This window comes from Melozone crissalis, unplaced genomic scaffold (genome assembly GCF_028551555.1).
Source record: "Melozone crissalis strain CALT ecotype California unplaced genomic scaffold, PUWL_Pcris_2 ptg000026l_1, whole genome shotgun sequence".
NCBI classification, from domain to species: domain Eukaryota; kingdom Metazoa; phylum Chordata; class Aves; order Passeriformes; family Passerellidae; genus Melozone; species Melozone crissalis.
Window position 1 is genome coordinate 1750013 of NW_026535804.1, and position 70889 is coordinate 1820901.

Genomic DNA, 70889 nt, shown 5'->3' on the forward strand with positions numbered 1-70889 from the left:
AATTCTTCCCATGTCTTCCTTGTTCTTTCTCTTCACTGCCATGCTGTCACTCTGAGCTTCGGGCAGCTCTGCTTGTGGCTCTGCCTTGATGTTCTGTACACACAAAAGCAAAGCAAGTGACTGGGAGCTGCCATCAGGCTCAGCTTTTTTCCTCTTGCAGCCTCAAAATCACATTTATTCAGCCATTTCTTTCTGCTTCCCTCCCCACATCTGCCTCCATTGCAAACCTCCTGTCCCAGGGCTGATCTCTGCAGATTGCAAGGCTCTGTCCTTTCAGTGCCTGTGGGACTCCTGGCCTCCTCAGTCCCAAGAGCTCTGGTTTATGCTCCTCTTCCTGCCCTTCCCTCTGTGCCCTGGCCAGTCAGGCTCACCTGGCCATTCTCCTGTGGCTCTTCCACCTGCTGCCTGAGCTGCTCTTCCTGCCCTCGGGCAGGAAACAGCTCTCCCTGAGTCTGGCATGGCATCTCAGATGAGGCTGTGTGCTCCTGCTCTTTCTCTAGAAGCACCTGCACAGAAAGCAAGAGAAGATGGGTTTCAACTTCCCATACACCCTTTGTGGGCCAAGACTCACAGACTGCTGGGCTCACATGTTCCCAAAGCACTGTGCTGCTGCTCTCCTGGGTCGTTCTCTGCCCGAGGGGAGGCACAGATTCCAAAGTGACCCTGGCCCTACAATCAGGGGCCATCTGGGACTGAAGCTCCAGCAGCCTCTCAGGCAGCTGACAGGGAAGCGGTGGCATTTCTCAAGGGTCTGGTGAGGGCCTCCCTGTGCTTCTGCCATGTCCTGTTTGTCTTTCAGTAGTGACTGACACCCTGCCCTGTCCCACAGCTCCATCCTGGCTCTGCAGGGGCTTCCTGGGTGAGCTCACTCCTTGTGAGAGACACTTCTGGAGTTCACGTTTTCTTCAGGCCTGCACCAGCATTCCTCCTTCCTGACATCCACACTCTTGTTAGAAAACCGGGTCGTTCAGGAGATAAGGATGCATGCAAAGATCTCTGATGGAAGTCAGAGAACCTCTATGGCCACCTCAGTATATGGAGGAGGACCAAGGTGTTTCTTCTCCCTCTTTTGTCAATAGAGAATTCGGACCAGCAGTAACAGAGTTTCTCATAAGGCCCCATTAATGAATGCACTTACACAGCCCTGGGGATGCCAGTGAAGGAAACCATGTGTCATGGATGGCATGGCATGTATGACCAGAGTCACCAAACACCACCTAAACATGGAATTGTTCCACTTCTCTAGGAGAGGCAGAAGTTTAAAGAATTAACTGCAGACTTCAGGGCACAAGAGGCTGGAGGAGGAAAACAGCACTGAGGGGAAAAAACCACCATCTCTGGAGGGGGAACAGCAATGCCTACTCAGAATCGGTCAAGGGAACATGTCTTTAATCCTCTCCAGAAAGGGATGCTTTAGGTGACCTTTGCGCCTCCAACTGCCTTGGACCAGAGCCAGGAAGATTCAATTATGTAAATGTTACATAATTAGATAGATAGATAGATAGATAGATAGACAGATAGATAGACAGATAGACAGACAGATCTTATTACTGAAATCTCCCTTTACTGTCCTCTCTGTTGCTACAGACGTCAAAATTTGGTAGCCAGTGCCCCACTCAGCTACAATCCTGAACTTGCTCTCTTGTCACTTCAGTAACCCACACTCTTGGGGAATCTGGAGCATGTAGGTCCTTATGGAATGCAATCAGACCCAGAGCATTGCACTGGGAACGGCTCTCTTTGTGCATCTGTGCTCGGGCAAGTTCTTCTCTTGGACTCGGCCACACTGATGGTGCTGAAGTGGCTGGAATCAGAAATGCAGCCCAGCCCCTCCCAGCTCCTCTAATCTCTGAGCACCAGCTGGAATGCAAGGGCATTGATTTCCTACTCAGTTCCCAAACACAACACACACTGATTCCCTGGGCAGCCAAAAGACACGGGAGCCGTTAACCTGAAAGTTTCTGCCAGTGCTGGAAAAAGGCCAGGAAAGATTGAGAAAAAGATCCCTGGAGAAGGAGAAATTACACAAGGCTTCTCCTTCTAGCAAACAAACAAACAAATAAACAAACAAAATATGAAAGTGTTACCTACTCCAGTGTCTAAAGCACTTGGATGCAGTGAAGGGATGTTTGGCAGGGAAACAGCCCTTGTGCTGAGCATTGGATCTATGGATCTAAGGCAGGGATCTATGGAAGTCTGCCTGAAGGTCCCTCATGAGCCCCCATTGTCCAGACTAAAGCTCCCTCAGCCCCTCCTCCCTGGCCCTGTGCTGCCTCCCCTTGCCCAGCTCCCCTGTCCTTCTGTGCCCACGCTGCAGCCCCTCCATGACTCTCTGCTTCCCAGGGCCCACAGCTGCACACAGCACTCCAGCTGTGGCCGCAGCGCTGCCCAGCACAGGCCACGCTCCCTGCCCTGCTCCTGCTGCCCCACTGCTGCTGGCACAGCCACCGTGCCCTTGGCCTTCTTGGCCCCCTGGCCCCACGCTGCCTCATCTGCAGCTGCTCACGGCCGCCAGCCCTGCGTCCTTTGGGCCCACGCAGCTCCCCAGCCACAAAGGTGCCCATTGCACTTCAGATCCAGCAGGCACCATTGCAAGATGGCCTTCCTGTTCTACCATCTCATGTTCCAAGTAGATATCATAAAGTTTGATAGGAATAGGATTCTAAGTCCCTCTCTTTAAATTAAAATGATCTAATTCAACTGTACAGTAAATTGATCTTAATTAAATTTTCCCTATCTGCTGTCTGCAAGCATCGTTCTCTTTTCAAAACTAGGTTTTAGTTCTTCAAACTCTGAGAAGGAAATTTAAAAATATCTATCGCTGCCTTTTTTACTTTTGTCTCAAGCATGGAAATGGATTTTCTTTCAGCCTTCCTAGCTGGCCCTCTACAGTCTATTGCTACTGGCCAAGCTCACATCTTCCTCTACAATTCTTAAACACCAGGAACATGAAATGTTCCTTTCTCACTCACCTCAGGATCTTCAGCACTGCTGAATACACGCTTCAGGTGTCCTGTAGTGGGAAGGGAAAATGAACCAGATGCTCTCATAAAACTGCCTGGGCTGCTGAATCCCACAGAACAGGTCAACCCAAACAGAGATGATTTCCCATTTCACAAGATCCCTCCAGGAGACACATCTCATTCACACAGCCAGCAAGGGATCAGGACAATATTCTTGGTTGTGCCTACACAGCAGCCAGTTTAGCCAGTAAATGAATACAAACATGATCAAGCAAATGCAAAGTGTTTTTCTTTAACACTCAATGCTCCTGTTCTACCAAACACATAAGACAGCTTCTGAAATCTTCTCCTTCAGGTACTCTTTTTTTTTTCACTCAGTGTCATGCACTAATTCTGATGAACTTGCAGGAAACAGTTGCCCAGAAAAGCTTCCCCAAAATCCCCCGGAGGTGGGGCAGTTCTATTGTGGAAGGGCACAGCAGCATTTCCTTTCAAAGGGAACAACCATTTTAGCACTCAGTAAAAGGTCAAGTTAGTCAAATCCTTTCATGACAAAATTTAAAAAGAAAGAAGCTTTCTCTGAATTCTGGGAACAACTGCAGAGTTTTTAGAAGGCCTTAAAAAAGGTCTGCCAGTCTACATTTTCAAAGGTGTCTTGCTTGTCCCAGCAACCTGAGGAAATGACAGAGTCTGCTGCCACAGACTCTCCCGTGGAGGGAACGGGAGCCCTGCAGGTTCCCTTGCAAATGCTGCCCCTGTGGCTACAGACACCCCCTTTTTAGCTGAACGCCTTGACAGGAGCTTTACCAAACCAGAGGCATCCTAATGGTCTTTCTGTTTCAAAATCAGAATCTCAGCCACCAAGGAAGGGCAGGAAGACATACAAAAGCCAGGTTAGGATACACCCTAACCTAAGTAGAATGGAAAACTCTACTTACGTGCAAAGTGTGTGACGTAATACACGGAAAAACAAACACCATAAGCAGCAAAAGCTGCTGTGGCCAGATGGTGGATCATATTCCCAGAGCTGTGCCAGTCTTCTCCAACACTAGAAAAACAAATGGCCTCTCAGAGTGCAATTACCCACTGACCAATGCTCCAACCAGGAGGGTTCTCCTGATGTGAGCAAGGCCTAGGGCTGCTCTGACACTCAGGCCTTCTGTGCACCAAGGAACCCTTCTGATGCCACTGTGACGATGTGGCAACCATGCCGTGGCATCACAAAGCAAAGTATGACAAAGAAAAGCATCACAAAGCATGTTAGTCTGTGAATTTATGCAAAGCAATAACCAACTTTCCCTACAGCAAACACAAAAGAGCCTGGGAAATTCTCATCTGTCACAAAGCAGCAAAAATTCCCCTCATGGGCCAAACCCTGTTGTTCTGGGGATCCAAGAAGAACTCCAACAATGCCCCAAGCACCTACAGCCTGTATCCCAGCTGAGCACTAAGATGGGACCCAAGCAAAGGAAACCAGACCAAGACAATGGCCCACAGCATTGCACATGTGAGAAATGACTCTCACTTTTAACATTTTAAAGGTTTAGTAAACCTTAGCAAAGGACTGAATAAGGAAAAATTGCAGCATTGGGAGTCTCTGTAATTAGCAGCCATGTGCTCATCTACAAAAAGGATGCTCTGCCTTTTATACCCTCAGCTCCTCCAAAAGTTTTGTCAGTCAACTCTTTCTCTGCTGTCCATTGGTGGAGATTACTTTCTTGCATCCTGACTGGAGGTCAGGTGTTGTTACACCCTGCCTGCTGGTCACGAGGCAGCCCTCCCCAAATGCCCTGACTACCAAAGCTGTTACAAGGGGGACTGGGAAGAGGACTATGGGAGGATATATTACAATACCATCACTACACATTTGAACATCCACATAACATCTACTTCTTAATTGTCAGACCCAACCATTGCATTACTTGTCCAGAACACTCAGAACCAGGAGAGAAGCCACTGTTGACATCACAGTTGAAATGCTTCCTAACAAATCTCCCCACATATTTGCACCTTTATTGGACATGCCCAGGGCTCCGGTGCGGGTACATCTCTGCCTTTCTTCCCCTTTGGCAGCAGTCGAACTGGCAGCATCTGCCCACCAGCAGCAGCTGCTCCAAGCTGGGAACGCCACTGGCGGTGCTGATTTCCAGAGGCTTCTGTGTGCCAGGGGAAGTCAAGGCAGGAGCGGGTTGAACAGTGCTGGCGCTGCTGCTGCTCTGTGCCAGAGAGCCCCGGCTGGGCAGGGCACGGTGCCCACTGTGCTGCGGGCTCCTTCTCCTGCCACAGCTGGGCACACCTGGGAACAAGGCATGACAACTTGTGGGCAAGCCAAGGGGTTTCTGGGGCTGCACTGCTCTGCAAACACCCAGCACACCTGCAGCACAGAATTTTAACCCTCAAACAGGTAAACCAAAGGAAAACAGCTGGAAAAGATTTCATTTTGACCATTTTTACCTGCTCAACAGAAGTCTTCAAAATGAACGTTACCAAGCAGGGCCTGATCCCTGCTGCCAGCTCAGGGTTAAAAGAGAGGCAATCCTTGATCTCAGCACTGGGTGTATGGGAAATCAATTCCCTAACACGTGCACACCCAGCAATCTCACTTACTAGTTTGTATCCATGGATCTAAGACATATTCAATACTTTGCTGAAACTCACAGGCTAAATATTCCCCCAAATTATTTGATTTACTCATTGATACCTTTTGACTTATTGATACTTAAAGCACTTCTCAGCATTTACTGACATGAGAATAGGAGTGTCCTTTAAGTCCCTGCCAGTCTTTGACACAGGTTCAGGAGGAGATCCATGCAGAAAATAACCCAGGACAGAACTGGGATTGCAAAGCAAATTCATTCTATTTGTTGCAGTAGCAAATAATACATACCAAGCCCTGGATTCCTAAACATCTGCCGAGCAGGAGAAGGAGGTGGAGCGTGCTGCTCGGCAGCAGGGGCAGGTAGGCAGTGCACTTTCAGAACATCCCCTGGATCAAAACGCTGTGCATCTCATCCTTCTCACCCTTCCAGCTAAGAACTAGGCCTGGGATCTCCTACTCAGGGGTGGAATTTCCCAGTTACAGCATCGGCACACACATGGCTGGTGTGTGAGATGAGGCCATGAATCCAGGATTTAAAAGAACTGGAAGAGTTAAAATTTTAGCAAGATTTAGTTAGGGGGAAAGAGTAGAGCAAGAAGAGTAGAAATAATAAGGGATAGTTAATTTTTAGCAGATAAGGTAGTTAAGGCTAGGGTAATATATCACTTGCCTGTCTTTACTATGTTTAAAGAAGCAGGATGGGATGCGGATTTGTTTGTGACAAAGAAGAGGATCGTAGCCTGCACCTGGGCCCTGAAACTACAACTATAGCCAAGGGGTGTGAAAGCCTGCCAACAGGTCATAAGGAAAGAGATTCAAATTGAGGAAGACGTCTTGGCCTTCATCAGAAGGAGACCATTCCCCACTTTAAAACCCACCAACCCATTTGAAGTGAAAGAATCCGCAAATGTGAGGGAACTTTGGACTCAATTATAATAAATTTTAATACAGAGGGGGTAGGTGGGGTTACCTAATGAATATGTATTAGTCATTTTGGGAATTATATGAATATGTAAGACTTTTTGAGATAAGTAGAGCGGCAGTGATTCTTCACACATGTCTTTAGGAGACAACTCCTCCTGTGCCTGGCTGTAATAAACATACCACCTCCTACCTTTAACTGTGGGGAGTTCTATTCCACACCTCATTTGGTGACCGCGGCAGGAACGCTTCTCTGCTCCAGCGAGAACAACCGATTTGGTGACCGCAGCAGGAACGCTTCTCTGCTCCAGCGAGAACAACTGGGCTCTGGACATCTCTGGGCGCTGCCAGGACATTCCTTTCCTGGAGGCACCTCCGCTCTCTGCTGTTCCTAGTGGGGGACAGACAAGACTGCTGGGACTGTGGAGAAAGGGAATGTTTAACTCTGTATAAAGTAACCCGTAAGGTGTACGCAGGGGAAGGGCTGTTCATAAGTCACACAGAGATGTCCTGTGCACACCGTATGCCTGTACATTTTGGGTTTGGGTCTGGCTGATGGCCAGCAGTGCCATTTGCTGTGTCAATAAGGACCTGCTAGCAATTCTGGGGGTGAATTGAGCAAATCCTGTTTTATTGCTGCATTTTTTCCTATGTGTTGTAATTGTGGTTGTGTTTTCAGTGTGTGAATGTTTGAGGAAGATGATGTGGGTGGATGCTGATGTGGTGTATGGTGTGTGTTGTGTTGAGAAGAGTGAGCTCTCTGTCCCCTCATAAAGAGATATTCCTTTCCCGGTGAGCCTGTGTGTGTGGAGTTTTTAATTGCAGGGGTTGGTGCTCCCTGTGACACCTGGTGCCTGGGTATACAGGGGGGTTGAGTGGTTTTTCTCCCACATTGTGGTCATTTGGGACTGCACGGTTGTGTTTGGGGAGATTTTAGGATTTTGTTTGCAACAAGTGCAGCAATTTATGCAGAAAACTACAGTGTGGTGATTTATTATGTTGAACTATGGCAGTTCCTTTCTACTGCCCCCCTCTCCGAGCATTTAAAGTCTCCTGCCACAAGGTGGACGCTCTCTTTCCTGCCCTGGACATCCTCTTTCCTCTCCTGGACACCCCCTTTCTCTCCTGGAGTTGTTCTCCATTAAAGCTGTGGGACTTTGGTCCTGGGAAGAGAGAGTGCCTCTCGTCTTTTGCTTTTGTCCTTGTCAGTGTCACTGGGCCCAGAGCTCGCCAAATTGATCCCCCACGAGGTGAAAACTGATAAATGGTCCCATATACACAGCTCAAAAATTGGCCACATTTTTGATGGACTGGGGTGTGAGACAGAGTGGGGAGCCATTCTGAATTAGGTGAAGTGTCTGGAAGAGGTGAGGGGTCTGTGGGGCCAAAGCTGAAGGAAAAGCCGCATTCCAGAGACAACAAGGAGACAGAGAAAGAAAAACAGAAATGACCACAAGGTCAATCTGCCCTGACCTAGAAATTCCTTTGATAAAGAAGAACTGGTGCTAAATGTCACATGGAATGAATATGTATGAACTTATTGTGAAACTGTATGCATATGCATTTGGAAGGGGGATAAAAGAAGACCCGAGGTCTTCAGAGGTACGCATGCCTTTTTGGGGGGGCTTGCGTCCGACGCATGTCATAATAAAGGCATACCGGGCTTTACAACTTTTACAAAGTTGTGAGGTTTCTTCTTTTCTCCGCAAAACATTATGGCGAGCCAGGTAGGAGTTCTCTGTCCCCGCAGGGGCAGGGGGGATAGATGGACCTCCAAGGCATGCCCTAGGATTTTTTTCCTGGTGGGGCTCTGCTTGTCTCAACTTGCCACCTGCGAGGACAGACAACGACCCGCTGGCCGGTGGAGGAAGATACGGTATGTACTGAGGGGCCCCTGGGGCAGGGAAAGGAGAGCAAGGGAGTAAACCACCCAGAGACGTCTGGGTTCAGCTGATGGAGCAGCTGTATTAGAGACGGGGTTCATCGTTCTGATAGAGCAGAACCGCTAGAGGCTCTAGGGGTGAGCCGGATGAACCCGTGTATGTGTGTATTGGGGTTCATTGTTCTGATAGAGCAGAACTGCTGAGCCCGTGTGTGTTTTGTTTGTGTATGTGTGTGATGTCCGGACACTGTGTTGCTGTATGGTTAATGTGTGCATTGTGTGGTCAGTGCACTGTGTTTGCAATCGTGTAAGTGTATAAGTGTATGGTGTATAAAAGAGAGTAGATCTACAGTGCTATACAGTGCGGGGGGGGTCAGTACTACCCATGTTTGAAGCAGCCGAGTGAGGCTTGAGGCGCCGGCTGCAGCAGGCTGCGGGGGCAGGGAGAGAAGTGCCCTGCGGAGAAGCGAGTGGAGGAATGTCAGTGATGGTATTTATCGTGTTTAAATGTAGTGATTTGTGTAGATTTGGTACATTTTAACCATGAGTATGAGCTCAGAGAGTTCCTTTGCCTTGGATGTTTGGACTTGATCTCTAGACTGTGTGCTGTTATTTTGATTGTGTCCAGGAAAAACTGATGTGAGTAAATGCCGAATTATGGTATGCTTTGTTGTGTTGAGAAAAGCGAGCACTTTGAGAGATATGCCCTTTCCCAGTGATTTTGTGTGGTGATTTTATTCCGCTGCATTGTGGTAATTTGATTCTCAGATTGTATAGTGGTGTTTGTGGAGATTTTAAGATTTTGTTGCAACAAGAGTAGCATTTTACACAGGAGAACTATAGTACGGTGATTTATGCTTAACTACGATAAAGCGAGTTAAAGGAATTCCAAGAATTCTCCCCGTCACAGCAATTCAAGCCTTGGCTCTAGTGAATTTGAGATAAAGGGTGGGGGGGTGCGTGTGTCTGTGGGCATATCAGAGTTTCGGCTGTGACTAGCACAGCCTTTTTGCAAAGCAGTAAAACAAGTGTAAGTAGACACAGTGCTTAATTAGATTGTCCAAGAAGAGAACTAGAAAAGACTGATATTTTGTAAAACAGAGTTTATATAGAAGAGATGAATGAGATGAATTAGTTAATGAGACTTATGAGATTTATGAGACTTCAGTTGGTACTGCAGTAAGTCTGGACTGGAAACAATCTGCTGTAGGGATTTAAAGTTCTCTGTAACAAACAGAAGAGCCTGCCTTTGTGGGCAGTTTCGGGGAGTCTTTGGTGCATCAAGAGGCTAGCATGCTCTTGTGTGAGGTGACAGTGGCTGTCCCCTGAGCACAGGGACAGCTCTGGCTTCCCTGTCTCTCCAGGGAACATGGGAATGGCCTGTGGGCAAAAGCTGGATGTGCAGGTATCATTACAGTGCGGTGTTTATGAGAAACACTGGTATTGCTGTTTTGCTGTTCTAATAAGTGTCAGGGCACATGCCCCGAGTGTAAATTAGAAGTTTCTGGTCAAGTGGATTCAGAACCTAAGGTCTTAGAGCTTGTGTGTGGGAATCACATCTGATACCTGCCACCTGGAGCTGTGTGTGTATAGGAGGAAAACTGAGAAACTACTGTGAAGGTGTCTGTAAAAAGGTTTGAGTGGAAGCGAGATGGGCAAGGAGAAATAAATAATGAGAACTGACCAGAGCAAACAGGTTCCTAAATTAGCCCCTTTTGGGAGGGGCTCACTGGGAGGAGGTGGCCAGTAAGAGCAGCTCAGAAAATAAAAAGATTTATAATACTTCATTGCTGTTAGTACTGTTTTATAATAGGAAGATAAATGGGAAAGAGTTTTTGTATGCTGAAATGTCTTTTTGTTTTAAGAAATCACCCAGAATGGCAAAGAGACTGTGAGATCAGACCGCCCTCTGGTCTTGGCCCTTAAAAAGGAAAACAAGGCAAAGAGAAAGCAAATCAAACATGTTGTTCAGCATGCAGCATAAGATAGCAACATATGATATCAGGCAAAGATTATCATGCTGAAATGCAAAGCAATCACAGTTCGCAAAATGAGTACATATGATTTGCTAAAGGCTCCTCCCAAGGTAAGGGAGGAAGGGTAAAGATGACCTCCCCAAAAGGGAAGAATTTTTGTTGACACAAGGGTCATATATTCAGTTTTAAATAAAGCTTTACTACCTGTGGAGAATGTTTATGTTGTAGTGTGGGGAATGAACAACTGGCCAGTCTTAGAAGGCATACTTGTGCAAACCTTTAAAGTAACATGTGTACTATGTGTACCTAAAAGCTTTTGTACAATTCGCTCAATTTGCTAAACATTCTCAAATGAGAAAGGTTACTCTGGAGGCAAATAATATAAAGATGTTAAGCCTAAGTGTTTTCAAGGGTATGGGCCTCTGCTGTACCAGGGAGAGTGAAAGATGCTCCCCCATGAGCATCAAGCTTAAAGAAAGAACACAACTAGTAAGAACTGAGTAGTACCCTCAAAAGGAAGATAAGAAAGGAATCAGCCCAATAACTGATAGTACTGGATTAAGGGCTGTCAATAAGATAACACAGAATTTATACCCTGTGGTAGCAAATCCATATACTTTACTAACTTGTTTAACACCTGAGCTAACCTGGTTCAGTGTTTTAAGCCTAAGAGATGCCTCCTTTTGCCTCCCTATCCACGAAGCCAGCCAGAAAATTTTTGCATTCAAACACAAGCTCACATAGTCCATGTGCCTGAAGGCTTCAAGATTCCCCACTCCGATTGGAGAACAGCTTGCAAAGACCCAGAGTCCTGGGAAGCTCCACAAGAGGAAAGGAGGGTGTTGCAGTACGTGGACGATCTTCTAGTAGCCACTCGGACGACAGAAGCAAGAGAAGCCTGCACGGTAAGCCTTTTGAATTTCCTAGGACTCCAAGGACACAGAGTCTCAAAGAAAAAGGCACAGGTAGTGAAACAGAAGGTAATCTACCTGGGGTAAGAAGTGAGTGCTGAGCAGCAGACTTTAAGGCAGGGAAGCCCTATGCCAAACCCTGAAACCCCAGACAATGAAAGAACTCCGAACCTTCTTAGGCATGGCAGGGTAGTGCCAGCTGTGGGTTTATAATTATGGACTGTTCGCCAGACCCCTCTATGCTCTTATTGCCAATGGAAACAGAGATCTCCAGTGGACAAAAGACGCCAAATGGGCCTTTCACCAGCTAGAGAGTGCCCTCATGTCGGCTCCAGCTTTGAAACTTCCAGATGTAAGTAAACCATTCTTTCTATTTTTCCACACAAGGAATTGCCCTGGGAATATTGGCTCAAGACTTGGGTCCATACCACAGGGTAGTTGCTTACTTCTCTAAGCAACTAGATGCAACAGCCAAAGGATGGCCAGGTTGCCTCAGAGCTGTAGCAGCAGTTGTGCTGAATATTCAAGAGGCACGCAAGTTTACCCTGGGACAAAAATGACTGTGCTAGTGTCCCACGCAGTGTCCGCAGTACTGGAAGTAAAGGGTGGCCACTGGCTTTCACCACAGAGGTTTCTGAAATACCAGGCCATCATGGTAGAGCAAGATGATGTGGAGATAGTGGTGACTAATATTGTCAACCCAGCTTCTTTTCTCAGTGGAATCAAGGAGAAGCAGTACACCATAGTTGCCTAGGGACCATTGAAGCTACCTACTCCAGCCACGCAGACTTAAAGGACACTCCTCTGGACGATGCAGAGACCTGGTTCACTGACAGGAGCAGCTACATTGCCAGTGGAAAGCGACATTGCAAAGTTCACAGTGACTACCTGCAGAGAGGTAATAGAGTCTGCACCCCTACCAACAGGTACCTCTGCACAGAATGCTGAGATAAATGCATTGACCCATGCCTTAGAAACAGCAAAAGGCATTCAGAGTTGTGCATGCACATGGAGCCATCTGGAAGGAGAGGGGACTGCTGACCTCACAGGGAAAGAAGAGACAATCCAGCTGCTAGAAGCAGTTCAGCTACCTGAAAAGACATATTAAGGGCATATTAAGGCACACCAGAGAGTGAGCTTAAAATTGGAGGAAAGAAATGAGCTGGCGGATGGAGAGGCAAAGAAAGCAGCAAAGGGTGAGGTACAGATTTTCCTCGAAGGTAAGCCATAATACAATAATACTAATCAAAAGAGACGTACAACTGCAAGGGGTGGGCTACCATTGAAAGAGAGCTAGTAATCCCTTCCTATTTTCGTGGTTACTAGTGAAGGAAGGGCACTAGAAAACACACTAGGGCCTAACTACTTAAAAGCCTTTTATAGAGTGTGGCTCCTTTCTCAAAATGACCAAGGCTGCGAGTGATACAGAGTGCATTGAAATGAAGTGTTGACTTTGAAGCAGTAATTTCCACAGGCTTTCTAGAACACACATCTGATTGAAAGAATCATTGTATCGTTGTCAGGAATTTATATGCCACTATCACTCAGGTGAGCTCACAATGTGATCCTTGCCTCCAGACTAACCTCAAAATACCCCCCTGGACCAAAACTCGGTCAGACTGGGAGAGGCCATGGGCCTGTACAGCAGTGGTAAATTAACTTTTCAGAACTTCCAAGGAAAGGGGGGTATCAGTATTTACTGGTATTAATAGATACATTTTCAGGGTGGCCAGAAACATTCCCCACCAGAACTGTCAAAGCTCAAGAGGTGACCAGATTATTTTTACAAGAAATAATACCACGCTTCAGAGTTCCAGCCATGATATCCTCAGATAAAGAATCACATTTCATTTCCAAAATAGTGCAACAGATTATTAGCCATCTGGGCATAGATTAGGAACTTCACACCCCATACCACCCCCAATCAAGCGGCCAGGGGGAGAGAAGACCATATAGAATACAAAGGGAATGTCCAGGATGTCCACCTACATGGTGGCATTAAGCAAACAGCTCAGAGAAATTGAGAAACATGTGGCTGGAACTCGGAGCAGGGAGTTAGATAGCCTGGGGATGATGTATATGTTAAGTCTCTTACAGAGAAGACTTCAGAACCACAGTGGGAGAGACCACTGCAAGTACTTCTCATCACCTTCACTGCAATCAAAATCAAGGAGCAGAATGCCTGGATCCATCACTCTCGAGTGAAGAAGGCCCAGAAGCCCCTTCAGGAGTGACACCAGGAGACAATGAACTGAGACTAAACCTTACTCGGGCAAAATGAGTAGATTGCGGTCAGGAGTAGTTCATACTTTAGTTTACAGGATTGTTTTGTATGGAATTATAACTGAAGTTTTAGGACTAAAGAGTACCTCTACCCAAAGCAATGCTGAATGGCCTAGGTCCCTGGCATTTAATCAGTATACTGGATCCATGGGAAAACCTTCTGAGATAAAAGATTTAAACATATCTACTGTACTAATCCATGAGAATCAGATATGTGAGGAGCAAGAATAGCAGGAACAGGAACTGTGAACACTTCAAGGAATCTGAGGAGAAGAAATCAAAGTAAAGTGCTGGGTCATCAATAGGATGGCTTATGAGAGACCAGATGTAATTAGTGTCTGAACCTACCCTGGTGTATATGAACACCAGGAAGTCTGTGATAACCTAAGTGAATCAGACTGTTGGTGTAATTTCACCTTGATACAGCCTGTAGAAGTCACCTGCCTTTGAGCTTGAATTGCTATCAGACTTTCATTTGAATTCAAAGTGGACACTGCACTTTTTACCACAGCAGGGCCTTATACACCCCATACTAGTTCAGACTCTACCCAAACTCCAAACTTGAACCTAACGTAGTAAAGAATGTGACTGAACAACAGCTATTATTCAATCCAGAATGGTCTCTCAAATGTGTGGAGTTGATAATGCAAATTAACGTCTCAAAAATCCAACCAGCCTGCTCCTCCTTTCAAAAAACTTCCTTGGAGGGCTGGACAACATGGTTACAAAAACAGGCATATCTCAGGAGCAGAACAAGAAAGGAAGGAGCCAGCTCTCCTGGTGCCTAAAACCAGGAACACCAAGAAATCAGTTTCCTTAAGTCATTTTCCAAGCTGGTTGGCTGAACACTCAGGCAATGGCTGGTAAAGGGTGCTGAACTGCAAGTGGTAAATTAACCCAAGCAAGGAAGGTGATTTTCTTTATTTATAGCTATCCCTTTTCCTGCTGAGATTTGGATCAGTGATTGTCCCAGTCTGAGGCGGTTGGATTCTGCTTAAAAGAGGTAGAGAGAGAGACCCCCCCTCAGAGCTCAGCAGCAGGCTGTAGGATTTTGAGCATCACTTTTGTGCTGAGTGTTTCAAGTAGCAGAAACCTGATCCCAGTTTCTTCTGAGGCACTGCAATGAATTTAGGCTCTTCTCTCAGATTTCCCCTTCATTATTTACTTAAGGCTTGGACCTGAAGCTAGGGGCAAGGTGGGTGAGGTTTTGTAGACCAGGAGAGACATTCCTGCTTGCCACACATCTGGGAAATCAGGTGCTTTGGAGGGGGAAGGAGAGGTTAGATTCCCTGAGGTCTCTACATTTCAGAACAAACATCTGCCTCAAGTATGACCTAAACCTCTGTCAGATACACTTGTGAAGTGTGTCTGAATTTGCAGTGTGAGCCCAGCACATCCCTCTGGCAGGGAGGGATGGTCATGGACAGAAAGCAGTTCCTGTTTCCCATAACAAACATCTAACTGGCATATTAGGGACAAGATTAGGAGTTTTAAATGGAATTTATTCAGAAATACTGATGAATAAACTGGCCACTGCAGCAGGTAGCCTAACAAAATTGAAGCAGCCTTTATAGTAATCTCTATTGGCATTAGGAACTAGCCAGTGACAGATTTCAAAAGTACTGCCAAAGTAAGGAAGTATGAAAAGGCCGGGGACCAAGACCACAAGTTGATAGTAGAGGCACTTAGTATAGTTCAAGATAATGTGTCTTTAGCTTTCAGTTGTATACAAGCACAGTTAGGGATGCAAGCAACAGCAGCTCTGATCATATGGGAAAGGGGTGAAGGTAATTTTCCAGCTGAAATTCAAGAAATTGTGTGGGATAATGCAATTGATATTGAATTACACAATATATCACAGACTACCACCTACCCCTATTGGGATGAACCTTACATTGGTAAAACAATTAATTAAGCACCAAGACCTATTGGAAGTCTTGAAAGAAATCCAAGAAAGTGGAAATAAAACCTTAATTACTGTCCAACATGATACAAAGGAGACAACCAGAGTTCTACAAAGAATAAAACAAAATATGGATCATCACTGGTGAGATGTGATCTTTGGGTGGTCACCAACTGCAAATGGAATCTTTAAAAAGTTGTGCCACCCCATTGTAGTTTTACTAATATTAGTTGAGATAAGCTTAAGATTATCTATTATATTGGTAATTTGGAACTGGAGAATACTACAACGAATGGCTGTACTAACCTCTTTATCAAACGTACATAGTGAAGCATTAAAAGACACTTATTGTCATGAAGGTTTTCATTAAGTAAAAGAATTTACTTATTTCCTAGGAAAGGGGGGGATGAGACAGAGTAGAGATCCATTCTGAATTAGGTGAAGTGTCTAGCAGCGGTGAAAAGTCTGTGAGGCCAAAGCTGAAGGAAAAACTCGCATGCCTTTTGAGGAGAATTTTCTCCGTATGCGTCTGGCGCCGTAAATAAACATACCGGGCTTTACAACTTTTATAAAGTTGTGAGGTTTCTTCTTTTCTCCGCAAAACAACAGTGATCCTCTACAAGCCAAGTGGAGAGGACCATTCCAAGGTCTGCTGACCATCCTCACCACAATCAAAGTCGCTGGCAAAGGACTCTGGATTCACTACTCCAGAGTTAAGAAATCTGCTCCTGAAACAACTGTAAAGACAGAGACTAAATGCAGATGAAAACCTGGTTTAAATTATTCCTTTACTGTGCCCAAAGAACTGTTCACAATAATCATTATTATTCTTTGCAGGATAACTGACTGTGCAAGGCATTACTGTTGTTAGACATTTACTGTTAGATATTTATCTGTTTATTATTAGATGTTTGTATTGATAGTTGTTTATTATTGTTAGATACTCATCTGTTATTAAATACCTATTATTAGTAAATATTTAGAGTGGAGACTCAGCAATGTAAAGGCCTTGTTGAGCCTCAAATGGGGGTAAATGATGCCTCAGGTTTTAGCTTTTATATTTTTCAGATTCTGTTCTGCTTTACTGTGTAAGTCTAGGCTTCATATTAGGGGATAGTAAGCTCTCTCCACAGAGTAGGGAGACAAACAATTCCTTCTCTAGCTGAGGACCAAGGAAAAGTGATCCAGATCTCAGGCCCAAGAGCATAAACAACGGTGGACTGAAGAGAGAAAACAAGAAGGATGGGACTTCATGGGCTAAAGCTGTAATTGGACAATTAGCTACAATATGTTAATGGAACAACACTTATAAAAGTGTGAGACTGGTGACCAGTCGTCCATTTTTGCGGCCATTTTGGGTTGTGGTGCCCAAGGTGGATCCATTGAGGCCTCTTAATAAATACCTACTTTATTCTTTAGCTCCGTCCAGTCTCTGTTCTAGGTCAGCCTTCACAAGGCATCAGATGGACGTGGAGCAGTTCCTGACCCTACGGATGAACCTGGAGCAGTTCCTGACCCCATGGAAGCTCATGGAGGAGTTCTTGACCCCAAGAATGGACCTGGAGTCCCATTCCCACACACAGACACCAAGCTCTGCTGAGAGTTTATTGATCATTCTGGGGGAGTTCCCAGGAGTTTGGGGTGGGCTCCTCCGGGGATGGCGATCTCCTCCTGCCACTGGAGGGGTCGGCACACGAGTGTCACCAGCAGGCCCGATCCTACAGCCAGAGCCCAAACCGTGACCTGAAGAGGTTATTGACCCCATGGATGGTCCTTGAGCTGGTCCTGGCCCCATGGAGCCTCCCAAGAGCAGCCAGATGATGCTGCCCCAAGAGGTGGGGTCAGGGTGGCACTGGGGGGGACTGGGAGGCATTGGGGTGTAGTGGGGCACTTTGGGGTGACCCCAAGGATGGTGGCCATGCCAGGGGAGGGTCCAGGCCCCACAGAACTCAGGGTGCTCACCTCAGATCTCCTCGCTCTAGAGGCTCTCACTGTCCCCTGCGGAGAGACCCCGAGATGTCACCAGGGTGTCCCCAGTCCCAGTAAGGTGCCCCCAGTCACTCCCAGTAAGGTGCCTCTCCTCCCAGTAAGGTCTCCCCAGTCCCAGTAAGGTGCCCCCAGTCCCAGTAAGGGATGGGAGAGTTGGGGTGAAGGGAGGCCCTCTGAGATGGGGAAATGGGGAACTGGGGACCCCAAGGGAGTGGGATGGGGGTGATGAAGGCCTGGCTCTGTGGGGGAGGATGAGGAGGATGAGGAGGAGGAGAAGGAGAATGAGGAGGATGATGATGATGAGGAGGAGGAGGAGGAGGAGGAGGAGGAGGAGGAGGAGGAGGAGCAGGAGGGGGAGGAGGAAGGAATTCCAATGGGGGGGGACATAGGCTTGAAACTTGGGGTGTATGGGGACAGGAGAAAATGGGACAGGGGACAAAATCCCAAAATCTGAGAGTTGTGGGAGGGGCTTTGGGAGTAGGGGGACAAGGAAAGGGATTTGGGTTGGGTTTGGGATTCGGGTTTGGATTTGGGATTTGGGATTCGGGTTTGGGATTTGGGAAGGGGATTCAGGTTTGGGTTTGGGATTTGGGTTTGGGAAGGAGGTTTGGGTTTGGGATTTGAGTTGGGTTTTGGATTTGGGAATTGGGAAGGGGATTTGGGTTTGGGTTTGGGTTTAGATTTGGGATTTGGGATTCGGGATATGAGATTTGGATTTGGGGTTGGGATTTGGGTTTGGGATTTCGGTTGGGGTTTGAGATTTTGTTTTGGGATTTGGGGTTAGGTTTGGGATTTGGGATTTGGGATTTGGGTTGGGTTTCATAAGGGGATTTGGGTTTGGGAAGGGAGTTTGAGATTTTGCTTTGGGATTTGGGTTTGCTTTTGGGATTTGGGTTGGGTTTGGTTTGGGAAGGGGTTTTGGATTTGGGATTTGTGTTTGGGATTTGTCTTTGGTATTTGAGTTTGGGATTTGGGTTGGGGTTGGGATTTGGGCTTGGTAAGGAGTTTGGGATTTTGCTTTGGGTTTGGGATTTGGGTTGGGATTTGAGGACATCATACAGACGAGCAATAGGAATGGGCAAGGTGAGAAAGAGGGCAGGGAAAGGATGAGGAAGAATGCACTGTGGGGGTTACTGGGGGACACTGGGATAACTGGGAATACAATGGGACCTTCTGGGAACAACTGGGGGGCACTGGGATTTACTGGGGTGTACTGGGATCTACAGGGATGCATGGGAATAAAATGAGGAAGAATCCCTGAGAAGCACTGGAATGTACTAGGGTGTACTGGGATTTATGGGGTGCAATGGGATGGGTGGTAGCCCTCAGAGGGAAAGTCTGGCCCCACAATTCCCAGTTGTCACTTTGCTCTTCCCGACTGTGGCCTCCCCCTGCAGAGAGATGGTGACACATCACTGGGGTGTCCCTGGCCCCAGTAAGGGATGGGCTGAACAAACTGATTCCCAGTTCTTACAGTTCCCCCAAAAACTGGTTCCCAGTTCCCCCAAAATTCCAGAACTTACCACGAGGATGGAACAAACGGCCACGTCCATGGTGCCCTGGGGAAGGAGAGCAGAGCGACCGCAGGGTTGGACCTTATGTGGCAGAAAGGGTCCCCAAACCCCCATCCCATGGTTGGAAAATCCCAGGAAGGCAAATCGCAGAGATTCTGACCCAAAGGAAAATCACAGAAAGGAAAATCCCAAAAAGGAAAATCCCAGATATTCTGACGCAAAGGAAAATCCTAGAAGGGAAAATCCCAATGATTCTGATGCAAAGGAAAATCATAGAGATACCAACCCAAAGGGTCTCCTGCTCACCATGGTGATGGAACCCTCCACCGGAGCTAAAGTCGCGGTGGCAAACCCAGCCCTGTCTCAGGTCCAGGGAACATCGTCTCCCAGGCCAAGCTTTTGCCGGGGGGCAGAGCAGGATGGAGAAGAGCAGGGCCACGCTGAGCACAGCCACCTTCATCTTCCTCTGGCTCTGGGCAGTGCTGCCTGAGGCTGCAGCAGGTGAGGAGCACCTTTATCCCTGCCGGGACTCCTCCCTGCACCCTCCCTGCCAGCCCCCAGGCCAAAGCCCGGCTTGGCACAGCCCCCAGCCCTGGCCACAAGCCCAGCCCTGGCACAGAACCCATGCCACCCCACCTGTGGCACGGATCCAGCCCCCTTGCCCGGCATCCCTCCAGCTTCCTGCACGGGGCAGCTGGCCCTGGAAGGGCCCAGACACCTGGGGGGCCAAGCGGGGCAGGCAGGGAGCCAAAGGCACCTGGGGACCCTGTGGGGACAGCCCCCAGTCCAACACAATCCATCCTCCAACAGCCCCCAGTGCCAGATCCCCCATCTCCTGCTGCCCCTCCCCTCCCAGAGCTTTCCCTGGGGGACACCCCAGAGCTGAGCCCAGCCCCATACCCTGCGGGGCGGAGCAGAATTGTCCCTGTTCCCATTCCAGTCTCACGGAGAAACTGGGGCTGGACTGACCCCACTTCTTGGGACACCAGCACCCCGGAATCAGGAGAATGGGGAGGGGGGAGGTCAGTGTGTGACTGTCCCATGGGGACACCTGGGTGCCTGGGATCTCCAGGCTCTGGAGGCGCTGGGGAGCACTGGGCAATGGTGGCCCTGGGACACCAGGGCTGGGCTTGGGGCAGTGCTGGGGTGGTCACAGTGCACAGCTCCAGCCCATTCTCAACACTGGCACTGCTGCCCCAAACTGCTCCAGGCCCCTGGGGGAAGATCCCCTGCCCAGCCCCAATGTCCCACCCAGGACCACTGTGTCCTGCTGGATCCCCCAATCCTGTTGGATCACCCCAGTCCTGCTGGGTCACCCCAGCCCTGCTCTGCTGGGCTGTCCCACACATCGGGTCCCAGCAGAGCTGTGGCTCCAGACTGGGCTGGCACTGGGACACAGCTCCCACAGAGTCCCTGGCCCCAGGGATGGCCCTGCCCTGCCCTCAGCCCAGCGCTGGCCCTGAGCAGGAGTCACCTTCCTGCCCGAGGCTCCCGCACTCCTGTCCCAGCTCAGAGCCCCTGAGCAGGTCAGGGTGACCCCCGAGGGCACAGAGCAGGGACAGTCCCTGGCAGGGCCTCCATTCTCCACTTAAAATTAAAATAATTTAAAATTAAAAATAATTTATGTATCATTTCTCAATTGGATAGTTTTTCCTTAAAAGATGTTGTAAAAATAGATACGAGGCCATTTTGTAGCTTATTAGTAAAATGTTACAAAACTCACAGCTTGTAAGACTATAAAAAATATAAACATCTAAGTCTAAACACAAAATACTGTCTCAAGCACTACCAATCACCCCAGGAGAGCTCCCTGAGAAGGGCCAGGCTCCAAATGGATTTGGAACCCAAGAGGGGGAAAAATCCCCTGGAAGGGACTGCGGGAACAAGAGGGATTCCCCCAGATGCTGCCAGCCCCGCTTGGGGAGGGAAAAGGGGACACCCAGCTGGCACCTCAGCCTTGTCCTCCCTCAGCCGTGACGTCTCTGATGCCTCTCTCTGTCCAACATCAAAGTGGGGACATTTCCCCATTCCCAGGAGCTGCTGATTCGCCAAAAAAGGAGCCGGGCCAAGCCGAGCCTGTGGACCCACAGCCGGGATGGTCCCCAATGGCCACTTGGATGTCCAGGGACTGGACATTTCCTCCCTTGGAGTGGGCCACCTCCCCTGGACCCTCCTGGGTCAAGGCCCCCCAGTTCCCCAACAAAGGAGGCCCAAAGTACAAAGGGGCAGCAGGAAAATCCTCCAGGTCAGCGGCAGCTCTGGAAGCAAACACAGCGTGCCTGGTCAGGGCAGGTGCCCGACGGGCTCTGCCAGGTGGCCACAACAGGTCCCTTCTGTGTGGTCAGTGGCCCGTGAGGAGGGAACATCTCCTGGAAATGTCACGGAATGTCAGTGGAGAATGGAGGCCCTGCCAGGGACTGTCCCTGCTCTGTGCCCTCGGGGGTCACCCTGACCTGCTCAGGGGCTCTGAGCTAGGACAGGAGTGCAGGAGCCTCGGGCAGGAAGGTGACTCCTGCTCAGGGCCAGCGCTGGGCTGAGGGCAGGGCAGGGCCATCCCTGGGGCCAGGGACTCTGTGGGAGCTGTGTCCCAGTGCCAGCCCAGTCTGGAGCCACAGCTCTGCTGGGACCCGATGTGTGGGACAGCCCAGCAGAGCAGGGCTGGGGTGACCCAGCAGGACTGGGGTGATCCAACAGGATTGGGGGATCCAGCAGGACACAGTGGTCCTGGGTGGGACATTGGGGCTGGGCAGGGGATCTTCCCCCAGGGGCCTGGAGCAGTTTGGGGCAGCAGTGCCAGTGTTGAGAATGGGCTGGAGCTGTGCACTGTGACCACCCCAGCACTGCCCCAAGCCCAGCCCTGGTGTCCCAGGGCCACCATTGCCCAGTGCTCCCCAGCGCCTCCAGAGCCTGGAGATCCCAGGCACCCAGGTGTCCCCATGGGACAGTCACACACTGACCTCCCCCCTCCCCATTCTCCTGATTCCGGGGTGCTGGTGTCCCAAGAAGTGAGGTCAGTCCAGCCCCAGTTTCTCCGTGAGACTGGAATGGGAACAGGGACAATTCTGCTCCGCCCCGCAGGGTATGGGGCTGGGCTCAGCTCTGGGGTGTCCCCCAGGGAAAGCTCTGGGAGGGGAGGGGCGGCAGGAGATGGGGGATCTGGCACTGGGGGCTGTTGGAGGATGGATTGTGTTGGACTGGGGGCTGTCCCCACAGGGTCCCCAGGTGCCTTTGGCTCCCTGCCTGCCCCGCTTGGCCCCCCAGGTGCCTGGGCCCTTCCAGGGCCAGCTGCCCTGTGCAGGAAGCTAGAGGGATGCTGGGCAAGGGGGCTGGATCCGTGCCACAGGTGGGGTGGGATGGGCTCTGTGCCAGGGCTGGGCTTGTGGCCAGGGCTGGGGGCTGTGCCAAGCCGGGCTTTGGCCTGGGGGCTGGCAGGGAGGGTGCAGGGAGGAGTCCCGGCAGGGATAAAGGTGCTCCTCACCTGCTGCAGCCTCAGGCAGCACTGCCCAGAGCCAGAGGAAGATGAAGGTGGCTGTGCTCAGCGTGGCCCTGCTCTTCTCCATCCTGCTGTGCCCCCCGGCACAGGCCAAGGTGAGGCACCAGCCAAACGCTGTCCCCACGTCCTGCCCTTTCTGGCCTCCCATCCCACCCTTTTGGTCCCTCCTCTGTGTCCCATTCAGGGTCCCCAGCTGCCCTCCCACTGACCATTCCTGAGGCCTTTCCTTTCATGTCCCCCCTCAATCCTTTGTCTTTCTTCCTGGCCACTGCAGAGGGGTCCCCCTGTACAATTCCCTGACTCACCCCCCACTCCCACACCATCTCCCAGTACTGTTGGTTTTGTCCCCACCTGTCCCAATTCTTCTGTCCCCAGCAAGCCCCCCCCTTGCACTCCCATGTCCCTACACCTCAATTCCTTTCTCCTCCCCTGTACCTCACACCCTGCTCCTTCCACACCCCCAGCCCTGTACCCTGGGCCCTCAATTGACCCCAGATCAGTGTTTTTGGGTCTCCCCCCACCTCAAAGTGATCTCCTTGGAAGCCCTGAATTCCCATCCCTCTGCCTGCACCCTGCTCCCTGCACCCATTTCCCCCCACAGCCCCACAAGGTCCAGTCCGGACCCAGCCTTTGTTCTCCTTTCCAGGCACTCCTGGAAGGAACCCAAGATGATCTGCAGGAGGTGAGTGGGCTGCTGGCATTGCAGGGCATCCCCTCATGGAATTGGGGGGCAGTGGTGTCCCCCCATCCCTTGCTGGCACTGGGGACATCCCAGTGACCAGTGAGGTCTCCTGGTGTCTCTACAGTTGGATTTAGACAATGTCGCGGTCCTGGAGACGCCTCTGGTAGGTACCACAAGTTCTGCCGGTACCAGACCCTCCCCTTGCATGGCCACCACAGCCTAGGCCATCCCAGTCTGTCCCAGCACAGCCCAGTGCACCCTTCCTGACAGCCCAGACAATGCCCTGCCCCAGGGCTCCTCCCCAGGGAAGCTTTTGCCCAGGGCCCTGCTGCATTCCATCCCTGTCACCCCAGGACCCCCTGGATGAGCCAGGACGCAGCCCCTGACCCAGCTGTGCCTCTTGGCCAGGAGCCCAGTGCTTCTGGGCAGCAGCACAGCAGCTCCTGCACCCCATTGCTGCCACAGCCCCTTCCCCAAGGTCCCCTGCTCTCCCCTGCCTCCCAGTGCAGCCCGGTGCCTCCAGTGTGTCTCTAACGCTGTCTTTATTCGCAGTCCACTCTGCGTTAAGTATTGAAGCAGGTGTGTTGTTTTCTGGGGCAGCAGGACCTGCCTGACCCATGAAGAGGTGAGCTGTGCCTGCAGGGACAGGGTGGGGACAAGGCCCCTCTCACATCCCAGTGGAAACAGAGGGCTGATGTTTTGGCCTTTGTGTTTTAGGATTCCAAGTGGTGCTGACATCTGTGTCCTGTCCTCCTCCGGTGGCAAGAGGAGATGATCGATCCTGGAGGATCCCTCTGAGCCCAGGGCCATTTCCCCTGAATAATCAAAAAACCCTGTCAGCAAAGCTGAGTTCTGCATTTATGTCTCTCTGTATTTACGTCTCCGTGCGTTGGTCCTTGTGTCTGGATTTCCGCTCTCCCGCTCTCTCCCGGTGTGCAGGGGAGCTCGGCCTAGGTTCTGGTCGCTTCATGCCAGGCTCTGCTGCCCCTACACCATCCCCCCGCCCAGGTTGTTTGCTGTGGGTTGTGTGGGGTCTGGTGGTGGCAGTTTGAGTGGGTGGGTGAGTGGGTGGGTGGGTGTGCAGGCAGAGCCAAGAGCAGATGCTGGCTGTGATCACCACTGTGGTGTTGTGGGTCCAATACAAAAAAAGTTTACAAAATATATTTCCGAAGGAGTTTCTTTCTTCAATGTAGAAATGTGCCGATTAAAAAAAAACTAAACCAGTTTATTTTTGTCAAAAATATATTTATTGATGTTGAAATTTGGTTTCTGGGTTGGATGGGGCTGCTGGGTCTACCCGGTTCTGTGGTGTTATGGGACTCTGGGGTTTCCCCATGGCTGGGGTGGAAGAAGGATGCCAGGTCTACTTGATCCGGATGTTCCTCGGGGCCCAGGTGTGCCCGGCTCGGGAGGGTGGTACTGGCCGGCTGCAAGGTCTGCCCGGTCCCTGGGTCAGGTGCGGCTGCAGCCATACCCAGAGATGTGAGGGTGGCAACACTGTGGTGCCCAGACCTAATGAGAACTGCTCTGCCCAGCTCTGGTGGGACTAGGACCAGTTTCAGAGTGGGCAAGGAGACCGGCTGTCACAGATGCTAACCAAGGGCTTGCTGGTTTTCTCTGCCTCCAGTTACTCCATTGAGGGAGCCGCTGCCACTGGCACCGCCCTGGGCAAGCCTCACAGCAGAACTGGCGCAGGGCATTGCCCTGGAAGAGGGGCAGGGAAAATGTCCTGGCTATGAGCAGCAGAGCAGAGAGAAACCCACTGGCCCAGGCAGCTGCTGCTGTGTGGGCACAAGCTCTGCTGGCCAGGAGGGTACCAGAGTGACCACAAGGCTTTGCAGATGGAGACAGAGCAGACATAGGTCATGATGGGGAGAAGAGAATATTCTGCTCCAAGGCAGAGGAAGAGGAACATTACCTGTGCAGCCCATTCCCCTAAGGAGATATCCCTGGTGTCCCGGAGTGTCTTAGGCTGAAATGCAAGATGTAATCAGAAGTATTTATTCTATCATCATTGGTTGAAATCAGGTGAGCCAGTCTTCTTTATCTCTTCCAGACCCATCTCTCATAACTCTGGAAGGGATATTCTCTGTTAATGGGCCACCTGCTAAAATCAGGTGAGGCAGTTTTCTTTATCTCTTCCTGACCCAATCCTCCCCCCAGGGAGGTATCTTCTGTTAATGGGCCACTGAGTCTCACTGCATGACTGATAAAAATTACATCATCCCATTGGGAGATGCTCTGCCCAGGAGGAGGAGCCAAGAATTCCTATCTGGATATAATCTGAAATTTGGAATATGACAGGCAGCCTTTTCCACTGGATTCCCAGGGGAAGACCAGGCCCATCTATACTACCACTGGATCTTCAGAGGAAAACTACACCCTTCTACAGGATCACTGCTCCAACAGAACCACATCTGTCACTTCAGGAGGACTGCAGCCACCATTTAATAGGACTGCTATCAACACTGTGACCCAAGAGGGTGTCAGGTCATATTCTGGCTCTGGCAGCGTTGTTTTGTATTACTGCATTTTTATTTTTATTTTTCCTAATAAATGGCTGTTATTCCTATTGCCATATCTTTGCCTGAGAGCCCTTTAATTTCAAAACTATAATAATTCAGAGAGAGGGGGTTTGCATTTTCCATTTCAAGAGAGGCTCCTGCTTTCCTCAGCAGAAACCTGTCTTTTCAAACTGAGACATTCCCACAGCGTACTCCTGGAAAAGCTGTTGCCCACGGCTTGGACAGGAGCACTCTGTGATGGGTTCAGAACTGGCTGGGTGGCCTAGCCCAGAGAGTGGTGCTGAATGGTGCTGCATCCAGCTGGCAGCCAGGCACCAGTGGTGTCCCTCAGGGCTCTGTACTGGGGCCAGTTCTGTTCAATATCTTTACTGATGACATGGATGAGGGTGTTAAGTCTACCATTAGTCAGTTTGTAGGTGACGCTAAGGGGGGAGTGTGTATCAAGCTATTGGAAGGTGGGAGGTCTGTGCAAAGAGACCTGGAATGGTTGGATGGATGGGCAGAGTCCAGGAAAGTGATGTTTAACCAGTCCAAGTGCCAAGTCCTGCATTTTGGCCACAATAACCCCCCTACAATGTTCCAAGCTGGGGACAGTGTGGCTGGACAGTGCTCAGGTAGAAAGGGCCCTGGGGGTGCTGGTGACAGCCGGTTGAACATGAGCCATCAGTGTGCCCCGGTGGCCATAAGGCCAATGGCATCCTGGCCTGGATCAGGAATGGTGTGGCCAGCAGGAGCAGGGAGCTCATTCTGCCCCTGTACCGGGCACTGCTGAGGCTGCACCTTGAGTGCTGTGTCCAGTTCTGGGCCCTCAGTTTAGGAAGGACGTTGAGATGCTGGAGCACATCCAGAGGAGGGCAATAAGGCTGGTGAGGGGTTTGGAACAGAAGCCCTGTGAGGAACGACTGAGGGACATGGGGGTGTTTAGCCTGGAGAAAAAGGAGACTCAGAGGTGACCTTCCCACTCTCACCAGCTGCCTGAAAAGGTGGTTGTAGTCATGTGGGTGTTGGTCTCTTTCTCCAAGCAACAACTCACAGAATGGGAGGACACAGTCTCAAGATGCACCAAGGGAAATTTAGGTTGATGTTACAAAAAGTTTTTTTCCTGAAAGAGTGATAAAGTACTGGAATTGTCTTCCCAGGGAGGTGGTGGAGTCACCATCTCTGGATATGTTTAAAAATGACTGGATGTAGCACTCAGTGCCGTGGATTTAGTTGAGGTAGTGCTAGGGTATGGGTTGGACTTCATGATCATAAAAATCTCGTCCAACCTAGTGATTCTGTCTGTGAAAGTATTGTTGGAATCACCAGCCAATGATGTCCAGATATAAAGTGAAACAAATTTAAGGTACGAGCTGCATGGCTTCTGTCCCAAAACCTGGCCCACGGGTTTGTAATGGGCAAAGATCATCAAGTGGTCAGGGGCTCCACTAGCAATCTAATACTTCCTCTCCGTAATTTGTGACAAACTAAAATTCTAGACCTGTAAAATGGGGCCGTTGGTACGCTTATTCCAGGTATCAACCTGCACCCAGGCCAGCCTTTCTGACTGGGTAGACCTGGGATCCAGAAATTTGAAATTAGACCCCTTGTACACATGTTGTCTGCAAATTTACCATCTGCCCCCTTAGATTTGGTGGAAAATGAAATCAAACTGGTGACATAGGAATTTTATAACTAGGGAGTGTTTGAAACGAATGAATGTGTTCACTTGTCCACAAGTTGGGAGAATTTGACCAGGCTGCCAGAGGTGTACGAACATCTTACACCTCATCGAAGTGTGGGAAAAGACAGCTGTCTCCAGAGGACCAATGAGCTGTTGGTACTTAACAACAGGGAAAAAAGTGGTGAGCATGAGAGAGAAAGCACAATGGAAACATCACCTCCTCAGCTGGAGAACAACATGCTGGCAATATCCCCACCCACACCAGGAACCATGTTAATCAGATGCCTTAGGGCATTCCAACAGTGATGATTCCTGACAAAAATCCACCATGTCCAGGCTGTGGAACCTGTATGGACTGTGTGTTGGGCTTAACTGAACACCTGAAAAGAGCCTACAGCAAAAGGAAGACTTGTTTTCGATCTGCTAAGTACCGGAGGAAAAATAGTAACTAACACAGTATTGCATGTCATCTTCTAAATGCAGGACAACAGCTGAAATAGCTGCAACAGGGTAGTGGATGTGCGAGCCATGGGGATGGTACTTCAAAACAAAAATCGGTCTGGAACAACACAAAAGATTGGTACATCCAATTGTCAGAAATCGGGAAAGGATTGTTGCTTCCCATGCAAAGGAGACCTCCACCTGCTTGAGGAGCTCACAAAAGGTGTTGGACCAAGGAGGAAGAACATCTACTGATCAGGTTAGAAGCTCTGTTTCAGGGAAACAAAAGCATCAATAAACTCATAGCTGAACACATTCCATCCAAGACAGCAAAGCAAATTCCTGACAAAAGGAGACCGTTGCCCAGAGAACCAGCGGTGGGTATGAGAACAGAACCTGGCATGAGTGATTGTCCAGAAAATTCAGAGGAACAGCTGGGGAACATCAACTAGCAAAAGGAGGGGTAGCTCAGGCCCATTATCAGAGAACTCCTGGTGAATGGCTTTCAGCTGGGAAACTCAACACCTTCCCGAGGGCATTCAAGCAGTTACTTAATGGCCAGGAGATGACATCACTGGTCAATGAGTCAGTGCAGGACTGCTTCTGATGCCTGCATATGGTAAGCCAGATAAGAACATCAGCCACAGATAAGAACAAAATAGGGACCCAAGAAAGAAACTTGAGGTCGCCAGAAGTGGATCATGAAGAGAGCAATCAAGAGAGGTTATTAGCTGTGCTTCTAGCACCTATTCCATCTAAATAGGGGGAAATTAGCCAAGATTATTCTGGATGATGTTGAATGTTTGTCCAGTGACATTCCACCCAGCAAAGTTTATTCAGAAGTTAAAGCCTGATGGAAAACACTAAGAGCCTTGGGAATTTCCAAATTAAAGGGAAAGCCAACAACTGCACTTTCAGGGACTTAATTACAGCTAAAGAAATTGAGAGAATGTGCGAGAAATGAGCAGAACCTCAGCTCCTGGTCCAGATGGGATCACCCTAAAGGACATCAAGAAGATGGACCCTGAATTCTCCTGGATCATGGAGATATTCAACCTTTGGTTAACATCAGGTAAAATCCCAGGTATGGTGAGGGGATGCAGGGCTGTTAATGCCAAAGTCAACCAAATCAGAACATTCAAAGGATATTAATAACTGGAGACCCATCAAGATTGGTTCTGTCTTCTGTTCTCCAGAATGACAGCAAGGCTGACTAAGGTATGCCCCCCTCAATCCAAGGCTTTATAAGAGCAGGGGGATGCTCTGAAAATTTGATACTCCTGCAAACAATAATTTGACCTGCCAAAAGAGAACACAGACTGCTGGGTGTCGTACTTGTGGACATCGCTAAGGCTTTTGACACCGTGAGCCACCAGCACATTTTCTACATGGTCTGCAGCAAAGGGAAGTGGACTCCCATGTTGTTAGCTTGGTGAGTAATACGGATGAGAATATATATCATCATGTTAAAACTTCTTCAGAAAACTGACACTCCAAAAAAACATTCATCATCCCCAGACTAATGTACTTGGCAGACCACATGGATGCAAAATCAGGGCTCCTTGAATCCCCTGACCTACAGATTCGATCAACTGTCAAGGAATGGCTACACTTAACACCATGCATGTGTAATGTCAAACTGCATCACACGAACATGGTGTTAAGTGTAGCCAAGGATGGAGGGTTTGGGTATCACGAAGTTGATGGGACTCAATCCAAGTACACAGGCTTGAAAATTACATGGACTTGTCCAATGTTCGGATGATGCCTTAAGATTGATCCTGAAAGAAGAATGCTTAGGTCAAGTATATAGGAAATTATGGATGAGAGCTGGAGGAGACCAAGAAAAGATCCTGTCAATATGGAAGCCTAAACCTAGATAGAACTGCTGGATGGTGCTGGTGATGATACAATGTCAGAATGGAAAGCAGCTACTCCAAAAACTCAGTATCCACAAGCATGTAACTGGAGGAAACAGGAATTTAGGAAATGGAAACAGCTGGTATCCCAAGGCTGTGCTATTACAGACTTTAAGAAGGATAATATCAGCAATTTCTGGATCTCGAGATACAGAGGCACACCTCACAGAGAACTAGTAACAGCACTGCAGCTGTGGGCCAATGTCTACACAAGGGAATTCCTGGCAAGAGGAAGACAAGATCAAAGCGTCAAAAGCTGCAGACACTGCAAGCCTGAAAATGAAACATGCTCCCACATCATTAGAAACTGTCCAACAACACAAAAGGCTAGGATTAAAAGACACAACTACATCTGTGACATATTAATCAACAAAGCTAAAAAGGACACTGCTTCAAGAGCCACATTGTGAGGGAACACAACAGTGAACTACGTAGCAGATCTGATCTTTGTAAGAGAAAAACAGGCAGTCTGGTGGATGTGACAATTGGATATGAACGCACTGACACATCTTTACAAGAAGCTGTAACCCAAAAGGTGAGTTTTGCACAGCCTGGTTTTTGGCAGCAGGGGGGCCACAAAGATGGCTCCTGTAGGAAGCTGCTGAAAGCGTCGACCATGTCCAGCAGAGATAATCCTTAATGGCTCTGAGGAGGGACATGCTGCTGGCCAAAACTGGGCCAATGAGAGAGGCTGGGAATGCCTCTGTGATGACATATTTAAGAGAGAAAGCAAAAAAAAATCACAGGTTTTTGTATCTAGTTAAAGAAGAGAAGGAGGTAAGAACATGCGAGGGAAAACAAGGTCAGTGGAGAAGGAGGGGGAGGTGGCGCTCCAGGCTCCAGAGCCGAGACTCCTCTGCAGGCCTACCAAAACCCCTGTCTGTGTGGATTCCATGGCCTGGCACATCAGATCCACAGAGGTACAAAGCTTTAGTAGATACCATTGCACAGTGTACACTGACGCCACCAAGGCACAAGAGTGCAGAACCTATTGGATCTCTGGAGTGACAGGGGGATGCCAGGAGTTGTCTGTAATAGAGACTGAGGTGAGCTTAACAGGGGACAGATGGAAAAAGCACCCCACTGTGACTGGCCCAGAGGCCCCGTGTACCCTAGGCATCAACTACCTCAGGAAAAGGTACTTCAAGATTTGAAAGGGTATCAATGGGCTTTTGGTTTAGCTACAGTGAATGCAGAGAAGATCAAACAGTTATCCACCCTGCCTGGCCTCTCAGAAGATCCCTTCATTGTAGGATTGCTGCAGGTGCAAGACCTGTAAGTACCAATTGCTACCAGGACAGTGCACTGGTGGCAGTATCACACAAACCAAGACTCTGTAACTCCTATCCAAGAACTAACTCGACAACTGGAGAGCCAAGGAGTAATCAGCAGAACCAGCTCACCCTTCAACAGCCCCATCATGGCCAGTGAGGTGTTACAGTACAAGCTGGCTTGTACTGGGCAATTAATTTGGCTATAAAGAAACTCAGCTTGGTTCCATAAACAAGTCCCTGGCTGAGCTATGATTCTCCACTGAGGAGGATCAAAACAATGGACCGATAGATAAGGCCATCAAAATTGCAATAGCTCAGGTGGACCTAGACTGGGAAAGAAAGGGTGAGCTATTTACAGCCCAATGGGCCCATGAAACATCAGGGCATCTTGGAAGGGATGCAACACATAGATGAGGCCTTGATCAAGGGGTGGATCTGACCATGGAGTCCATCAGTGTGAAACAATGCACTGCCATCAAGCAAGCCACACGAGTGAAGCATCTTTGGAGTGGAGGGCAGTGGCTGGGTTTCCAGAATGGTGAAGCCTGGCAAACTGATTACATTGGGCCATTGCCACCAACATGCCAAGGCAAGAGTTATATCCTCATCATGATGGAGACTACAACTGGCTGGTTGGAAACACACCCAGTAAACCATCCCACTGCCCAAAACAATTTCAGGTCTTGAAAGACACATTTTGTGGTGACATGGAACCCCAGCTAGAATTGAGTCAGGCAGTAGGACTCATTTTCACAACAATCTTACAAACTCCTGGGCAAAGATGCATGGCTCTAAGTGGATATATCACATTCCCTACCACCCACAGGTCTCTGGGAAGATTAAAAGATAAAATGGGCTGCTAAAAACTATGTTCAGGGTATCAGGTAATGAGACATGGAAGCACTGGGATGCAAACTTGGCAGAAGCCACTTGGCTAGTCAACACTAGGGGATCTGCTTACCGCCCTGGTCCCACCTAAACCAAGCCCTTAGACACTGTGGAAGGAGACAAGGTTCCTGCATTACACATAGGGAAGTGGCTGGGGAAGCCAGTGTGGATTTCTTCCCCCATGGGAAAAGACAAACCCATTTGTGGGATCGTCTTTGCCCGAGGACCTGGGTGTACTTGGTGGGTGATTCGGGAGGATGGGGAGACCTGGTGTGTACTTCAAGGAGATTTAACCTTGGGGTAAGAATAACCTACAGCATAAGTTGTATGTTACGGGAAGTAAAGTAGCAGGAGGGAAGAATGGACATGGAAGAATGAATTTTGGCAAGGAGCAAGAAAAAGATTATGATGAACAGAGACAATGCCAGTGCCCAATAGTACACCATCAGGTGTACTATTTCCCCTGTCCTGACCTCACCCTCTGGTGGAATGGAGATCATCGGGAAGGATATGAAAGGACAGGTGATAGTAGCTAATAAAATGTATGCTTGGTATAGAGAAGGCTTAAGGATTCTAGCAATGAGAGTATATAGACTATATGGGATCCAAGCGTGACACAAATTGTACGGAATTGGGGTGGAGACTGTACTGGGTCTGACCAAGGTCAAGATCACTGGCCTTCCAGTGCCGTATTTTGCACTAGTAACTGGATGGGTGTTCAGAACAGACCAGTGTTTTGGCTACTGCCGAGCAGCGCTGCCCCTCTGACATTCCTTCCCCCACCAAAGGGGATGGGAGTGGGCAAGATCCTGGGAGGGGACACAACCAGTCCAGCTGACCCAAATTAGCCAAAAGGATATTCCATACCACATGATATCAGCTCAGGAGAGAGAGATCCTAAGCTAAGGGAGAGAGAAGGAAGGGGGGTACTCGTGAGTTTTCAACATCTGCTGTCCAGAGGAACTCATGTGTGCTGAATGCCTGCTTCCCAGGAAGTGTCCGAACATCACCGCTGATGGGAAGCAGAGACTGACTTTTCATTCTCTTTAGCTGCTGCAAGCACAAATCTCTGCTTATTTCTTTCTTTTACTGTAATAAAATGGCCTTAGTTCACCCTGCTGGTTTTGCTCCATCTTATTCTCTGCCCTGTCCCATTGGGAAAGGGAGTGACAGACCGACTGAGTGCACACTTGCCACCCAGCCAGGGTCAACCCAATACAGTCAGGAAATATCAACATCTTCCCAAACAAATACAGGACCTCACCAATGCAGCATGTATCAGGTTTGCAGACTTTCCCACTGGACTTTCCCAAGTGGTTCTATGGAAACAGTGAGCTCCTACAGGACCTAGGTCTCTCCAAAAGAAGGCAGGGGAAGACTGCTGTGCTGCTGGTCTCCAGAATGCTCTTTACCTCAGTAGATATTGTTCAGATGTTTGGAAGCAAGGCTAGCTTGGCTGCGTAGAGTTATTATCGTTTATGCAAATTTTAAAAAACCACAAAAAGTTAAAAGCTGGATGGCACATAAGGACAGTGGCAATGACACAATTCTTCCAAGGATGCAGCATTGTGTTTCATCTACATTGGAGGCTAAATTCTACTGATTTGGACCAAGGTGGATGGGACACCAATACTTAACCCAGAAAAAGAACATATAAAAATAAATGCTCAATAAATAGCCAAATGCCTCATCATCTATTTAGTGACGTGAATAAATAAATGAATGAACAAGATTGCCACAGTCCCGACCTACTATCCAGTGAAACCACAGCCAAGGGAGCAGGTTTGGCAGAATCAGCAGGGGAAGAAGACCTTGTTGAGCCTGGTGCACTCTCAACAGTGTGGGATGACCCCCCGCTGGCGTCCCAGCTGCCAGTGAAATAGCACTACTGTGATCGTTTTGGTGAGCAGACCTGGTCTCCCGGGTAGAGGAGGGAAGGCCTCCCATGCTGGCAGCAGGCACACCATGTCTGAGACCCCAGTGGGTAGACCTGGCCTTCCGTGCCCAGACTCTGCATGCTGGGGACACAGGGTACACCTGGTCCCCTGCTCCAGTGGGGTGACACGGCCTCCCATTCCAGCGGAGGGCAGACCTGCTCCCTGGGACAGGACTTGGCCAGTGGGGACACGAGTGTTTCCTGGGCCCGGGTTCGTTCGGGTGCTGTCCCTGATGACTCAGTGCCTGAGCAGCTCCCAGTGAGCTCTGCCACACGTTCCTCCCCCCACCCTCACCTCCCTGAACCACCACCACCGCACTCCAGTCCCTGGTGATAGCAGAGTTGTCTCCAGCCTGCTCGGAAGGAGAGAGATCACAAACAGGCACAGGACATCCACGGTGACATCCCAGAGCTCTTACATCTTCCAAAGACTTGCAAGGTCACAGGCAGTCACTGGTGTCCACGAGGACAACAGAGGTGTCTTGACATGCTAAGGGACCCATTTGGCACAGGCACTCGCTGAGGTTCTGTGGTGACATCCCAGAGGTCTCCAAGCCCCTAAAGAACACTGAGGTCATGTCCAATCCCAAGGGTTCCATGGGGACATCCCAGGAGTCCCCTGTTTGCTAAACTGCACTGACCTCACACGCTGTCACAAGGTCTCAGTGGCAACATCCCGAGTGTCTCCATGCTGCTAAAGAGCTGTAATGTCACAGGCACTCACAGGCTCTGCAGTGACATTCCAATGTGTCCAAGGTTGCAAAAGAACCATAAGGTCACACGCTGTTAGAGGAACTCCACAGGGACATCCCAGGGGGCTCCAGGCTGCTAAAGAAGTGCTTTGTCACAGCCACTCAGAGGGGATCCATCGTGACAAGCCAGTGGCCGCTGCGCTCCTAAAGAGCACTGAGGTCACAGGCAATGACAGCAGCTCTGTGCTGACATCCCCTGTGTTTCTGCACTGCTAAAGAACTCTGATGTCACCGGCACTGACAATGGTTCCACAGCGACATCCCAGGTTTCTCTAAACTGCTAAAGAGCACTCAGCTCAAAGGCCCTCCTAAGGCTTCCATCCTCACATCCTACAGGGATCCAGGTTTCTAAAGAGCCCTGAGCTCACCTGCACTCACACGGCTTCCATGATGACATTCCAGGGCTCTCTGGGCCTTCTAGGGAGCCAGGAGGTCACTGGCAGAGACAGGCACTCCATGCTCACAGTCTAGAAGACTGGGCTGCTAAAGAGACGGCAGGAGCAGTCACAGGCACTCCGTGGTGACACCCCAAGGCTCTTCAATCTTCCTCCTCTCTCAGTCACCCTCAGCACCGCCACTGCCCCTCCCCTGCGCCTCCCCACGTCCCACCGCTCCCGGGGAGGGAAGGAGGGAGGGAGTCTTTAGGAGCCGCCGGGCTTCCTGACCCGGCCCCGGCCCCGTCCCCAGACTGGCAGCAGCGAGAGATCTCTGAGCCCGGGGCTTGCGTCTCTAACACCGCCGTGCTCCCACCCCGTCTCCCGCCTTCGTTTCTGAATCGCTCCCTCGCCCCGCTGCGCTCCTGCTCGGCCCCGCCGCGGGCTGAAGGAGAAGCGGGAGAGCCGTGGGACAAACGCCATAAAACAAGACTCCCAGCGACCCACCCAGAAGTCTCCTTGGCCAAGACACCGCGCAGCCGCCGGCAGCACCCGCAGCCCGTGCCCAGCCTGGCCCGTGCCCGGCTCCCCTGCCCGCCCCACACGCTCGCTGCCCCGCGCAGCCGCCTCCTCTCCGGCCGCCGCCAGCCGCGCCTGAGGGCCCGGGCGGCGGCGGGAAAAGCCTTTCCCGTGGTGCTCTGCGCCACCGCCCGGCCGAGCGGGGACGGCCCTGAGGGGCGGCGCGGGGAGCGACGTAACAGCCTCTCCCAGCGAGAAGGGAGAAAAGGAATCGAAAGGAAAACGCGGCGTGGGGGCGGTGGGAAAGGGAAACGAACAATTACCGCACTCCCCTCTGCACTCCTGCCCGCACCTCCGCCTGCCGCGCCGAAAAATAAAACAGCCCGGCATGCGGATCCGGTGACACCCAGCGCTGCACCACGTGACCCCGCAGGTGGCACCGCCCACATCCGACCCTTGCCCTGTCCCCAGGATCGGTTCCATGGCGGTGGCCACGGCGCTAGGTTCCCTGGGTGCGGTCGCCCTGGGCACCTTTGTGGTGGCCGTGCTGCTGCGGTGGCTCTGGGATGCGCTGGTGGCTGTCATCCGATTCCGGGCCACTTGTCGCCAGCTGAACAAGTTCCCCATCCCGCCCTGGCGCAATTGGTTGCTGGGACACACCGGCATGGTGAGAGGACAGGGGGTGACACCTGCGGAGACAGGGGTGGAGGCACCTGCAAAGGAACAATTGGGTGGTGGCACCTGTGAGGGGACCGAAGGAATGGGGTGGTGGCACTTGGGGGGATGGTGAGGACGGTGTGGGGGCACCTGCAAAGGGAAAGTGAGGACAGGGTGTTGGCACCTGCAAGAGGAAAGTGGGGCAGAAACAAGTGTCCCCAAGGCTGGCAGTGTCCTGAGGACACACACGTCCCTGAGCCTATCTGTGCCCCCAATGGCACACGTGTCCTGTTTTCCCCAGGGCCAGAGCACGGAGGAAGGCCTACAGCAGGTGGACACCTTGGTGGCCCAGTACCGTCATGGCTGCCTCTGGTGGGGACTTCCCTGGCTGCCTGTGCTGCGCCTCTTCCACCCCAGCACCCTCCGGCCACTCCTCAGTGCCTCAGGTAGGACATGGGACATCAGACGGGTCCCCAGGGCCACCCATGGGTGTCACCACACCTGGCACAGAGACCTGGCAGTGCCCAGGCAGTGGCCACCAACCCAAGCCCACAGGTCCCCAGAGGTGTCACCATTGGCAGGCCAAATGCCGCCCCCATAGTGGCCACCAACCTGTCCTTGAGGTTCCCCAAGGCCACCCAAACGTGTCACCATGTTCAGCCTCTGGTTGTCCCCCAACCCTCATCCTTTGGTGGCCATGGGTGCTGGGAGAAGGTCCCCACCTGATGGTTAATGGGTGCAGACAGGGTGGGGCCACCCCCAGTGTCCCCACGCAGGGAACCTGATGGCACCCCAGTGAATCCCTGCCCACCCCATCCTTGTATCCTGCAGCTTTCGTGGCCCCCAAGGACAAAATTTTCTACGGCTTCCTCAAGCCCTGGCTGGGTGAGTGGGGGAGGTTAGGATGGGGACAGCACCCAGGGGTGCCCCGTGAATGGAGTTGGGTGTCACAGGGGTGGGGAGAGCACCCCTGGGTGGCCCCCCAGGATGGATCCTGGTGTGTCGCATGGGACAGGGGCGGTGGACGACAGGGACATCATCCTTGGGTGTCCCCAGATGGATCTCTGTGTGTCACAGGGGACAGGGGTGGTGAGGGACAGGGACAACCCCCTGGGTGCCCTCAGCGGACCCCAGTGTCCTCTCCCCAGGAGAGGGGCTGCTGCTGAGTGATGGGCAGCGCTGGGCGCGGCACCGGCGACTCCTGACGCCTGCCTTCCATGGGGATGTGCTCCGGAATTACCTGAGAATCTTCAACCAGAGCACCCGCGTGCTGCTCGTGAGAGATCCCAGATGGGCATGAGTCTCCACCTGCACCCCAAATCCTGAGTGCTGCACCCCAAATTCTGACCTGCATCCCAAACCCTGAGTCCTGCACCCAAAATTCTGTCCTGCACCCACTGCTGCATCCTGAGTCCTGTTCTGTACCCAAATTCTTTACTGTCCCATACCCCAAACTCAAAGCTGCCCCCAAACCTCAACTCCATCCCTCGTTCATCACCACATTCCTGTTCTACACCCTCTCCCCAACTCCTCCCCCTCTCCCACCCCCCAATTTATCCCCTGTCCCCTGTCCCTGATTCCCTCCCCAACCCAGCCCTTCCCCGCAGGCCAAGTGGGCGGCAGCAGCAGAGGCAGCTGGTGGGGGGCCAGTGGAGTTGGAGGTGCTGCAGCCCCTGAGCCTCCTCACCCTGGACACACTCCAGAAGTGCATCTTCAGCCACGAGAGCCACTGCCAGGAGTGAGTGTCGCCTGTCCCCACTGTTCATCCTAGAGTGCCCTGGTGACCCTACCATTGTCCCTGCTGGCCATCCTGGTGGCTGTGCTGGCCCTGCCATAGTCCCCATTGGCCATCCTGTCCAATCACTCTCCCTGTTGATCATTCTAGTGGCCCCAATGGTCCTGCTATCATCCATGCTGGTGGCCACAGTGCAGTGTCCCCCCATTGTCCCTGGTACAGGCAGCCCAGTGAGTACATCCAGGCCATCCTGGAGCTGAGCTCGTTGGTGGTCCGGCGCCAATTCCAGCCACTTCTCCACCCCTGGTGGCTCTACAGCCTCTCCTCTGATGGCCGGCGCTTCGCCCGTGCCTGTGCCACTGTCCACGCTTTCACTGCTGATGTGGTGCAGCGCCGGCGCCAGGCACTCGCCTGCCTGGGCCACCAGGCCTGGCTGGATGGCCACCGGGGACGCAGCATGGACTTCATCGACCTCCTGCTGCTCACCAAGGTGGGGCTGAGGTGGTGGCCATGGGGACATGGAAGTGGTCAAGAGAGTGGTGGTGGCCATGGAAGGATTGGCCATAGAGGTCAGTAGGATGCTGGTGGCCATGGGGGGCTTGGGCCTAGACTGGTGGCCACAGGGGAACAGTGGTGGCCATGGGCAGCATTGACCATAGAGCTGGTGGCCAGTGGGATTGTGGTGCCATAGGGTGGTGGCCATGGATGGGATTTGGCCCCAGGTGGCCCACAGACTGGTGGCCCCAGTGGCCTGTGGCTCACCTTGCCCCTGCAGGACGAGAATGGCCGCACCCTGTCGGACGAGGACATCGCGGCTGAGGCTGACACCTTCATGTTTGAGGGTGAGCACGAGCTCCCAGGTGCCACTGGGGAGGAGCCACTCTAGTGTCCCCTCACTCACCCAGTGTCCCCACAGGCCATGACACCACGGCCAGTGGCCTGGCATGGCTCTTCTACAACCTGGCCGGCCATCCTGAGCACCAGGAGCGATGCCGCCAGGAGGTCCAGGAGCTCCTGGCTGGCCGGGACACTGCAGACATTGAATGGTGAGATGTCCCCAGGGCCACCCCGGCCATGTGGCTTGGGAGCATGGTGCCACCCCCGCTTGTCCCCAGGGAGGACCTGTCCCAGCTGCCCTTCACCACCATGTGCATCAAGGAGAGCCTGCGGCTGCACCCTCCTGTCACTGCTGTGTCCCGGCGCTGCACCGAGGACATCCCCCTGCGTGATGGCCGTGTCATCCCCAAGGGTATGGCATGGCCAGGGTGTCCCCAGTGTCACCACCCACCCTCATCTGCTGTCCCTAAAGTGGCCATTCCCATCCCACCAGGGGTCATCTGCCTGATGAGCATCTACGGGACCCACCACAACCCAGACCTCTGGCCCGAGCCTGAGGTAGGGCCACCCTCTGAGGTGTCCCTGTCACTATGGTGGTGACAGCTGTGTTCCCTCGGTGTGACTGCATCGGTGTCACCCCAGGTGTTCAATCCTCTGAGGTTCAGTCCGGAGAACAGCAAGGAACGGTCCCCGTCGTCATTCATCCCCTTCTCTGCTGGCCCCAGGTATGTGCTGGAGTGGGGACAGGAGTGTCCCCAAATGTCACCCCCGTCCCTGGCTGGGTTCACAGTGGGGTGACAGTGACAGTGGGGATGTGGTGGCAGGAACTGCATCGGGCAGAGCTTTGCCATGTCTGAGATGAAGGTGGCAGTGGCATTGACACTGTCCCGGTTCGTGCTGCGGAGAGACAATGCGAGGCCGCCCCCGCGCCGCAAGCCCGAGCTGATCCTGCGTGCCGAGGACGGGCTCTGGCTGCTGCTGGAGCCACTGGCGAGAGGGCCTGAGTGACACGGGTCACCAGGACATGGGGACATCCTGTAAAGCGGGTGTCACAGCCAGGGGAGGAGCAGGGAATAAATGGTAGCATGAAAGGGACAGTATCATGGTGGTGGTGGGAATGTGTTGTCCTTGGCCGTGGGACACTCCATTGCATGGACATGTCAACCCATGGACTTGTCCTCTAGGCCACTTGTGTTGCCATCCATGGCCATGTCCCCCATGTCCTCATCCATGGCCATAGAGCCCCATGTCACAATCTCTATCTGTGACACCCCCCCCCATGCCCTATATCACCATCCACAGCCATGTCCGCACCCATGTCCTTGTCCCTGTCCCCATCCCTGCCATGTCCCCCAATGTCACTATCCATGTCTTAGTTGAATGTCTTTATTTTACCCCAATGTTTGGGTGAAGGGATGAAGAAAAATGAAGGAAAATCAAAGCCAAAATAAAAGGATTTACGTGTCCATGCTGCTGAGTATCCGTGTCCCCGGGCGGGTAGAAAGGACCTTTTCTAGAGGGATTTCCACTCCACTGTCTTCAAAATCCTGGGTTTTTTGCCCCAGTCCATCACCATTTGCCTGTGGAAGATGCCTGTGGGCCAGAGAGAATTACAATCATGGAATGATTCAGGTTGGAAAAGACTTCCAACACAATCCAGTATTCCTTGATGCCACTCAAAGAAATGATAGGATGCAAAAGGTGAGACTTTTTGGGGTCGAAAGTGAAAAACTCTGCTGTCCCCTATGAAATTCTGATGTCTGTTTGCATCCCAATGGATTTTTCTCTGGCTGCGTCAAAGTGCTCAAGGGGAGCCAGGAAGATGTGGAGACCACCAGCCAGGTGTCTTCCCAACATGGATCACCAGGACCATGGATGACCAAGTCTCTGCACAGTGAGGGTCACTGTGGACCATCCAATGGTGGTCCTCCAATAGCGGATGGAGTTGAAGCAGCACTCAAAGCTCTTCCTGCACACAGGGCACTTGTAGGGCATCCCTTACTGCTGCCTCCCTTGGTGTTGGGTCACGGTAGAGTTCTGGGAGAAGCTCTTCCCACACTTGGGACACTGTCAGGGCCTCTCCCCCGTGTGGATCCGCTGGTGGGTGAGGAGGGTGGAGTTTTTCTTAAAGCCCTTCCTGCAGTCAGGGTAGCAGAAAGGCCTCTATTCTGTGTGAATCTGCTGATGCTTGAGGAGACGGTATCGACTCTGAAACCTCTCCCCACACTCAGAACACTCATAGGGCCTCTCCCCAGTGTGGATCCTCTGGTGGGCAATCAGATTGGAGTTCTGGCTGAAGCATTTCCCACATTCTGAGCACGTGTAGGGGCATTCCCCAGTGTGCATTGTCTGGTGGATGATCAGGTCAGAGCTGTCACGGAAGCCCTTCCCACATTCCCCACACACAAAGGGTCGTATCCCAGTGTGGATCATCTGGTGGCGGTTCAGATGGCTGCTATTCCTGAAGCCTTTCCCACATTCTCCACATTTATAGGGCCGTTCATCAGCATGGATCCTCTGGTGGAGTTTCAGGCTGGAGCTGAACCTGAAGCTCTTCCCACATTCCCCACACTCGTGGGGCCGTTCCCCGGTGTGGATCCGCTGGTGAGCAATCAGGTGGGAGCTGACGTTGAAGCTCTGTCCACACTCCCCACACTCATAGGGTCGTTCCCCGGTGTGAATCCTCTGGTGGACCATCAGGTCAGAGGTGTCTCTGAAGCTCTTCCCACATTTCCCACACTCATAGGGCCTTTCTCCAGTGTGGATCTTCTGGTGGCGGTACAGGTGGGAGCTGATCCTGAAGCTCTTCCCACATTCCCCACACTTGTGGGGCCGTTCCCCGGTATGCATCCTCTGGTGGATGAGCAGGTTGTAGCTCCTGCGGAAACTCTTCCCACATTCCAAGCACTGGTGGGGCTTCTTGCCATCATCAAGCTGCTCATTGACCACCACTTTAGAGCTCTGGCTGCCTTCCAGGCACAGGCTGGGTCTTTCCACCTCAGAGCATCCTGGGCTGCGTTTGCAGCCCCTCCTCGTGCGGCATCTCCGGGGCTTTTCCTCCCCATTGGCTTCCTGCGCCGTGGAGCTGCTCAAAACGGCCTCTTCCACCAGGTTCTGCCGCGGGCATTTGTCCTCCCTGCTCTCCATGCTCAGCTCCTGCTCTGGGGGAGGAAGGACAAGGACAGGATGGGATTTGCCTCTGTGCCACAGGCAAGGGCAAGGAGATCCCCCCAGGGCTGTGCTGCAGCCGGGGCTGTGCTGGGCTGGGAGATGGAGCAGCACAGAGGGGAAAGGGGCACTGACTTCCTCCTCACCTGCCAGGCTGTCCCAAGGCATCTTCCTCTTCCTTGCAGACTTCTCCTCTATTCAGATAAGGTTTGGAAATGGGAAATCCTGATTTGGGGGAAAAACAAGATGTGAGTGCATTGCCTTCGGAGGTCCCACTGGCCAAGTCCATCTCTAGAAGTCACCGGGTGTCTGGTGGCCAGAAATACCTCCAAAAAGCAAGAAGTCCAAAAACCTCTCCCAGGAGTTCCCTGTTTCCAGTGTCCTCACTTTGGGGTTATGGGGGTCCCTCATCTCAGAGCTGCTGGGGGGCCGTGGGTCCTGGGCATTCTCCCTCCCCTGGGTTCTGCTTACACATGCTGAGGGTCTTTTGGGGGTCCCAGGGGTGAAATTATGATGCTCGTATCCCCATTTGTCTGAAATAAATTTTGCACCTTTATAACACTGGTTCTGAGAACAAAGAGGGAGGAAGAAGAAGCACGGAGTTTGTTTTCAGAACCCCTTTCACTCCTCCACATTCCTGCTCTTCTGTTGTCTGCAGATGGACAGACAGCAGGGCAGAGCCCTCCTTTGCTTTTGGTTAGTTTTAGCTAGCAGAGGAAGAGAAGTTCCCTGGACTGTGGTTTTTGGTTTTCCTTTTCTTTGGACCTGTCTACACCTGCTCTGGACTGAACACCCAGAAGAGCACCAGGTGCTCACACCTGTGCCCCACTGGGGCTGGGCCGCGGCATTTCCAACACCAGAGAGACTGAGCAAGCCAAACTACAGCCCACGGAGGGATTCTGTGAGTTTGTCATCTCTTTTGGAGCAGCAAGGGGTTGTATTGTTGAATATTGTTTATTTTTGGGGCTGGTGAGTGCTTTGCCTGTTAAAGAAACAGTTTTTCCACTTCTCTCCAAGGAAATCTTTTTCCAGAACCAGATGAGAGAGGGGCCGCTTAAATTTGCTCTTCTAGAGGAAACACCTTTAGAGGTTTTTCTCCCAAAATTGCCCTAAACCAGGAAATTGGCGTGGGCTTTGAAGGTCCCGCTGGCCAAGTCCATTTCTAGAAGTCACTCAGTGTCTGGTGGCCAGAAAAACTTCCAAAACTCAAGAAGGAGACAAAAAAACCTCTCCCAGGCATTCCCTGTTCCCAGTGTCCTTATTTTGGGGTTTGGGGGTCCCTCTTCTCAGAGCTGCTGGGGGCCCATGGGTCCTGGGCATCCCCCCTCTCCCGGGTCCTGCTCAGGCATGCTGAGGGTCTTTTGGGGATCTCAGGGCTCATCCTCTCCTCATTCGAACGTGGCTCCCAGGTGTTCCAGGGTGCCCTTTCTCCAGCATCCCTGCACTCCAGGCACTCAGCGCTTCCCCTGCTCCCCGACAATACTTTCAGGGTCGGGGAGCCCTGCCCCACTCATCTCCCGGCTCCACCACCCATCCAGCCTGCCGGAGCTCCCCCGGCTCTGCTATCGCCCCTCTCCCCACGCCGGGGCTCCCCCCTTTCATCCCCCGGCTCTCCCGGGGATCCCCAAAACCCGTGTCGTGTCGTGTCCCGCCCCGCCGGCACCGGGCGATCGCCACGTGGGCCCCGCAAAATCCCCCCAGGGCCATTTGCGGCTCAGCTCTGCACTCCTGCGAGATCCAAAAATATCTCCTCATCGAATAATACAAAATACCTCTCCCAGCGACACCGAAATATATTTGGGACTCGACTCCGGAATCGGCAGGGCCTAAACCACAGCAAAATCCCCTTCTCCCCGCCAAAAAAACCCTCTCGGAGCTGCCGCGATCGACTCGGGGCGAGCTTCCCCCCGGCGCTCACCTGCGGGATGCGGGGCAATGCGATGCTGCCGGGCCCAGCCGAGCTGCGGGCTCGCCGTGGAACCCCGCAATGCTCCTTCCACTGCTGCCGCTCCTGCTCGACCTGCTCCCCTTCGTGCTCCTCCTGTTCCTGCTCCTCCCCTTCCCGTCTCCCTCCCCTTCCTCCCGCTCCTCCTCCGCTCCCTCGGCAGCTCCGAGTGGGTTTTTTTGGCGGGGAGAAGGGGATTTTGCTGTGGTTTAGGCCCTGCCGATTCCGGAGTCGAGTCCCAAATATATTTCGGTGTCGCTGGAAGAGGTATTTTGTATTATTCGATGAGGAGATATTTTTGGATCTCGCAGGAGTGCAGAGCTGAGCCGCAAATGGCCCTGGGGGGATTTTGCGGGGCCCACGTGGCGATCGCCCGGTGCCGGCGGGGCGGGACACGACACGACACGGGTTTTGGGGATCCCCGGGAGAGCCGGGGGATGAAAGGGGGGAGCCCCGGCGTGGGGAGAGGGGCGATAGCAGAGCCGGGGGAGCTCCGGCAGGCTGGATGGGTGGTGGAGCCGGGAGATGAGTGGGGCAGGGCTCCCCGACCCTGAAAGTATTGTCGGGGAGCAGGGGAAGCGCTGAGTGCCTGGAGTGCAGGGATGCTGGAGAAAGGGCACCCTGGAACACCTGGGAGCCACGTTTGAATTGATATAAAATTTATACCTTTAATTTTAAAGCAAGCAAGCAAGCAGCGCTGGGTGGCCGGGGAGTCGCTGCTCCACTCATGGCACACACCACTTACGAGTTTGGTAAAGTATATATACTGTTTTTAAACCCACAAAGCATTTTCTAATGTGCTTGGTTAGTCCAAATCAGCAAATAACAATAGGCTAGGATCAGGAATTTCATAATCTTTCCAGGTGGTCGTTGATTCCTATCCTTCTTGTGTTCGTCTGGAGGGAGGCCTTACACTGGTGTCTGCTACATCATTTTGTCAAGTGCATCAAGCTTTTTATTATACATAACTATTTAATTGCTTTGTTGCTCTTAGCTTTACCCCAACTTCCTCCATTTTATTCTAAGTATCAGTCGTCTTGCTACTTCATCTCTTTTACTCTACTATACTTCTTTGATTTTGATGCTTTATTTGGCTATTTGGTCAGAAAGTTTCACAACTTTTCTTTGTGTCTATTTTGGACACAGCAGATAGAAGCATTTGCTGATTCCATTGCCAATTGATGCAAATCACAGAAACATTTTTCACAATCCTTCCCCTTTATGTTATTGATTCATGTCTTTGCTTCAAATTGAGCTAATACTTTTTGGGTTGCAGTTTTTTGGTTCTGCTTTGCCTTGACTATCATAAGGGAGTGAGTTTCTTCTCCCGTGGTTGTTATTTTAGGGTTTATGGGCTTTGCTGAAATCTGCATTCCCTGGATCACTGAGTATATTAGCCTAATAAAGCATGGAACCATACATGGTATAAACAATAGACCTAATGCAGAACAAAGCAACATGAACCCTCATTTTTCCACCAGGCTCCTTCAAACAAATTATTCCACCAATTGTCAGTTAATATGGAATTCCATTTTTGCACTAGAACACGTGCAACTTGTTTAATTTCGCCTGCCCAATTTGTAATAGCTTCTCCATTATCATCAGTCTCTAAACAGCACTCAGACGTACTAAATTTTCCACAAAATGCCCTTCTTCAGCTAATAAATAATCTAGGACTAGCCTATTCTGATAATACTGCCACTCTGGTCTGGGTTAGTTGTCTAGCTACAAGCTTCAGTGCCTCTGATGTTTGATTAGAAGTAATTTCTACAATGGCCTGTAATCTAATGATTTGGTTAAGCATACACATAGGGATTCTATAACCCCAGCTGCCGTCCTGAGCCCAGGAGGCAGGATTGTAGTAATCTGTGATCTGTTGGGAAGTCCATTCTTCATTTTTCCAGGGCTGTTTTCCTCCTATTTCAGTTTGTTTTCTTCTGCGCAGAGTTTCGTAAAGAGGTAGTCCTGAACATTCACCTTTGCTCTTTGGTAGCAAAAAGAATGCAGGTTGTATAATTCAAATTGTACAGGTACCTCTCCATCTCTTTGATATTCATTATATGCCCTTTTACCAGCGATCCAAAATAATCCATTTGAAGCTGTCCAATTTTCAGCCATCTTACCCAGATTTTCCCAATATCCCCTAAGATCTTTTACCTCGTCAAAAGGATTAGCATGTGTTACACTTTTCCAGAAAACAGTACCCTTGGTACAGTTGATAGACCAATAACCTGTTGGTGGTTTCGGCCACCATGTTGTAAAAGTGGAGTTGGTGGTATATATTTTCTTGCAGTGGGTTTGTCCTACGTTTGTAATAAAATTGTTTCCTTTCCTAGAAATACAAATTTGATCTACTACTTTGTGACTCAATGTTTACCTGTCAGGTTGAATTTCATTAAATCTTTGTGTCCTGTTCCATAATATAAACTGATCAGGTCCAACCCCTTCTCCTCTCCATGCCATTGCTCGGTCATTTAGGATCCCCATAAAGCCAACAGTAAGTCACATTTAATTCCTTAACTACTTTTTGCATCAGATCAATACACAAATTTTTTTCCTAACATAGGGAGGTCCCAATCACTGAGTCTTTTCTGTATTTTTTTATACAGGTCACTTCCTGCTCTTGTTCTTTTTTGGTTTGAATTTCCCCTAAATTCTTTGTGACTTTTTTCACTAATTCTTCCTTGAATTTATCTTGTACTCCCCCTTTATCTGAGTATCCCCACATTCCACCTTTGGTAAAACAGAGGAACGGTTCTCCTCGGGGACAAAATTGGTAGTTTCGCGGTGCCCATCTTCCCATTCCTGAATTTGTTGCTACCCAGTAACTCTTTTCTCCTATTGTACAGGTTTCAGGTTTTCCTGGCTCATAACATCGTGCATTAATATGAGTGTTTGGTGCAAATGCTCGGGCTGTGGTCCGGCCATACTTTACATTTTGGTAGCCCTTCAAGTAGGGACTGGTTATCCCATTCTCTGGAAGACTCAGCAGTACCAGAAGGCCCCACAGTTTTATTATCCCTCTTCCTTCTCTGCCTACTAGGGTGCTCCCAGCAGTGAGGGGTATCATCTTCTCGGCAGCAAGGATATTCTTCATGGGTTCTGTATGAGCTTTCCTGGGTTTCGTGCCATTTCTTAAATACTTCCCAGTTCTTTGCTTTGACTGGCTCAGATCCGCAAGGGACTCGATTATGTCTGAGATGCTCAATCTTTTTATTATTTGCCTCACTTGATTGTCCCCCTCTTAATCCGTATTTCCACAACATCCGCCACTCATAAGAATCTAGTTCTAATGTTCCTTCCTCTATTCTCTATTTTTTTTACAATATATTCAGTTAAAATCTGTTCAATGTGTTTACACTCTGGACACAATCCACTTGGAGGATAACCCCTGCGACAATGATAATACCACCTCTCCTTACAATAGTTTCATTCAGTGCTTCCAAAGGATAGCAATTACAATTCTGTTCAGTACAGGTTATTTTATCTCCCAGCATCTCTTGAGAATATGGCATTCTGTATAACGCCTTACATGGGGAGATCCCATGCTCTGAGTTCGGCATTGTTCGAATATTTAACAATGCCAATGGTAAGCACTTAATCCAAGATAGTTTTGTTTCAATCATTAGTTTTGCTAGCTGATGCTTTAGGGCCTGGTTAATTCTTTCTACTCTCCCCAAACTGTGAGGTTGCCAAGGGGTATATTATTCCCAAGAGACCCCTAGAGCTTTCATTACTTCTTTTAACACTTTTGAGGTAAAGTGGGAATCCTGATCCGAATCAATCACTCCAATCACCCCAAATCGTGGAATTATTTCTTCTAAACTAATCTTTGTAACAAAATGTGCTGTTGTTTGTGTCACAGGGTAGATCTCTATCCAATGAGTTAATTGGTCTGCTATTACTAACAAATACTTATCTCTTCCCGCTTTCAGTAATTTGGTAAAATCCAATTGTATCTTTTCAAAAGGCCTATATGCAGTTTTTCTGCCTCCCTGCAGGGTCTGTCTAGATGTCTTCTTGGTAATTTTCTGGCAAATAATGCATTCTTGTGTCTTCTGTTTTGCTATATCAAACATTCTTAGACACCCTAAAAACTTTACCAAGTGGTCACTTAGTGCTCGTGTTCACCAATGAGTTCATTAGTGTAATTGGTGAATTATTCTTGTAACATAACTTTTAGATAGCATTTCTCTACCATCCGGTAAAAGCCACTTATCCTCTTCTAGCTTAGCCCCTAGTTTCTCCATCTCTTGTATTTCCTATGAGATATAGCATTTTTGATACTTTGTATCATCTTCACTTTTATTCAAATTATTTAAGAACACGGCTAAGCATACTGCTGCCCTTTGTGCTTCTGCATCAGCCAAATTATTCCCATGAGTCCGATAATCTGTTCCCCTCTGGTGTCCTCTTATATGGACAACAGCTATCCCTGATGGACTCCTCAAAGCTTCTAATACTCTTACTCTTATGGAAACAATTGGATTACTTATTTCTATCTTAATGGGTCCAATCTTCAGCTTTCCTATTATGGTGCCACACTTTGGGATTAATTCTGTCTTCCTCTTATGACGTTAAGGTACCGCCCCCCCCCCCCCCCCCCAGCAGTTAGGGCACCGGAATTTTGGGGTGCTGGTGTGGCCAGGACAGTGGGAGAAGGAGGCAAAAGAAGGTTTTGGGGATGCTGTGGGTGCTGTCACACACCTGGCAACCCCTTAGGGATGTGAGGACACAGCAGGTGGAGGTCTTGGCTTGTTGGGTGTCACAGGAGTTAAATGAGTGCTATGTGGGTATGGGCAGGGGATGTCACCCCTAAATGGCGTTGTCACCACACAAGTGGGGGTTATCACCCCCTAAACAGGAGTTGTTACCACAGAAAGGGGGCTTGTCACCACACAAATGGGGGTTGTCACTGCACAAATGGGGTGGGAAGGAGTGAGAGGGGACCCCAGGTGAGTGGGGTGAGGTCACTCTCATGGGTGGGCACTGAGAGATGATGGTAGGGACAGGTGGCTTGGTGTGGTGGGACGTCTTCGGGTCTCCTGGGTGGTCACCACCATGTCCTGTGGATGGCCACCGCTGTGCTGCCTGGGGGGACACCACGGTTTTTCCTTGATGACCACCACCGTGTCCTCTGTATGGACACAACTCTGTCCCCTAGATGGCCACCACTCTCTCCCCTGGGTGGTGGTCCCTGAGTGGGTGTCCCTAGGTGGCCACCACCATGTCCCCATGGCCAACACTCTTGTGTCCCTTGGACACTGGCCCACTCATGTCCCCGCCAATGGACACCCTGAGTAGCCGCTTCCCATCTCCTCAGTAACTCCCAGGAGAACCCTCCCACACCCAGGCTGAGGGTCCCTCAGATGTTCTCATGTGTCCCCAAAGACCTATCAATCTCCTTGTCTCCGCATGGACTCTGCCATGTCTCCAAGGACTCACTGAGCCCCTCGTCAGCACGTGGACTCTGACATGTTCCTAAGGGCTTAAGGGACACATGGAGCCCCTTGTCCCACTGCATGTGGGGGCTGGTCCCTACTGGGGCACCCTGTAATTGCTGTGGCTCCTGCTGGGCTCCATGTTCCTGCACCACACCCTAGAGCCATGCTAGAGCTGCTGCACCTGTTCCCATGTCATGAGGGACATGCCGAGCTTCCACCAGGATACCCACAGTTGGGACAACATTGGCTGTCGGGAGCTGGCACCCTCTGAGGGAGCTGGCACCCCCAAGGGAGCTGTCATTGTACCCTGGTGGGCCCTGTCACCCCCTGAAGGACCTGTTGCCCTCCAAGGTCCCCATCACTTTCCCCTTGTAATTCCCCACCACTATCCCCCCTACTGTCCCTATCACTGTCCCACCATGGTCCCTATCACTCTGTGGTCCCTTTTGCCCCCCATGGTCCCCATCCCTGTCCCTTTGCAGTCCCCACCACTATGCCCCCATGGTTCCCACCACTGGGTCCCCACTGTCAGGTCCTTGTAGCTTCGTGGTGGGCTTGGATGGGTACCTGTACGAGGGTCGGGGGTGGCACTGGGTCAGTGCCCACACCAAGGACTACAATACCAAGGGCTTCAGCACTAGCATCTTCCAGGACTTCTTGGCCACACTGCCGGACCCCAACACCCTGGTCCTGATGCAGAATGAACTCCAGCCTCTGGCTGCATCCAGCCAGACTTCATCCTGTGTGGCCAGCTCAGCCCCACCAACTGCCCTGGCAACACCCTCTTCCAGGAGATCCAGAGCTGGCCCAGCTTCTAGGGGACACTGGTGTCCACAGGGCTTGGGGTGGGTGTCCCATTGGGGTTGGTGGGAGGAGGTTTGGGGTGATGATGCTGGGACTGACTGAACCCTGTGTTGTCCTCCATGGTCATGTCCCATGCCGTGTCCCGTGCCCTGTGTCCCATGCCATGCTCCACGGTCATTCCCATGTCCCTGTGCTCTCCAGCCATGTTCCATGTCCTGTGTCCTGTGCCGTGCTCCAGGGTCATGTTCCAACCCACAGCATACCCTGTGCCATGTGTCCTGTGCTGTGTCCCACGCTATACTTCACACCATGCCCCATGCCATGCCCCAGGCCCCACACTAAGCTGTGCATGGCTGCCTCTTTCTGTCACTCCTACCATCTCCATCACTGTCCCCATCACTGCTCCCTTCTTGCTGCTGCACCAGCTGATCCCTGGGTTAAAGGGATCAGCTTCCTCCAGGATCGGTGTGGCTTTGCCTGGCCCAGGGTCCCGCTGCTGGCTGTCCTGTGCCCCCCAGGATGGGGGATGACACTGGCACACATCTGCACACACCTGGTATTGGGGCTGGCAGCAGGGCTGGCACCCATCTGGGACTGGGGTGGGGACCGTCCTAGATCAGTGGCATCATGGTACCAGGCCTGGGAAATGAGGCTGGGAACTGGGACTGGGGCTGAGGAGTGGGGCTGGACACTGAAGCTGGGCAGTGGGACTGGCCACCAGTACTGGGCATTGACACTGGGCACTGGACAGTTGGACTGGACAGCAGGGATGGCCACTGAGGCTGGACACTGGCACTGGGCATTAGCACTGGGCACTGAACCAGGAGCAGGATAAACCCCTCTGTCCCTTCTCCTTTGCCCCCCTGAGCTCCCCTTTGCCTACCCAAAGCTTGGCTGCACCAGATACCAGCAGGATTTGGCACCTTTGGGGGATGTTTCCCAGGGAAAGAGGGGTGGTCTGGGCGTACTGTGTGTGCTGACTCTGGTCCCTCCCAGACCGAGATGGGAGGACCTCCTGGGGGGCTGCGAGAAGCCCTAAAAAGAGACTGCCCCCTAACCTCCCAGTTCATCAATCTCAAGGTGGGCACCCCCTGCCCCTGATCCCACCCCCTCCAAGGGCCTCGGGGGTGACACAAGCTGTCTGTGTTCCCTCCTCCAGGGGCTGTTGTGGAAGAGGCTCCTCCGGGAAAGGAAAAGTCGCAGTAGCACCAAAGTTCACAGAATCATAGAACTAACTGGGTTGGAAAAGATGAAAAGACCTTTGGGATCATCAAGTCCAACCTGTAACCCAACACCACCTTATCAACTAAACCCTGGCACTGAGTGCCACATCCAGTCTTTTTTTATACACCTCCAGGTGCGGTGACTCTACCACCCCCCTGGGTACCCTTGCCAATGCCCAATCACTCAGTAAAGAATTTTTTCCTAATGTCCAGCTTAAACTTCCCCTGGCACAGCTTAAGACTGTGTCCTCTCCTTCTGTCAGTGTTTGCCTGGGAGAAGACACCAGCCCCCAGCTGATTACAACCACCTTCCAGGCGGAAGGAGGGGTGGGTGGGTGTCTGGGTTGTCCTGGTGACACTCCTGTCCCTGCAGGATCCCCATCAGAGTGGATGGGAGGTATGTGGGTGCTGGGGGTCCCCAGTGACATTCTTGTCCCCACAGGGTCCCCACCGGAGCAGTTTTAGGGGAGTTTCAGTGAGATTGTTCCATCTGCAGGGATGCCCTGAGTGCAGCAAACAGGAGAGCTCCCGGCTGGCAGAGGCCCCACTCACAGGGACTTTGCTGCTCACGGCTGCTGTGGCCCCGCACAGCTCCAAGGGGCTCCTTGGGCACCCCTGCTTAGAGGGATGGCCTTTATCACAACAAGCTTTCATCCTGGCCCCAACTTTCCATCAGCAGCTTTCTTTCAAAGTGTGAGAATTAGAATGTGATGCCATTTGGGCAAAAACAAATTTCAAAGTCTATTCAACAACAACAAAACCAGAAGCACATTGAAACATAGCAGTTCATGGGAGTACACAGTGTTTCTGAGAAGCTCCAGAGCAGCTCAGCCCAGGTAGGTCAAGGCCAAGCCCTTGGTCAAGGCCAAGGCCCAACCAGCATATCTCAGATAGATTATGGTGAGGCCTGAAAGGGAGGGGGGGGATATTTAGCATCACAGATTTAAAATCACTTTGAGAAGTATTGTCTCCTCATATTCATTATCATCCAGTGTGTGGGCCACAAATTGGCAGGGAATTACTTGCCTCAGCCTTGATGACACTCCCAGGCTTTCCCAGATGAGCTGGCAGTGGAAGACAGTAAAAATTACAGGTGTTATCTGAGCCTGTGTGGCCTCTCAAGTGACTCTTGGCCTCTTTCTCCCCTCTCGACTTGCACGACCCAGGTGGACATAAGTGACAGTATGAACATAAAATATGTTAACTGGTTTTCTGCCCGGCGGAAGGTTGTGACAGGGATATTTGATAAGTGCTGATGACTGAATCTGAGATGCATGGTGTGATCTTGGCTTTGCAATAGCTGCAAGGAAAGTGGGGGCAAAAGTGGCCACCTCTGGGCCCTCAGGAAACTGGCAGCAGGCGGCTCGCACTGGACGCTGGACAGCTCCTTTGACCCGGACAGCTACCAGACCCCTAAATCGTACTCCTTTATTTTCATCATCACGCCCTACCGCAGTATTTTTTTTTAAGATTTTTTTTTTTTCTGTTGTCCCCGCCGCGCTCCCAGCGAGCTTTTCGGCTTCGCTTCTGCGCTCTGAGGGAATTCTGTCTTGCCAAGCCGGGCTGTTTTATTTTTCGGCGCGGCAGGCGGAGGTGCGGGCAGGAGTGCAGAGGGGAGTGCGGTAATTGTTCGTTTCCCTTTCCCACCGCCCCCACGCCGCGTTTTCCTTTCGATTCCTTTTCTCCCTTCTCGCTGGGAGAGGCTGTTACGTCGCTCCCCGCGCCGCCCCTCAGGGCCGTCCCCGCTCGGCCGGGCGGTGGCGCGGAGCACCACGGGAAAGGCTTTTCCCGCCGCCGCCCGGGCCCTCAGGCGCGGCTGGCGGCGGCCGGAGAGGAGGCGGCTGCGCGGGGCAGCGAGCGTGTGGGGCGGGCAGGGGAGCCGGGCACGGGCCAGGCTGGGCACGGGCTGCGGGTGCTGCCGGCGGCTGCGCGGTGTCTTGGCCAAGGAGACTTCTGGGTGGGTCGCTGGGAGTCTTGTTTTATGGCGTTTGTCCCACGGCTCTCCCGCTTCTCCTTCAGCCCGCGGCGGGGCCGAGCAGGAGCGCAGCGGGGCGAGGGAGCGATTCAGAAACGAAGGCGGGAGACGGGGTGGGAGCACGGCGGTGTTAGAGACGCAAGCCCCGGGCTCAGATCTCTCGCTGCTGCCAGTCTGGGGACGGGGCCGAGTCAGAAAGCCCGGCGGCTCCTAAAGACTCCCTCCCTCCTTCCCTCCCCGGGAGCGGTGGGACGTGGGGAGGCGCAGGGGAGGGGCAGTGGCGGTGCTGAGGGTGACTGAGAGAGGAGGAAGATTGAAGAGCCTTGGGGTGTCACCACGGAGTGCCTGTGACTGCTCCTGCCGTCTCTTTAGCAGCCCAGTCTTCTAGACTGTGAGCATGGAGTGCCTGTCTCTGCCAGTGACCTCCTGGCTCCCTAGAAGGCCCAGAGAGCCCTGGAATGTCATCATGGAAGCCGTGTGAGTGCAGGTGAGCTCAGGGCTCTTTAGAAACCTGGATCCCTGTAGGATGTGAGGATGGAAGCCTTAGGAGGGCCTTTGAGCTGAGTGCTCTTTAGCAGTTTAGAGAAACCTGGGATGTCGCTGTGGAACCATTGTCAGTGCCGGTGACATCAGAGTTCTTTAGCAGTGCAGAAACACAGGGGATGTCAGCACAGAGCTGCTGTCATTGCCTGTGACCTCAGTGCTCTTTAGGAGCGCAGCGGCCACTGGCTTGTCACGATGGATCCCCTCTGAGTGGCTGTGACAAAGCACTTCTTTAGCAGCCTGGAGCCCCCTGGGATGTCCCTGTGGAGTTCCTCTAACAGCGTGTGACCTTATGGTTCTTTTGCAACCTTGGACACATTGGAATGTCACTGCAGAGCCTGTGAGTGCCTGTGACATTACAGCTCTTTAGCAGCATGGAGACACTCGGGATGTTGCCACTGAGACCTTGTGACAGCGTGTGAGGTCAGTGCAGTTTAGCAAACAGGGGACTCCTGGCATGTCCCCATGGAGCCCTTGGGATTGGACATGACCTCAGTGTTCTTTAGGGGCTTGGAGACCTCTGGGATGTCACCACAGAACCTCAGCGAGTGCCTGTGCCAAATGGGTCCCTTAGCATGTCAAGACACCTCTGTTGTCCTCGTGGACACCAGTGACTGCCTGTGACCTTGCAAGTCTTTGGAAGATGTAAGAGCTCTGGGATGTCACCGTGGATGTCCTGTGCCTGTTTGTGGTCTCTCTCCTTCCGAGCAGGCTGGAGACAACTCTGCTATCACCAGGGACTGGAGTGCGGTGGTGGTGGTTCAGGGAGGTGAGGGTGGGGGGAGGAACGTGTGGCAGAGCTCACTGGGAGCTGCTCAGGCACTGAGTCATCAGGGACAGCACCTGAATGAACCCGGGCCCAGGAAACACTCGTGTCCCCACTGGCCAAGTTCTGTCCCAGGGAGCAGGTCTGCCCTCTGCTGGGATGGGAGGCCGTGTCACCCCACTGGAGCAGGGGACCAGGTGTACCCTGTGTCCCCAGCATGCAGAGTCTGGGCACGGAAGGCCAGGTCTACCCACTGGGGTCTCAGACATGGTGTGCCTGCTGCCAGCATGGGAGGCCTTCCCTCCTCTACCCGGGAGACCAGGTCTGCTCACCAAAACGATCACAGTAGTGCTATTTCACTGGCAGCTGGGACGCCAGCGGGGGGTCATCCCACACTGTTGAGAGTGCACCAGGCTCAACAAGGTCTTCTTCCCCTGCTGATTCTGCCAAACCTGCTCCCTTGGCTGTGGTTTCACTGGATAGTAGGTCGGGACTGTGGCAATCTTGTTCATTCATTTATTTATTCACGTCACTAAATAGATGATGAGGCATTTGGCTATTTATTGAGCATTTATTTTTATATGTTCTTTTTCTGGGTTAAGTATTGGTGTCCCATCCACCTTGGTCCAAATCAGTAGAATTTAGCCTCCAATGTAGATGAAACACAATGCTGCATCCTTGGAAGAATTGTGTCATTGCCACTGTCCTTATGTGCCATCCAGCTTTTAACTTTTTGTGGTTTTTTAAAATTTGCATAAACGATAATAACTCTACGCAGCCAAGCTAGCCTTGCTTCCAAACATCTGAACAATATCTACTGAGGTAAAGAGCATTCTGGAGACCAGCAGCACAGCAGTCTTCCCCTGCCTTCTTTTGGAGAGACCTAGGTCCTGTAGGAGCTCACTGTTTCCATAGAACCACTTGGGAAAGTCCAGTGGGAAAGTCTGCAAACCTGATACATGCTGCATTGGTGAGGTCCTGTATTTGTTTGGGAAGATGTTGATATTTCCTGACTGTATTGGGTTGACCCTGGCTGGGTGGCAGGTGTGCACTCAGTCGGTCTGTCACTCCCTTTCCCAATGGGACAGGGCAGAGAATAAGATGGAGCAAAACCAGCAGGGTGAACTAAGGCCATTTTATTACAGTAAAAGAAAGAAATAAGCAGAGATTTGTGCTTGCAGCAGCTAAAGAGAATAAAAAGTCAGTCTCTGCTTCCCATCAGCGGTGATGTTCGGACACTTCCTGGGAAGCAGGCATTCAGCACACATGAGTTCCTCTGGACAGCAGATGTTGAAAACTCATGAGTACCGCCCTTCCTTCTCTCTCCCTTAGCTTAGGATCTCTCTCTCCTGAGCTGATATCATGTGGTATGGAATATCCTTTTGGCTAATTTGGGTCAGCTGGACTGGTTGTGTCCCCTCCCAGGATCTTGCCCACTCCCATCCCCTTTGGTGGGGGAAGGAATGTCAGAGGGGCAGCGCTGCTTGGCAGTAGCCAAAACACTGGTCTGTTCTGAACACCCATCCAGTTACCAGTGCAAAACATGGCACTGGAAGGCCAGTGATCTTGACCTTGGTCAGACCCAGTACAGTCTCCACCCCAATTCCGTACAATTTGTGTCACGCTTGGATCCCATATAGTCTATATACTCTCATTGCTAGAATCCTTAAGCCTTCTCTATACCAAGCATACATTTTATTAGCTACTATCACCTGTCCTTTCATATCCTTCCCGATGATCTCCATTCCACCAGAGGGTGAGGTCAGGACAGGGGAAATAGTACACCTGATGGTGTACTATTGGGCACTGGCATTGTCTCTGTTCATCATAATCTTTTTCTTGCTCCTTGCCAAAATTCATTCTTCCATGTCCATTCTTCCCTCCTGCTACTTTACCTCCCATAACATACAACTTATGCTGTAGGTTATTCTTACCCCAAGGTTAAATCTCCTTGAAGTACACACCAGGTCTCCCCATCCTCCCGAATCACCCACCAAGTACACCCAGGTCCTCGGGCAAAGACGATGCCACAAATGGGTTTGCCTTTTCCCATGGGGGAAGAAATCCACACTGGCTTCCCCAGCCACTTCCCTATGTGTAATGCAGGAACCTTGTCTCCTTCCACAGTGTCTAAGGGCTTGGTTTAGGTGGGACCAGGGCGGTAAGCAGATCCCCTAGTGTTGACTAGCCAAGTGGCTTCTGCCAAGTTTGCATCCCAGTGCTTCCATGTCTCATTACCTGATACCCTGAACATAGTTTTTAGCAGCCCATTTTATCTTTTAATCTTCCCAGAGGCCTGTGGGTGGTAGGGAATGTGGTATATCCACTTAGAGCCATGCATCTTTGCCCAGGAGTTTGTAAGATTGTTGTGAAAATGAGTCCTACTGCCTGACTCAATTCTAGCTGGGGTTCCATGTCACCACAAAATGTGTCTTTCAAGACCTGAAATTGTTTTGGGCAGTGGGATGGTTTACTGGGTGTGTTTCCAGCCAGCCAGTTGTAGTCTCCATCATGATGAGGATATAACTCTTGCCTTGGCATGTTGGTGGCAATGGCCCAATGTAATCAGTTTGCCAGGCTTCACCATTCTGGAAACCCAGCCACTGCCCTCCACTCCAAAGATGCTTCACTCGTGTGGCTTGCTTGATGGCAGTGCATTGTTTCACACTGATGGACTCCATGGTCAGATCCACCCCTTGATCAAGACCCCATCTATGTGTTGCATCCCTTCCAAGATGCCCTGATGTTTCATGGGCCCATTGGGCTGTAAATAGCTCACCCTTTCTTTCCCAGTCTAGGTCCACCTGAGCTATTGCAATTTTGATGGCCTTATCTATCGGTCCATTGTTTTGATCCTCCTCAGTGGAGAATCATAGCTCAGCCAGGGACTTGTTTATGGAACCAAGCTGAGTTTCTTATTTATAGCCAAATTAATTGCCCAGTACAAGCCAGCTTGTACTGTAACACCTCACTGGCCATGATGGGGCTGTTGAAGGGTGAGCTGGTTCTGCTGATTACTCCTTGGCTCTCCAGTTATCGAGTTAGTTCTTGGATAGGAGTTACAGAGTCTTGGTTTGTGTGATATTGCCACCAGTGCACTGTCCTGGTAGCAATTGGTACTTACAGGTCTTGCACCTGCAGCAATCCTACAATGAAGGGATCTTCTGAGAGGCCAGGCAGGGTGGATAACTGTTTGATCTTCTCTGCATTCACTGTAGCTACACCAAAAGCCCATTGATACCCTTTCAAATCTTGAAGTACCTTTTCCTGAGGTAGTTGATGCCTAGGGTACATGGGGCCCCTGGGCCAGTCACAGTGGGGTGCTTTTTCCATCTGTCCCCTGTTAAGCTCACCTCAGTCTCTATTACAGACAACTCCTGGCATCCCCCTGTCACTCCAGAGATCCAATAGGTTCTGCACTCTTGTGCCTTGGTGGCGTCAGTGTACACTGTGCAATGGTATCTACTAAAGCTTTGTACCTCTGTGGATCGGATGTGCCAGGCCATGGAATCCACACAGACAGGGGTTTTGGTAGGCCTGCAGAGGAGTCTCGGCTCTGGAGCCTGGAGCGCCACCTCCCCCTCCTTCTCCACTGACCTTGTTTTCCCTCGCATGTTCTTACCTCCTTCTCTTCTTTAACTAGATGCAAAAACCTGTGACTTTGTTTTGATTTCTCTCTTAAATATGTCATCACAGAGGCATTCCCAGCCTCTCTCATTGGCCCAGTTTTGGCCAGCAGCATGTCCCTCCTCAGAGCCATTAAGGATTATCTCTGCTGGACATGGTCGACGCTTTCAGCAGCTTCCTACAGGAGCCATCTTTGTGGCCCCCCTGCTGCCAAAAACCAGGCTGTGCAAAACTCACCTTTTGGGTTACAGCTTCTTGTAAAGATGTGTCAGTGCGTTCATATCCAATTGTCACATCCACCAGAATGCCTGTTTTTCTCTTACAAAGATCAGATCTGCTACATAGTTCACTGTTGTGTTCCCTCACAATGTGGCTCTTGAAGCAGTGTCCTTTTTAGCTTTGTTGATTGATATGCCACAGATGTAGTTGTGTCTTTTAATCCTAGCCTTTTGTGTTGTTGGACAGTTTCTAATGATGTGGGAGCATGTTTCATTTTCAGGCTTGCAGTGTCTGCAGCTTTTGACGCATTGATCTTGTCTTCCTCTTGCCAGGAATTCCCTTGTGTAGACATTGGCCCACAGCTGCAGTGCTGTTACTAGTTCTCTGTGAGGTGTGCCTCTGTATCTCGAGATCCAGAAATTGCTGATGTTATCCTTCTTAAAGTCTGTAATAGCACAGCCTTGGGATACCAGCTGTTTCCATTTCCTAAATTCCTGTTTCCTCCAGTTACATGCTTGTGGATACTGAGTTTTTGGAGTAGCTGCTTTCCATTTTGACGTTGTATCATCACCAGCACCATCCAGCAGTTCTATCTAGGTTTAGGCTTCCATATTGACAGGATCTTTTCTTGATCTCCTCCAGCTCTCATCCATAATTTCCTATATACTTGACCTAAGCATTCTTCTTTCAGGATCAATCTTAAGGCATCATCTGAACATTGGACAAGTCCATGTAATTTTCAAGCCTGTGTACTTGGATTGAGTCCCATCAACTTCGTGATACCCAAACCCTCCATCCTTGGCTACACTTAACACCATGTTCGTGTGATGCAGTTTGACATTACACATGCATGGTGTTAAGTGTAGCCATTCCTTGACAGTTGATCGAATCTGTAGGTCAGGGGATTCAAGGAGCCCTGATTTTGCATCCATGTGGTCTGCCAAGTACATTAGTCTGGGGATGATGAATGTTTTTTTGGAGTGTCAGTTTTCTGAAGAAGTTTTAACATGATGATATATATTCTCATCCGTATTACTCACCAAGCTAACAACATGGGAGTCCACTTCCCTTTGCTGCAGACCATGTAGAAAATGTGCTGGTGGCTCACGGTGTCAAAAGCCTTAGCGATGTCCACAAGTACGACACCCAGCAGTCTGTGTTCTCTTTTGGCAGGTCAAATTATTGTTTGCAGGAGTATCAAATTTTCAGAGCATCCCCCTGCTCTTATAAAGCCTTGGATTGAGGGGGGCATACCTTAGTCAGCCTTGCTGTCATTCTGGAGAACAGAAGACAGAACCAATCTTGATGGGTCTCCAGTTATTAATATCCTTTGAATGTTCTGATTTGGTTGACTTTGGCATTAACAGCCCTGCATCCCCTCACCATACCTGGGATTTTACCTGATGTTAACCAAAGGTTGAATATCTCCATGATCCAGGAGAATTCAGGGTCCATCTTCTTGATGTCCTTTAGGGTGATCCCATCTGGACCAGGAGCTGAGGTTCTGCTCATTTCTCGCACATTCTCTCAATTTCTTTAGCTGTAATTAAGTCCCTGAAAGTGCAGTTGTTGGCTTTCCCTTTAATTTGGAAATTCCCAAGGCTCTTAGTGTTTTCCATCAGGCTTTAACTTCTGAATAAACTTTGCTGGGTGGAATGTCACTGGACAAACATTCAACATCATCCAGAATAATCTTGGCTAATTTCCCCCTATTTAGATGGAATAGGTGCTAGAAGCACAGCTAATAACCTCTCTTGATTGCTCTCTTCATGATCCACTTCTGGCGACCTCAAGTTTCTTTCTTGGGTCCCTATTTTGTTCTTATCTGTGGCTGATGTTCTTATCTGGCTTACCATATGCAGGCATCAGAAGCAGTCCTGCACTGACTCATTGACCAGTGATGTCATCTCCTGGCCATTAAGTAACTGCTTGAATGCCCTCGGGAAGGTGTTGAGTTTCCCAGCTGAAAGCCATTCACCAGGAGTTCTCTGATAATGGGCCTGAGCTACCCCTCCTTTTGCTAGTTGATGTTCCCCAGCTGTTCCTCTGAATTTTCTGGACAATCACTCATGCCAGGTTCTGTTCTCATACCCACCGCTGGTTCTCTGGGCAACGGTCTCCTTTTGTCAGGAATTTGCTTTGCTGTCTTGGATGGAATGTGTTCAGCTATGAGTTTATTGATGCTTTTGTTTCCCTGAAACAGAGCTTCTAACCTGATCAGTAGATGTTCTTCCTCCTTGGTCCAACACCTTTTGTGAGCTCCTCAAGCAGGTGGAGGTCTCCTTTGCATGGGAAGCAACAATCCTTTCCCGATTTCTGACAATTGGATGTACCAATCTTTTGTGTTGTTCCAGACCGATTTTTGTTTTGAAGTACCATCCCCATGGCTCGCACATCCACTACCCAGTTGCAGCTATTTCAGCTGTTGTCCTGCATTTAGAAGATGACATGCAATACTGTGTTAGTTACTGTTTTTCCTCCGGTACTTAGCAGACCGAAAACAAGTCTTCCTTTTGCTGTAGGCTCTTTTCAGGTGTTCAGTTAAGCCCAACACACAGTCCATACAGGTTCCACAGCCTGGACATGGTGGATTTTTGTCAGGAATCATCACTGTTGGAATGCCCTAAGGCATCTGATTAACATGGTTCCTGGTGTGGGTGGGGATATTGCCAGCATGTTGTTCTCCAGCTGAGGAGGTGATGTTTCCATTGTGCTTTCTCTCTCATGCTCACCACTTTTTTCCCTGTTGTTAAGTACCAACAGCTCATTGGTCCTCTGGAGACAGCTGTCTTTTCCCACACTTCGATGAGGTGTAAGATGTTCATACACCTCTGGCAGCCTGGTCAAATTCTCCCAACTTGTGGACAAGTGAACACATTCATTCGTTTCAAACACTCCCTAGTTATAAAATTCCTATGTCACCAGTTTGATTTCATTTTCCACCAAATCTAAGGGGGCAGATGGTAAATTTGCAGACAACATGTGTACAAGGGGTCTAATTTCAAATTTCTGGATCCCAGGTCTACCCAGTCAGAAAGGCTGGCCTGGGTGCAGGTTGATACCTGGAATAAGCGTACCAACGGCCCCATTTTACAGGTCTAGAATTTTAGTTTGTCGCAAATTACGGAGAGGAAGTATTAGATTGCTAGTGGAGCCCCTGACCACTTGATGATCTTTGCCCATTACAAACCCGTGGGCCAGGTTTTGGGACAGAAGCCATGCAGCTCTTACCTTAAATTTGTTTCACTTTATATCTGGACATCATTGGCTGGTGATTCCAACAATACTTTCACAGACAGAATCACTAGGTTGGACGAGATTTTTATGATCATGAAGTCCAACCCATACCCTAGCACTACCTCAACTAAATCCACGGCATTTGAGTGCTACATCCAGTCATTTTTAAACATATCCAGAGATGGTGACTCCACCATCTCCCTGGACAGACAATTCCAGTACTTTATCACTCTTTCAGGAAAAAACTTTTTGTAACATCAACCTAAATTTCCCTTGGTGCACCTTGAGACTGTGTCCTCCCATTCTGTGAGTTGTTGCTTGGAGAAAGAGACTAACGCCCACATGACTACAACCACCTTTTCAGGCAGCTGGTGAGAGTGCGAAGGTCACCTCTGAGTCTCCTTTTTCTCCAGGCTAAACACCTCCATGTCCCTCAGTCGTTCCTCACAGGGCTTCTGTTCCAAACCCCTCACCAGCCTTATTGCCCTCCTCTGGATGTGCTCCAGCATCTCAACGTCCTTCCTAAACTGAGGGCCCAGAACTGGACACAGCACTCAAGGTGCAGCCTCAGCAGTGCCCGGTACAGGGGCAGAATGAGCTCCCTGCTCCTGCTGGCCACACCATTCCTGATCCAGGCCAGGATGCCATTGGCCTTATGGCCACCGGGGCACACTGATGGCTCATGTTCAACTGGCTGTCACCAGCACCCCCAGGGCCCTTTCTACCTGAGCACTGTCCAGCCACACTGTCCCCAGCTTGGAACGTTGTAGGGGGGTTATTGTGGCCAAAATGCAGGACTTGGCACTTGGACTGGTTAAACATCACTTTCTTGGACTCTGCCCATCCATCCAACCATTCCAGGTCTCTTTGCACAGACCTCCCACCTTCCAATAGCTTGACACACACTCCCCCCTTAGCGTTACCTACAAACTGACTAATGGTAGACTTAACACCCTCATCCATGTCATCAGTAAAGATATTGAACAGAACTGGCCCCAGTACAGAGCCCTGAGGGACACCACTGGTGCCTGGCTGCCAGCTGGATGCAGCACCATTCAGCACCACTCTCTGGGCTAGGCCACCCAGCCAGTTCTGAACCCATCACAGAGTGCTCCTGTCCAAGCCGTGGGCAACAGCTTTTCCAGGAGTACGCTGTGGGAATGTCTCAGTTTGAAAAGACAGGTTTCTGCTGAGGAAAGCAGGAGCCTCTCTTGAAATGGAAAATGCAAACCCCCTCTCTCTGAATTATTATAGTTTTGAAATTAAAGGGCTCTCAGGCAAAGATATGGCAATAGGAATAACAGCCATTTATTAGGAAAAATAAAAATAAAAATGCAGTAATACAAAACAACGCTGCCAGAGCCAGAATATGACCTGACACCCTCTTGGGTCACAGTGTTGGTAGCAGTCCTATTAAGTGGTGGCTGCAGTCCTCCTGAAGTGACAGATGTGGTTCTGTTGGAGCAGTGATCCTGTAGAAGGGTGTAGTTTTCCTCTGAAGATCCAGTGGTAGTATAGATGGGCCTGGTCTTCCTCTGGGAATCCAATGGAAAAGGCTGCCTGTCATGTTCCAAATTTCAGATTATATCCAGATAGGAATTCTTGGCTCCTCCTCCTGGGCAGAGCATCTCCCAATGGGATGATGTAATTTTTATCAGTCATGCAGTGAGACTCAGTGGCCCATTAACAGAAGATACCTCCCCGGGGGGAGGATTGGGTCGGGAAGAGATAAAGAAAACTGCCTCACCTGATTTTAGCAGGTGGCCCATTAACAGAGAATATCCCTTCCAGAGTTATGAGAGATGGGTCTGGAAGAGATAAAGAAGACTGGCTCACCTGATTTCAACCAATGATGATAGAATAAATACTTCTGATTACATCTTGCATTTCAGCCTAAGACACTCCGGGACACCAGGGATATCTCCTTAGGGGAATGGGCTGCACAGGTAATGTTCCTCTTCCTCTGCCTTGGAGCAGAATATTCTCTTCTCCCCATCATGACCTATGTCTGCTCTGTCTCCATCTGCAAAGCCTTGTGGTCACTCTGGTACCCTCCTGGCCAGCAGAGCTTGTGCCCACACAGCAGCAGCTGCCTGGGCCAGTGGGTTTCTCTCTGCTCTGCTGCTCATAGCCAGGACATTTTCCCTGCCCTTCTTCCAGGGCAATGCCCTGTGCCAGTTCTGCTGTGAGGCTTCCCCAGGGCGGTGCCAGTGGCAGCGGCTCCCTCAATGGAGTAACTGGAGGCAGAGAAAACCAGCAAGCCCTTGGTTAGCATCTGTGACAGCCGGTCTCCTTGCCCACTCTGAAACTGGTCCTAGTCCCACCAGAGCTGGGCAGAGCAGTTCTCATTAGGTCTGGGCACCACAGTGTTGCCACCCTCACATCTCTGGGTATGGCTGCAGCCGCACCTGACCCAGGGACCGGGCAGACCTTGCAGCTGGCCAGTACCACCCTCCCGAGCCGGGCACACCTGGGCCCCGAGGAACATCCGGATCAAGTAGACCTGGCATCCTTCTTCCACCCCAGCCATGGGGAAACCCCAGAGTCCCATAACACCACAGAACCGGGTAGACCCAGCAGCTCCATCCAACCCAGAAACCAAATTTCAAAATCAATAAATATATTTTTGACAAAAATAAACTGGTTTAGTTTTTTTTTTTTAATAGGCGCATTTCTACATTGAAGAAAGAAACTCCTTCGGAAATATATTTTGTAAACTTTTTTTGTATTGGACCCACAACACCACAGTGGTGATCACAGCCAGCATCTGCTCTTGGCTCTGCCTGCACACCCACCCACCCACTCACCCACCCACTCAAACTGCCACCACCAGACCCCACACAACCCACAGCAAACAACCTGGGCGGGGGGATGGTGTAGGGGCAGCAGAGCCTGGCATGAAGTGACCAGAACCTAGGCCGAGCTCCCCTGCACACCGGGAGAGAGCGGGAGAGCGGAAATCCAGACACAAGGAGAAATGCACGGAGACATAAATACAGAGAGACATAAATGCAGAACACAGCTTTGCTGACAGGGTTTTTTGATTATTCAGGGGAAATGGCCCTGGGCTCAGAGGGATCCTCCAGGATCGATCATCTCCTCTTGCCACCGGAGGAGGACAGGACACAGATGTCAGCACCACTTGGGATCCTAAAACACAAAGGCCAAAACATCAGCCCTCTGTTTCCACTGGGATGTGAGAGGGGCCTTGTCCCCACCCTGTCCCTGCAGGCACAGCTCACCTCTTCATGGGTCAGGCGGGTCCTGGTGCCCCAGAAAACAACACACCTGCTTCAATACTTAACGCAGAGTGGACTGGGAATAAAGACAGTGTTAGAGACACACTGGGGGCACCGGGCTGCACTGGGAGGCAGGGGAGAGCAGGGGACCTTGGGGAAGGGGCTGTGGCAGCAATGGGGTGCAGGAGCTGCTGTGCTGCTGCCCAGAAGCACTGGGCTCCTGGCCAGGAGGCACAGCTGGGTCAGGGGCTGCGTCCTGGCTCATCCAGGGGGTCCTGGGGTGGCAGGGATGGAATGCAGCAGGGCCCTGGGCAAAAGCTTCCCTGGGGAGGAGCCCTGGGGCAGGGCATTGTCTGGGCTGTCAGGAGGGGTGCACTGGGCTGTGCTGGGACAGACTGGGATGGCCTGGGCTGTTGTGGCAATGCAAGGGGAGGGTCTGGCACCGGCAGAACTTGTGGTACCTACCAGAGGCGTCTCCAGGACCACGACATTGTCTAAATCCAACTGCAGAGAGACCAGGAGACCTCACTGGTCACTGGGATGTCCCCAGTGCCAGCAAGGGATGGGGGGACACCACTGCCCCCCAGTTCCCTGAGGGGATGCCCTGCAATGCCAGCAGCCCACTCACCTCCTGCAGATCATCTTGGGTTCCTTCCAGGAGTGCCTGGAAAGGAGAACAAAGGCTGGGTCCGGACTGGGCCTTGTGGGGCTGTGGGGGGAAATGGGTGCAGGGAGCAGGGTGCAGGCAGAGGGATGGGAATTCAGGGCTTCCAAGGAGATCTCTTTGAGGTGGGGGGAGACCCAAAAACACTGATCTGGGGTCAACTGAGAGTCCAGGGGACAGGGCTGGGGGTGTGGAAGGAGCAGGGTGTGAGGTACAGGGGAGGAGAAAGGAATTGAGGTGTAGGGACATGGGAGTGCAAGGGAGGGGCTTGGTGGGGACAGAAGAATGAGGACAGGTGGGGACAAAACCAACGGTACTGGGAGATGGTGTGGGAGTGGGGGGTGAGTCAGGGAATTGTACAGGGGGACCCCTCTGCAGTGGCCAGGAAGAAAGACAAAGGATTGAGGGGGGACATGAAAGGAAAGGCCTCAGAAATGGTCAGCGGAAGGGCAGCTGGGGACCCTGAATGGGACACAGAAGAGGGACCAAAAGGGTGGGATGGGAGGCCAGAAAGGGCAGGACGTGGGGACAGCGTTTGGCTGGTGCCTCACCTTGGCCTGTGCCGGGGGGCAGAGCAGGATGGAGAAGAGCAGGGCCACGCTGAGCACAGCCACCTTCATCTTCCTCTGGCTCTGGGCAGTGCTGCCTGAGGCTGCAGCAGGTGAGGAGCACCTTTATCCCTGCCGGGACTCCTCCCTGCACCCTCCCTGCCAGCCCCCAGGCCAAAGCCCGGCTTGGCACAGCCCCCAGCCCTGGCCACAAGCCCAGCCCTGGCACAGAGCCCATCCCACCCCAACTGTGGCACGGATCCAGCCCCCTTGCCCAGCATCCCTCCAGCTTCCTGCACGGGGCAGCTGGCCCTGGAAGGGCCCAGGCACCTGGGGGGCCAAGGGGAGCAGGCAGGGAGCCAAAGGCACCTGGGGACCCTGTGGGGACAGCCCCCAGTCCAACACAATCCATCCTCCAACAGCCCCCAGTGCCAGATCCCCCATCTCCTGCTGCCCCTCCCCTCCCAGAGCTTTCCCTGGGGGACACCCCAGAGCTGAGCCCAGCCCCAAACCCGACATGTGGGAGAACAAGGGGAGCAAGGGACATGTGATCAGGTGGCTGATTGGCATCTCAGGCACTGCAGACACTGGGGAGCACTGGGCAATGCTGATCACCTGCAGACAGGCTGAGGGCTGGAGAATGGCTCAGGAGTGACAATGCCCACATCCACACAACCCGATATCCCTTTCCCTGCAGATGCCAAACCCGACCAAGCTCCATGCCCAGAGCACTGTCCAGAGGGGAATATGCCCTGCCCTGCCCCTCATCCTGTCACACCTGCAGCCACGGAGGCCCCCCAGAGCACCTGGGTCATGGCCCTGGCTCTGGGCCCAGGCCAGCACTGGCCCTGAGCAGGATGTGCCCATCCCAGGGACATGGGGAAGTGGGCACCTGTCCCCAGGCAGCCACCCCGAGCTAATTGGGGTAACAGAGGTGCCCTGTGAGGAGGAGGGGTGTTGGTGCCCTGCCAGCATCTCTGACAAGCCCTGTTTACCCAAGCCCTGAGGCACCAGGAGGACGTTCTGACATCTTGAGCTTTCCAGAAGGAAAATCCACAGTGAAGTGGTTCCTGAGAGCTGTCCAAAGCTGTGATTCCTGTTTGACATTCGAGGGCATTAGTGAAGGATTCTGCACATCTCTTTCCCCAGGGACAATGTGGATCCATCAGAGAAGTGTTATGACTCAGCTGGGAAAACATTTCAGGCCACTGCCTTGACTGTTTGCTCTGGAACTCACCCAAGGAGGAGCAGGGCCCAAGGGGGAAGATTTTCCTAGGGGCTTTTGCTGCTTTGTGCCCTTGGAGGAGAGATCAGAGTGTCCTCATGGGAGATTCTTGACCAGATGGACAAGAGCTGTGACATCATTGGTGGGCTGAGGTCACCTTGGAGAGAAATTGAGGAAGTGTCTGCAGGACCCTAAATAGTGAATGAATGGATGAAGGAGATTCTCGCTGTCCTGACCCACTATCCAGCAAAACCACAGCCAAGGGAAGAGGCCTGGTGGAATGAGGGGGGAAGCAGACCTTGTTGAGCCTGGCGCACAGTGGGCAGTGTGGGGTGATCCCCTGCTGGTGTCCCAGCTGTCAGTGCAATACCACTGCTCTGATGGACTGGATCCTTAAGAAACAAAAGAAGTGATCAAACTCAGAGGAGGAGGGGATCTGGTCGCACTTCTCTTCTCTGGGAGTTTCTCTCCAAGGGGGGACATTCCATGAGAATGGGGATGCAGTAAAGGACAGGGCTGAGGGCAGCTGCTCCCTCTCTCTCTGGGCTTCAGAGGAGGACGCTGGGAGCTGCTGCTTGGGAAAAGGAATTGGTTGAGCAGGTGGCCAGAGCAGGCTCCCCAGGCAGGTGCTGTTAGGTGCCTGCAGCACTGAAAGCGTCTCCACTTGGGGCTGCCTTGACAACTCCCCCAGCCCAGCAGTCGCCTGAGCCCGGATGGTGCAATCAAAGCCTCACCAGAGGGACGAGAGGACTCCTCACATAGCAGATCCAGCCGGGTTTACTAAGGGAAAATCCAAGGGTCCAGGTGAAGTGAGGGTGAAGAGGGAAACAGGAGCAAGCAGGAACACAACCTTTGCTGAAGGGAACCAGAGGCGAAGAGCCAGGAACAGGGCTGGGGCCAGGGTATATAACTGGAGGAAGGCAGGAGGGGTCAGGGTACAAATGATCCAATGGGGAAGGGAGCCAGGGGTGGGGTTAAGGTGGGGTTACACGGGATGCACCAATGGGGAGGCAGAGTGGGAGGAGTCTCTAAGGGAAAGCCAATGGAGGAACGGGGAGTACAGAACTTTCTGGAACTGGGGGACGAACAGCAGTCGATTGACAACAGCACATTAACATTAACAAGCAAAGAACCATGGGGAATTGCAGCAGTCCCTCACCTTAACTTAAACAGTGCTGTCCTCCCATGGCATTCTGGGTTCCTCTTCTCCATGGCTGTCTCCAACATCTTCATCTTTTTATTTATTAAATAAATATTTCCCAGTGTTTTGTCAATTGTTTTCTTAAAACACCTCAGTGCTGCTGAAACGATAACAACTATGAGAAGGACCCACAATAAACTTTTAAGAATGGGGGCCACCCACACAGGAACACTCCACTGCATGAGCTTTTTGTCTATCATGTCTACAACTTTATTTTCAGTAAGAAGAGTCTTCATTTGCTCTTGCATTGGTTTGACGTTGGCCTGGATCGATGTGCTTTTTGATGGCAGGTTAAAACAACAAAGCCCTTTGAAATCTTCACAACCATGGCCATGGGAGAGCAGCAGGAAGGCGATGGCCACTCTGTTCCGAAGGGTGGCATGTCTGGTGGTTTCCTCGTCCGCTAGAAGGTCTGATAAGGCAGCGGACGTAGCGTTGGTCTGCTTACTAAGCCAGCACTCCAGGTGAGAAAGCTCACCGAGGGCCTTGGCAGCTGCAACCCATGGTAGAAAGATGGAAACAATGATGGTGGCAGCAGCTGTTAAGGTATTTCGGGGTGTCCTGGGAGTGGCCATCTGGTCCTCAAGTGAATCAGTTATCAACTGTTCGAGCACCGATAGAAACATGAATGGTCAAGTTAGTTGTCATTGTGATTTTCTTCGTTTTGTTCCCATGGAAGGGAGGGCGAGGGATTGGCAATTGGGACAGGTGGAGACAATTGCCTTGGCTTGGTCTCTGGAAATCTTAAATTGACGTACCAAAGCTGGAGCAGTCTGACAGAAGAATGCATTGCTTAGACAAGCCTGTTGAAAGACATGTGGTGCAGCAGAGGAAATGTGGGTGGCACTTGTTGCCATTGCTAACAAGTCTGCTCTCCAGTTGTCCTCAGTGATGTCTCTTGGCAGCTCTGTGTGCAAGCGGACGTGCAGGATGTGATAAGGTTGCTCCCTGTGGGAGATGAACCAAATTAATTCAGAGAGCAAGCTGTATAATTTTTTATTTTGGACTTTCTTGAGCAGGGCACGCTCTGCCTGCTCTGCTATCTCGGTGACAAACACAGAATCTGTGATAATATTGAAGGGTTGTTGGAATGTTCAAAACGCCCTCACTGCTGCAGCAAGTTCTGCAGTCTGGGGAGAACCTTCAACAACCCAAATATCAGACTCCTCCTTCTGAGTGTGCGGGTCCCTCCAGTGAACACAGACTTGTGAGAATTGCCTGAACCGTCAATGAACTCTGTGATAGCATTTTTGAGTGGAGTTTTACTTCTATATGATTTTGGGGACAAATGCAGTGAATCTTTACAAAGTCTGTGTTTAGGATAATGAATGGAAATTTTTCTGGGATAGCTGTCTAATGAAATTTGCGGGTGTTCATTTCTTTGTAATAGAGAATCCAATTGTTCCAAAATATAAAAGAGGTAAATGCACACCAGGTTGCAAGCTGCAAGGGTCCGGAGGCGATGTCGGCCTTTAATAATAAGTTTGGCTACAACTTCTGGTGGGGTGGTAACTGTTTTATGTGGTTGGTGTGGCAGAAAAAGCCACTCGATGATGATGAGTGGGTTTTTTGCAGTATCATCCCACTGAAAGAGCAATGCATGGGAGTTTGGGCACTTACCAAAAATACCGAGGCATAGGGGAAGGGACCGGTCTGTCCGATGTGCCTGGTGGTGTTTGATGGCATGGGGACTCTCTCCAAAGCCTCACAGGCTTCTGGCGTTAAGCATGGGGAAGTCAGGTCGCCGTTTCCTCGTAGAAGGTTGAGGAGCGGTGTCAGTTCTTCTGTGGTGAGGCCCAGGAGAGGTCAGATCCACGTGATGACGCCGCACAGCTGTTGCATGTCTCTTAATGTCTGGGAGTGCTTGTTGATGGATAGAGTTTGAGGCACGATGGTCCTTCCTGTGAATAAAAACCCGAGGTACTTCTGTGGGCTCAATAGCTGGATTTTTTCCTGAGCTATCTGAAACCCCGCGGTTTCGACACCTGCAACACTCTTGGAAAGGTCTGCGTCTAAGTGAGACTTGGTGGAAGCACAGATTCGTACGTCTTCCATATAATGTAGGTGTGAAACTCTCTCCAAAGTTTCTCTCATCTGCCTCACGATCGTCATTGGGGACCACTGAAGAAAAGACCCTTGTCTGAAGTTTCTGGCCCTGTTGGAGAAACTTCAGGCGCTGTTGGAGAAAGTTACATGCCAAGGGCCCGGAGACCTGATCACAGCTCCTGGTATTGCTAAGCTATTGTTCACAGGTATGTTTGCTGTATGCTACACTGAACCCAATGAAAGGAAGAAGGGGACACCTTGCCTTTTTGCAACAATAGCCTTGGAAGTTGTCCCACCTCTCAGCCTCACTGGACTTCTGCTGAGTTTTGGGAGGTCCCCACAGAAAACCCCTCACTTGTCTTACAACTGCCGTGACAGA

At 51.2% G+C, this 70889-nt stretch overlaps 2 protein-coding genes and 1 long non-coding RNA gene across 3 annotated transcripts; 1 reads left to right on the plus strand and 2 right to left on the minus strand.

Moving 5' to 3' along the window:
• Window positions 1-35888: 35888 nt before the first annotated feature.
• On the plus strand, window positions 35889-39644 carry LOC128938567 (cytochrome P450 4F4-like). Its single transcript, XM_054278883.1, has 12 exons — window positions 35889-36074; window positions 36366-36510; window positions 36896-36949; window positions 37213-37340; window positions 37672-37802; window positions 38022-38289; window positions 38575-38641; window positions 38716-38845; window positions 38915-39048; window positions 39130-39194; window positions 39279-39361; window positions 39461-39644. Exons 1-12 carry the CDS (start codon window positions 35889-35891, stop codon window positions 39642-39644), a joined length of 1575 nt encoding a protein of 524 aa, XP_054134858.1.
• Window positions 39645-40019: 375 nt separating this feature from the next.
• LOC128938380 (zinc finger protein 239-like) lies at window positions 40020-41597 on the minus strand (the record flags this gene model as incomplete). The annotated part of the gene is made up of 1 exon (XM_054278563.1): window positions 40020-41597. A coding segment is annotated over one exon (798 nt), but the record flags the coding sequence as incomplete, so codon positions are not given.
• LOC128938576 (uncharacterized) lies at window positions 41598-43849 on the minus strand. Its single transcript, XR_008483173.1, has 3 exons — window positions 43723-43849; window positions 41951-42029; window positions 41598-41797 (listed from the first exon to the last, which is right to left on the minus strand). It is a non-coding gene; the product is annotated as an uncharacterized LOC128938576 (long non-coding RNA).
• Window positions 43850-70889: the final 27040 nt, after the last annotated feature.

Coding starts and splice junctions, on each gene's coding strand:
- LOC128938567 (XM_054278883.1), top strand. CDS start 35,889: ATGGCGGTGGCCACGGCGCTAGGTTCCCTGGGTGCGGTCGCCCTGGGC. Junction 36,511..36,895: donor GCCACTCCTCAGTGCCTCAG/GTAGGACATGGG, acceptor TGTATCCTGCAG/CTTTCGTGGCCCCCAAGGAC. Junction 39,362..39,460: donor CCCTTCTCTGCTGGCCCCAG/GTATGTGCTGGA, acceptor ATGTGGTGGCAG/GAACTGCATCGGGCAGAGCT.